The 72,089-nt window shown below is 40.2% G+C and overlaps 3 protein-coding genes and 1 pseudogene across 3 annotated transcripts in view; 2 read left to right on the top strand and 2 right to left on the bottom strand.

Annotated features, from left to right (window-relative positions):
- Positions 1–82, bottom strand: part of TCEAL5 (transcription elongation factor A like 5) — a 609-nt gene extending 527 nt beyond the window's left edge. Inside the window, exon 1 of the mRNA XM_075539180.1 lies at positions 1–82. This exon is cut by the window's left edge and continues 527 nt beyond it. Coding sequence (XP_075395295.1) covers positions 1–82 — 82 coding nt within the window.
- A 28,129-nt stretch (positions 83–28,211) lies between these two features.
- LOC142434468 (protein BEX1-like) lies at positions 28,212–28,775 on the bottom strand. Its single transcript, XM_075539179.1, has one exon. It carries the CDS (start codon positions 28,773–28,775, stop codon positions 28,398–28,400), a length of 378 nt encoding a protein of 125 aa, XP_075395294.1. The 3' UTR covers positions 28,212–28,397.
- Positions 28,776–37,381: 8,606 nt separating this feature from the next.
- Positions 37,382–37,525, top strand: LOC142435435 (small nucleolar RNA SNORA61; annotated as a pseudogene).
- Positions 37,526–63,995: 26,470 nt separating this feature from the next.
- On the top strand, positions 63,996–64,374 carry TCEAL7 (transcription elongation factor A like 7). Its single transcript, XM_075539467.1, has one exon. It carries the CDS (start codon positions 64,003–64,005, stop codon positions 64,303–64,305), a length of 303 nt encoding a protein of 100 aa, XP_075395582.1. The 5' UTR covers positions 63,996–64,002; the 3' UTR covers positions 64,306–64,374.
- Positions 64,375–72,089: the final 7,715 nt, after the last annotated feature.

The raw sequence follows: 72,089 nt of genomic DNA, 5'->3' as shown, positions 1-72,089 counted from the left end.
CTTCATCTTCTGGCTTGCTTTCCTTTTCCAAGTTTCTTTCATTTTCTAGTTTTCCTTCATTTTCTTTGTAGAACTTTTCCATGTTGAGATTTCCCCTTCTTTGCCTGTCCTAGGAGACAAAGGAGAATGAAGGTTTAAGGGGTGGGATTGACGGTCTCAACGGACCTTTGCCTTTTCTGGTTCAGGGCATTCCTGACTCTGTTCCACCTTCTAAGTACAAACCTACTCTTCTTTCCTCCCTCCCTCCCTCCCTCCCCACTTCATCCACGTTCCTAAGAGCCCAAGGTTGGAAATCTTCACAGGTGCTTCTACCCCATGTCTCAGTGGGGTGCACTGAGAAGGGGGTAGAAGCAGTTTTCGCTTTCAGAGCTCTTGTCTACATTCAAGGGGTAGCTACAATGCCACCCTTCTGCTCCACTCCTCCCTTCCTTCTTCTCCCCTATGTCATCACTATGATTCCTTAGGGAGCTGACACTCCAATAAGGAGGCCTCCAACAGTGGGAGGACCATCAGGCAGGGGCTTCTTTAACTTCTGCTCTGGCTTAATGTCCTCTTACCCCAAGGGTCCTGGGGCAGTTGCAAGTGCACTGACCTGGGCTGATACAGCAGGTCTCTTCTTTTCTTGCCTGGTGTGGTGCCCACAACCACACACTTGAAGACCTGTGCAGAGACACAAGACAGGTGGTGAATGAGGAATTGTGAAGTGAATGACTGGCTCCTGGGACATTGCTTGTTTCAGACACTTGTCCAAGCATTCTCACCTCCTGTCTGCCTGCCCTTTCCCTTGCCTTCTCAGATTTTTACCCTCCTCAATGCCTCCCTTTTCCCATGTGGGGCAATAGAAGAGAGTTTATTCAAAAGTATTTCTTCTGTTTTGTTTTAATTCCCCTTCCACATTTCTGCTTCACATTTCCAGCACTGAAAATGAGTAGGGGTCAGGGCAACGGTGTTCAGAAGGCAGATCTGGCTGTACTCAAGTCTCTGCCTTCTGACACCTCCCTCCTCCCTCAAGGGTGTCCATGTAGGGAAACATCCATCACTTCTCAGACAGGGCAGGAATGTCCACAGCAACACTGCCACCTCGCCTCCCTCCCCGCATCTCCTGAAAGCCCACATTTCCCTGCAATGCAAGAGACAAATGATGCTCTAACGGCCTGAACATTTTGCGCCATGCAACTGTCTCTGAATCCTCTCAGGGTCACAAGCCCCTCCTCCGCAATAGGCAGCTGATTCCCAAGAGCAAGCCCCTGCCCTCCTCCTCTGCAGCCTCCCCCGACCCTCTGCTCCCACAGCCCACCATTTCCGACTCCAAAATGGACGGAGGGTGGGGAAGAGACGCTGGAAACGCAGGCCTGGAACCTGCTGCGGGGTTCGCAGTCCCCCCCTCAGGCTCTCCCCCCTCCCTGCCAGAGGCCGCCGCCAGCTGTTCTGTCCACCTCCTAGATTATCCAAGCTGGTACCCATTCCCAATCCCTAGCAGCTCCGGAGCTCCTCCCCACAAACCCTCCATTTCTTGCACCAAAGGGGTGGGCGTAGGGGAAAGAAGTCGACAGAAGCCGCTCCTGGACCCTCCGGCATCCCTACCCTCTGCCTGCCGCTCAATAGGAAGAGATGGATGTATAGGCATCTCGGGGTCGTGCATCCTCGTCCTCACATTTCCTTCTGCCAGAAGCACAGACTTATCCGCGGATGGCAGAGACAGCATTCCAGACCCCCTATCCCCAACACTGACACAATTTTATGCGCCAGAATGAATGGAGGGGGAGAGGCGAGTCGTATCTGGAAAGGAAGCCCTATTCCCAGTAGTCTCTGTCCTTCCCCACCCCCACCCCCACCCCAGGAGTGCCTGGTTTGTACTGACCTGCAGGGCTATAGGGCAGTTGCCCCCTGAGCCCCTCAGTCTGAAGTCTGCCTTCCTCCACGGAAATAGGGAGCTGATACCTGGAGAAAAGGGACTACTGCACTCGTTGGCTCTGGATCACGTGAGGGAAACGTCACCAGTGGGCTCGGGTCCTTGGTTCCCCTCTCACCAGTAGAAAGTGCGTCAGGAGCTAGTCCATCTCTTCCCTGCACAACGCTGCCTGCTCGCTTGCTCGCTGGCTCCTGGCCTCACCACAGGAGGCCCTGCCACTCTTTTTGGCGGAGTGTGTGTGTGTGTGTGTGTGTGTGTGTGTGTGTGTGTGTGTGTTTGCCAACCCCAGAGGTGAAAAGTGGCGTCTTCTTACTGTGGTCTGTATTCGTGCTGCATGATTAACAGGGAGGGGTTACAGCTTTACCAGCGCCACTGGCTATTGGTGTATGTATCGCTGAGGAATATTTTACCCCTTTCAAGGCACCTGCACCCTCAGGCTTCTCCATCTAGCCACTGTGATGATTTTACCTGTCGTCTGGACATTCACTCAGTACGTACAAGGTGCGTTGTCAAATAGGTTATTCTTATAAATTAAAAAAAAACAGAGTCATTTCCCTTTGGGGAGAAGAAATTGTTTATGGAAGGAGAAAAGCAAGAGAAGACCTGATTCCAAAGATGTCCACCTCAGCCTGGAGACCAAATTAAGTTCATAGCATTCATTTTGAACATTTAAAAGATGAATTTGATTAGGCAAATACATATATAACATTTCTTCAGACATAACTGTTTCTTGTCCTGTTCTATAAAAAATAAGATTAAAAACAACCATTTCATGTTCCCAAACAATTACTGAATGCTAAGTAGCCCTGCTGGAATATTGTGGCTACCATGCATCACTTGTGAAAATTTGGCCCATAGCTATTTTCATTCAGAAACTTTGCTCTGGGCAAGAGGGAAAACTGTGTGCCCAAGGCAACTGAGGTCTAACTGCTGCAGAAATGCTCTGATTCTGCTGCCTTAGAGAAGTGTTGCTCTTCCCACCCCTCCCACACGTCAGTCTCTCATCCCTGCAGTCCATCCCTTGACTGACTCACTCCAAAAATACTCATGGCCAGGTGACTGAGCGGGTGACCTGAGTGACCTGAGTAGATGCCTTTTCTCCCTCTTCTCCCCAATTCTCCCCAATTCTCTGAGACCTAATTCAGCCTTGGCTTGGATGAGAGTGCTGTTGTTACCACTGGAAATGAGAATGGGATTCTTTTCACACCCCTGCAGCCGTGGGTTTCTCTGAAATCTGAAAAGTAAGTGATGGTAGGGGGACAGATCCCACTCCCTTAACCTCATCCCACTGAGCCTGCCTTTTCGCTCCCTGTTTTACAGTGCCCAGATGAAGTCCTCCCTGGAAGCAGTCTCCTACCCCTACCTGATTTAGGGGTACAGCCTGCTGGGTCTCTCAACTCTGGCTTTCTCACCCTCAGCGCGCCCAGGAGGAGGGGTGTCTGCTGTAGCGTTGCTGCCTTCTGTTCATACCACCCCTGGTGCCCTCTCAACCAGAGTGGATTGACCTAGATCAGCTGTTCTCTACTGAAAAAAGTCTGTAGACTGTCTGAAATAGTATGCAAGGCTTCATGTATTTAGAGGGTTTAGTGGAATATGTGCACTTCTGTGGGAAGAGGATTTGTGTCCAAGGAACCTGAGAAACTTGGACATATGAGCAGATTGATAGTATGAACAAGCAGAAGCTAGGTGGTAGAAAAAAATGTGGAGAGAAGGAGCTACAAAGGAACAAGACGGGAAAGAGGAGAGACAGACAGATGGCAAAGAGGAAGTAGCTGTGCCATGTTCAAAGGAGAGCACCCACATCATGGGCTCAGGCCTTCAGAACTGGGGAGATATGTGAATCCCCAAAAAGTAACATTCAAAATCATGTGTAAGTATGTATATGGGGGAGGGGGGAGCAGAGTAATAGGATACAAAAGTTAGTTTAGAAAGTATTCCCAGGATGGTGCCTGATCATACCCACTTGGGTTTATTCCAAATAAAATGTGTTTAAAATGGCCTCTGCGGTTGGTAGATGGCTGAAGACAAATTCTCTCAGTAATGCACTTGTTTTAGTCTTGTTAGATTTTTTTTTAAGTCCAATCACAACCGTGGCCGATGAGGGCATTTGCAGTTAGATGCAAGGCAGAGAGTTCAGCTCAGAAAATTATGCTAATTATGTTCTGGAATTCCAAAGTGGTAAAATGGATTGATTTTTCTAGAAGGACATAAGACAATCTCAGGCTTTTTTAGGAAGAAGTTTAAGGATGCTGAAAACTACACTGGTGAGATAAAGGCCAGGAAAAAACGGAAGACCACCCCCACCCCACCCCTCACCCATGCATTTGTTCATTCTTTGAGGGTAGCAAGGGCTGTCCCAGAAGAATTTCACTGAGAAACCCTCCCTCATCTACCCTCCAGCCCTAATCTTGCTCCTTCAGGCTTCCTTGTGTTCCTCAGACTCACAGAACATCCCAAATGAGCATGACCCCAGTCCTCCAAGGATGCCTGGACTGTTGTATGGATCAGAGTGCAGCGTTCTTTGGGGCAGGGTTATTTGGATAGAATCATCACCTTCAGAAGTGTACAGACTTAGATGGAGGGTATGTTGAGAAACAATACTTGTACATTCTGATATTTTTATTTCACAAAGCTTTCTATTATTTCAGAGCAACACATGCTTACATTCATGTGTACAGTTTTTGATAGGTGGATACATTTGCTAGGAATCCTGGGGGTGTAGTGGTTCCATGTCAAACTGATAAACTCAAGGACAGCAGTTTGAAGCCACCAGTCACTCAGAGGGAGAAATACAAACCTTTCTATTCCCGTAAAAAGTTACAGTATCAGAAACTGATAAGGGCAGTGCTACTTTGACTTAGAAGGTTGTTGTTAGTTGAAAGCAACTTGGTAGCAGTGAGTTTGGTTTTTTGGATACATTTGCTGAGGAGAATGCTTGTAGCTTTCATCACATGCTCACAGGTGGAAGGCTTACTGACCTAGAGAGTCCCCTTTTATATATGCAGATCCCCCCCCCCCGATTTAAATTCAATTGCCATTAAAAAAACAAAAACAAAGGAAACCCCTTTTTATTGTGAATCAGATGACAGTTTAAAGAACAAATGAGTTTTTCCATTTCGCAATTCATATATATTTTGTTTCATTTCATTGATTACAGTCTCCACAATGTAACATCCCTATCCCACTTCCCCCGTGGTTTTCATTTTCATTTCTCCTTCTACAATCCTTTTGAACTTTATCCTTGGGTAAATGCTGTCCTTTCCATTGGAAAACAGTAGCTTGTTGTTTTTTATGGTTTTGAATTTTGTTCCCCACTTCCCCACCTCATTCTGTCCTCTGATGTAGTCCCTTTCAGAACAGTTGGTAGTGGTAGCTGGGCACTATCTAGTTTCAGGATCATGAGGACTGATGTTCCTGTGATCTCTTAGTCCACTGTTTCCATGAAACTTAGATTTTCTTTGCTCTGGAGGGAGAGAGACGACTACAGATGGGCGCTGATGAGAGCCCAGTGACTGCTCACCAAAGTAGAATGTAGAATATTGACCTTGTGAACTATATTATGTCACTTGATTTTGATGGCTTCTGATCTGAGCCTTCAGACACAGTGAATTATTCTCTTAAACAATGTATTATTGCTTAGAAAATGATGATGGTAACATGTGTACAAATATGCTTGATCAAATTGGTGTATGGATTGTTAAAGAGGTGTAAGAGCCCCCAATAAAATAATCTTTAAATATGTATAAAGGACAAAAATTATATTCCATGCATACAATATTTGAATATATGTAATAAAAAACTGAGAACAAAATATTAATAATTATTTTATACTTTCAAAACTTTCTAAAACAGCCAAAATTATTTGTTGAAATTTAAACAAAAAGTACAAACATGGTTAATGACTCAATTTGAATTTTTAAAATTGTAATGAAAATATTTAATGTTTTGAAATTCAATGGAATGTTATTAAATGATTTATATAAATAAACCTCTTTTGTAATTCTGGATATATATATTTATAATTTATTATTAGGCGCCATTGTGTCCGTTCTGACTCCTAGTGACACTATGAACAACACACAAGAAACTCTGCCCGGTCCTGCACCATCCTCACAATTGTTCTTATGTTTGAGCCCCTTGTTGTACTTACTGTGTCAATCCATCTTGTTAACGGCATTATTTATTTAAATATCTTTACTTTTTGAAACAATTTATTGGGAGATATAATATCATTCCATATTTTAATCACATCAGGCAGCATTTATACTATCTTAATATATGTAAAATGCTATCTCCTTGTGGTTTTTAGTTGCATTTTCCTTATAGAGCCCTGGCGATTCTGTTTAGTAAGCCTGGTGGTTCTTTGATAACTGTTAACTGAAAGTTAAAACCCATTAGATGCTTTTTGAGAGAAAGTTAAGGCTTTTTGTTCCAGTAAAGTTTTATAAAGCCTCTGAAATCCTATATAGCAGGGGGCTCAATACGTTGATCATGATCTACTAGTCGATCGCAATTGTAGTGTGGGTAGATTATATGACATTAAAAAATAGTCATAAGCTATCATCAATCCCGTCACTTAATTGATATACACAACAGCCACTCAGATGCAATCTTAGGTATCAAACGCATGCGCTAACAACTGCTCAAGCGCAGCAAAATTTACAAGCTAAGTTATCGCCAATCTTTAGAACCTCCACCCCCCCCCCCCCACAAACGTAAGAAAGGGTATTAAAATGAGTGGTGGAGCTGGACAAAGTCAAAAACGTATCACTTTCATACGGATTTTGACGTTACAAGCCGACATTCAACTGAAGTCCAGAGTGCACGAACAGTTCTGGAACTCACTCGCAGAGGAAAAGCAACCAAACATGAGACTATGTGCTCCCTCCTTGACTGCATTAATCGGCTCTACTTATTGATGCGAGTCCGCCTTTCCCACATAAAGATCATTAAGTCCAAGTACTGTTCCACCATGACTGATGATCATTTGGAAGTGTGCTTCAGGCTAGCTGTCAGCAGCTCCTGTCCGGACTCTGTATCCCTGGCTCATTCCAGTCAGTACAAGCCATCAGAGTAAACTCAGATAATGACAAAAAATGTACATAGTTAATTTTGTTGTGTTCTGCAGTATGGACTCAGGCGGTTATGCAAGGTACATAAACATACATTGTACATATAAAGAATTCTCAATGCATTTATGAATAAATGTAATAAATAAAAATGAAAATAAATATATATTTTGCATTTTTGTAGTTAGTAGATCATCTTGACTTGATCATTTCATAAGTAGCTAACATGCTGCAAAAGTGTGAGCGCCCCTGTAATATAAGGTCATTATGAGTTTGAATTAACTCAAAATTTTTTTTCTTCAATACTCAGTCAACAAATACTTGCTGAAAGTCTACAGTGTAGAAAGCACTATTGTAGACATTTCAGCTACATCCCTGAACGTTAGACAGAATACCTGCCCTCTTTTTTTGTACACGTTTTAAACAGTTTTATTGGCATTTCATCGACATATCAGTTTTAAAACATTTTCATCTTCCTTGTACTTATTGTTATTAGTGTGATTATTTTTTAATTATGGAAAATATACCCAAATCATGATTTAATTCAACAATGTATACATGTATAATTCAGTGTCCTTGATTATACTCTTGTTTGTAAAACCATTATTGATATCCTTTTCCAAATTATTCCATCACCATTAACATACACTCAATGCCCCTAAGCTAAAAACCACTGGTCAACTTCGGTTTCATTTTTTAAAATAGTTTTATTTATACAAAATGCACTTATCATACACTTCCATAGTTAGGTGGCTTTTAAAAAGAGTTGTATGCACATCATTACAATCAGTTCTAGTGCTTCCTCCTGGCTCCCACATTCATTATTTGCTTCCAAATTCCCCTCATCCTCCTTCCCTTCTGTGATCAACCACTGCATCAGTTATTGTCCCTAGTCATCAACTCCTTCTGTACTTCATAAACTGGGAAACCTAAAAGAAACAAAAAACAAAAACAAAATGAAACAGAAAAATAAAATAATAATATTAATAATAATATAAAAATAAACATAAAGAGCAAGAAAGTAAAGAGTACTGGAAATATAAAAGCCAGAGAAGACCTTTCTGCTGTGGAACAAGCAAGAAATATTTGAGGCTAGACAAAATTCAGGTTGGGTCAAGGAGGAGGTCATCTGACGAGTTATCATAATCAAATTTACAATGACCTCTGTTTGATAGTAAATCTGTGTGAGTCCCTCACCTGTGGCCAGAGGGGAGGCTTAATCTGACTAGATACTCTACAGATGGATTTTAGGCTCCAACTGTCCTCCACAAATTGGTTGTTCACAATTTAAGCTCTGATGCTTTTCCCTTCATCATATTTGCATATTGTTATTGTCATCTTTGGATTACACAGGCTGGTGTGCTTCTTCAATGTGGACTTAGTAGGTGCCTCACGTAGATGGCTGTTTGTTTAAATACAAACCTATATGACGTCAGACACTATTCCAACTGATAGCCGGGCACCAACTGAGCAGGTAATGGCATGAGTTTTAGATTCAATAAATAATGATTTTGAATACCTTTCCATATACTTATTGGCCATCTGTACATCTTCTTTAGAGAAATATCTGTTCTGATTATTTACCCGTGTAAAAATTGGGTTACTTTTCTTTTTGCTGTTGAGTTGTAGGGATTCTTTATCTATTCTGGATACCAGAACCTTATGAGGTATATAATTTGCAAATATTTTCTCCCATCCTGTAGGTGGTGATTTTACTTTTTTAATTGTATTTTTTGATGATATTTTTTTTAATTTTGAGAAAATTATATTACCCTATTTTTTCTTTTGTTGCTTGTACTTTTGCTGACATATCTATGAATCCATTACCAAATTCAAGGTTATTAAGAGTTATCCCTATGTTTTCTTCTAAGAGGTTTATCAAATCATTTATGCCTTTGAGCCCATTTTGATTCATTTTTGTGTATGGTGTGAGGTGTGAGCTCAAATTTATTCTTTTGCATGAGGAAATCCAATGGTTTCAGTCTTTCACCATTGACTATGATGCTAATTATTGTTTTGTCACAAATACCCTTTATTAGGTTATAATGACATTCCTATTTCATTGAGTATTTTTATCATTAAATGTTGCTGAATTTTGTCAGTTGCCTTTTCTGTATCAATTGAGATGGCTAGTCATTCATTCTATTAGCCAAAAAAGGAGCAAATTCACTGCCACAGAGTCCATGCTGAAAGAATAGAACTGCCCCTGTGAGTTTCCTAGATTGTAACTATTTTAGGGAAGTGAAAAGCCCATCTTCCTTCTGCCGTGTGGCTGGTGATTGTGAACTGTTGACTTGCAAAGCAGTCCAACACTACACCAGCAGGGTTTCTTCATTCTATTAAGGTGTTATGCTATATTGTTTTTATTATGTTGAATCACTTTTGTGTTCCTGGGGTAAATTTTACTTCATCAATGTATCTCATTCTTTCAATATGTTCCTGAATTTAATTGGTAGGAATTTTTTTGCGAATTTCTGCATCTCTATTCATAAGATTATTTGTACTTTTCTTGAGCTATCTTTATTGCACTTTGGTAACAAGGTAATAATGTTTGTGTCATAGAATGAATTTGAAAGTGTTTTTTCTTCCTCTTTTTAAAGAAGCACTGAGGGGAATTTGTATTAATTTAAAAATTTTATTTTAGGATTTAGCTCTGAAATAATTGGTCCTGGACTTTTTCATTTTTTTTAAAAGTTAAAAACTTAATTTATTGGACGGTTTACAGAAAAATAAGGGTTAGAGATAGAGCAAAACTTTCAATAATTCTCATTCACTAAGACAGAACTATATCTGCTGGACTAAGACATGTCATCAAAAAATCACAGGTTGTGTGAATATAGGAAATACATAGTAGACTTAAGTTGCCATTTATTGGGTACTCTTTTTTTAAAATCTTTTTATTGGGGCTCATAAGGCTCTTATCACAATCTGTACATACATCAAATGAGCAAAGCACCCTTATACATTCGTTGCACTCGTCACTCTCATAATTCACCTTCCACTTGGGTTCCTGGAATCAGCTCGGTTTCCCTTTTTTCCCCCCATCCCCCTCCCTCCCCGATCCCACCCCTGGTCCCTTGATAGTTTTTAAATAATTATTATATCTTATCTTATACTCCCCGGCGTCTCCCCTCACCCGCCTCCCACTTGACAATCTCCCAGAGAGGAGGTTACACATAGATCTCCGAGATCGGTTCTCCCTTTCTACATGCCCTTCCCTCCTGGTGTCGCCACTCCCACCGCTGGTGTTGAAGGGTTCGTCTGTCCTAGATTCCCTGTGCCTCCAGATCCCCACTGCACCGCTGTACATCCTGTGGTACAACCAGGTTCGCAAGGCAAGGTAGGATTGGGGTCATGATGATTGGGAGGGGAGGAAGCGTTCAGGAACTAGAGGAAGGTTTTGAGTTTCATTGTTGTTACACTGAACCCTGTATGGCCCATCTCCTCCTCACTACCCCTCTGGAAGGGGTGTTCAGCTCTCTACAGGTGGGCATTGGGTCCCCATCACGCACTCCCCCTCTTTCATGGTGATGTGTTTCTCACCACCACCCCATCTTTGATGTTGGAGACCTGGTCTCCTCTGTCCTTCATGGTCACCTATGTTGGTGTGCTGCTTCCGTGTGGGCTCGGTTGCTTTTGGGCTAGATGGCCGCTTGTTTGCTTTCAAGCCTTTAAGTCCCCAGACGCTATATCTCTCAGTAGCCGGGCACCATCCGCCTTCTTCACCACACTTGCTTATGCACACTTTCGTCTTCAGCCATTATGTGAGGAAGGTGATCACACAATGATTGTTTTTGTTCCTTTGTATCTGCTACATGGTCCATTCAACACATTGTGTTCGCTTAGGCCGTGTGCTTCTTCTCTGTGGGCTTTGTTGCTTCTGAGCTAGATGGCCGCTTATTTGCCTTCAAGCCTTTAAGACCCCAGACGCTATATCTTTTTTTGATAGCCGGGCACCATCAGCTTTCTTCACCACATTTGCTTACACACACGGCTGTCTTCAGTGATCATGTCGGGAAGATGGGTATTCTGCAGTGGCTGCTTAGCAGGGCGAGGTGCTATTGTATTGGGGGATCATTTTTTTAAAGAAAATTTTAAATTACTGATCAATGTCTTCACTTATACATATATTCAGATTTTTATTTCGTTTTGAGTCATTTTTGACAATTTATGTGTTGCTAGGAATGTGTCTATGTAAATTGGTGACATACAATCATTTATAGTATTCCTTTATAATTTTTTTATTTCTGTCAAGTTGGCAATAATATTACCACTTTAAATGCTGATTTCAGAAATTTTAGAGTTTCTCCCCCTATACTCACTTCTCACTAAAGATTTGTTAATTTTCTGGAGGGTTTCAAAGAATCTGTTTTGGTCTCATTGATCTTTCCTCTGTTTGCTATTTTGTTATCTTTACTCTGGTTTTCCTGGGCTGTATGTTCTAGCCTTTTTTTGTATTTTTATATAAGTTATGTCATATTATAGTTGTCCTTTTGCTGTGGTTTATTTTGCTCAACAAAATGTCTTCAAGCTCCACCTATACTGTAGTTTGTATCAAGACTTCATTTTTCCTATCAGCTAAGCAGTATTTCATTGTATGTTTGTACCACATTATGTTTAGTCACTCATCTGTTGACAGGCATTTTGGTTGTTTCCATCTTTGGGCTTTTGTGAAGACTGTTGCAGTAAACATTGATATACAAGTCTATTTGGAAGTCTCTGCTTTCAAATATTTTGGGTATATACCTAGGAGAATAGCCTGCTGGGTCATAGAATAGTTCTATTTTTCTCTTTCTGAGAAACTGCCACACTGTTTCCACAATGGCTGTACCATCTTGCATTTCCATCAGCAATTAATCAGGATTCCAATTTCCACGCTTCCTTAAAAACATTTCCTATTTTCTTTATTTCTTTATTATGCTAGCCATCATAGTCAGTGTGAAATGGTATTGAATTGTGGTTTTGATTTACATCTTTCTGATGGCTAAGGATTTGAAAGATCTTTTCATGTTTGGTAACTAGAAAGCCCATTTTGATGAAATTTCTATTCAATTCCTTTACCCATTTTTATAATTGAGTTATTTGTCTTTTTATTGTTGAATTGTCTATATATATATATATATATATACATATATATTCTTCTCATATGTATGATTACTGAAGGTATTCTCCAAGTTGGTAGCTTACATTTTCACAATTTTTTGCAAGGTCTTTTGATGTAGAGAGTTTTAACCTTATTTTTTTTGTGTGGGGGTGTATCATTTATTTATTTTGTCTTTTGCTGTTTCTGCTTTTGTTATTATATTAGCTAATATATTGTTAAAAGCTCAGCCTTTGTTCTTTTAAGAATTCTAGTTTGAATATTTAGGACCTTAATCTAGTTTTAATTTGCTTTTATGTATGGTATGAGGCATTAGTACTATTTTTTTCTGCTGTAGTAATCCAATTTTCCCCAAACCACTAGAGAAAATATTCTCTCCCTATTGAACGGATTTAGAACTCTTGTCCACATAGATAAGTGTGGTTCATTTATGCATTCTCAATTCTATTTTATTAATCTATGTGTCCATTTCTATACCAGTACTAGGCGGTTTGATTTATCTCACTGTACAGTATGTTTTCAAATCAGGACGTGTGAGGCCTCTTATTTTGTTCTTTTCTTTCAACATTGTTTAACTATTGGGGGCCTTTAGCCATTCAATATAAAGTCGAGGACTGTGTTTTTCTATTTGTATAAAGAAGGCTGTAGGAGTTTTTATTGGAATTGCATTCATTCTATAGACCAGTTTGGGTAGTATCAACAGCATAACAATATTAAGTCATCCAATCCAAGAACATGGACCATGTTTCCATTTAATTACATCTTTTTTAGTCTCTTTCGGCAGTGCTTTATCATTTTCACTGTCAAAGTCTTTCATGACCCTGTTGTTGTTGTTAGATGCCAATGAATTGGTTGTGACCCGTGTACAACAGAATGAAACACTGCCTGGTCTTGCACCATCCTCACAATTGTTCCTATGTCTAAGTCCATTGTTGCAGCCACGGTGTCAATCCCTCTCATCTAGGGCCTTCCTCTTTTGCTGCCCCATTTACTTTACCAAACATGATGTCTTTCTCTGGGGACTAGTCTCTCCTGATATTATGTCTGAAGTATATAAGATGAAGTTTCGCTATCCTTGCCTTTAAGGAGCACTCTGACTGACCATACTTCTTCCAAGACACATCAGTTTGTCCTTTTAGCAGTCCGTAATTCTTTCAATATTCTTCACCAGCTCTACAATTCAAATGCACTGATTGTTTCGTTCTTCCATGTTCAAAGTGCAATTTTCACATACATATGATGCAATCGAAAACACCATGGCTTACATCAGGTGCACCTTCGTTCTCAAAGGAACATCCTTGCTTTTCAGTACTCTAGAGAGGGCTAGTGCAGCAGATTTACCCAATATAGCACATCTTTCATGTCTCTGATTATATTTATTCCTAGGTACGTTATTCGCTTTAGATGCTATTGTAAAAACGGAATTATTTCCCTGACTTTCCTTTCAGATTTCGAACTGATAGTGTATAGAAACTCAGCTGATTTTTTGGTTGGTTGACCTTGTACCCTGCAATTTTTCTCAATTTGTCTATTAGCTCTACAAGTGGGCATTTTGGGATTTTTCTATATATGACATATTATTCATGAACAGACTTAATTTCACATTTTCTTTTACAATTTGGATACATCTTATTTCCTTTCCTTGTCTTATTTCTCTGGCTAAGGCCTCAAATAAATTACTGAATAGACATGATGAGAGTGGGTACTTTTATGGTGTTCCCAATGTAGGGAGAAAGCTCTTAGTCTTTCTCCATTAAGGATAATGTTGGTTATTGATTTTTCATATACATCCTGAATCATATTGAGGAATATTCTTTTTGTTCCAATCTTCTTTATGGTGTTAATCAAGAAAGGGTGTTGAATTTTATCAAAATGCTTTCCCTACATCCATAGAGGTGTTCATGTGGCTCTTTCCATTTGTTCTATTGATGTGGTATATTATGTTAATTTATTTTCTAATGATGATTCACCCCCGCATTTCTGAAATAAACCCCACTTGGTCATGGTTTATGACTCTGTTGCAATCGGTTCATTATTATTTTGTTAAGGGTTTTGTATCAATATTCATAAGACATACTGGCCTATAATTTTCTTTTTTGGTGGTGATTTTGATTTAGTTGTCAGGAATTGGCCTACTTCATAGAACGAATGAGGGATTATTGTTTCCTTCTCTATCTTTTAAAAAAGTTAAAATTATCCTTATGTGAATGTTTGGTAGAATTCATCTGGTTCAGGATTTTTCTTGCGGAAGGAGGGGACTCTTTTTAAAAATCATTTGATTGGGGGCTTGTACAACTCGTATCATAATCCATACATCCATCCATTGTGTGTCAAGCACATTTGTACATTTGTTGCCCTCAGCATTCTCAAAACATTTGCTTTTTACTTGCGCCCTTAGTATCAGCTCATTTTCCCCTCCCTCCCAGCTCCCCCCTCCATGAACCCTTGATACTTTATAAATTATTATTATTTTGTCATATCTTATAGTCTGACATCTCCCTTCACCCACTTTTCTGTTGTCTCTCGCCCAGGGAGGGGGTTATATATAGATTCTTGTAATTAGGTCCCCCTTTCTACCCTACCTTCCCTCCACCTTCCTAGTATCGCTACTCTCACCACTGGTCCTGAAGGGATCATCTGTCCTGGATTCCCTGTGTTTCCAGTTCCTATCTATACCAGTGTACATTCTCTGGTCTAGCCAGATTTGTATGGTTGAATTGGGATCATGATAGTGGGGGAAGGATGCATTTAAGAAGTAGAAAAAAAGTTGTATGTGTCATCTTTGTTACACTGCACCCATACTGGCTCGTCTCCTCCCTGCGACCCTTCTGTAAGGGGATGCCCAGTTGCCTAAAGATGGACTTTGGGTCCCCAATCTGCACTCCCCTAATTCACAATGATATGATTTTTTGTTGTTGATGCTTGATACCTGATCCCTTTGACACCTCATGATCACACAGTCTAGTGTGCTTCTTCCATGTGGGCTTTGTTGCTTCTGAGCTAGGTGGCTGATTATTTACCTTGAAGCCTTTATGACCCCAGACCTATCTTTTGATAGGCGGGCACCATCAGTTTCTTCACCACATTTGATTGTGCACCCATTTGTCCTCAGCGATCATGTTGGCAAGGTGAGCATCATGGAATGCCAGTTTAATAGAACAAAGTGTTCTTGCATTGAGAGAGTACTTGAGTGGAGTCCCAATGTCCATCTGCTACAGTAATACTAAACCTATAAATATATGCACATAGATCTATTTCCTCAACATCCTATATACATATATTTACATATGTACTTGCCCGTATTTAGACATCTATAAATGTGCTTTGCCTCCTGGTTCTTTCATTTATTTCCTTTTACTTTCCTCTTGTCTCACTATCATGCTCAGCCTTCATTTGGGTTTCAGTAATTCCTCTTGGATACATTGCCCTTGATCAATCCCTGCCAGACCTCTTAAACGCTCCCCGCCACTGATTTTGGATCACTTGTTATTCCCTTCTCCCTAGGTTGATTAACACCACTTCCTTTCCTCCACCACCTCCCCTCCTATGTCCCCCCAGAACCATTGGTCCAGTTGTTTTCTCCTCAGATTGTGTATCTAGCCTATCTTATCTAGATAGACCTGTAGAGATAATAATATGCACAAAAAACCAAGATAGAGCAAAACAAAGCGACAAAACAAAACAACAACAATAACAACAAAAACAAATTTTTAAAAAAGTCTGTAAATAGTTCATGGTGTGTTTGCTGGCCTTAGAAGTGTTTTTCCGTGGAGTCTGATGGGGTGTCACGCCCTGGACCCAAAGTCAATATTTGGTACTCCCTCGGGACTTCCTTGCTTTGCTTATGGGAGGGGATTTTTGATCAATGATTTTATCTCTTCATTTGTTTTGAATTTGTCAAGTCTTTCTTTTTTCTCTTAAATCAATTTGGTTAGATTTTGTGTTATAAAAAATTCTTCCATTTAATCTAGGTTATCTAGCTTGTTGCTGCAATAAATGATTTTTGTTTTTTCTTTTAACAGTCCACAGTACTTTCAATACTCTTCCCTAGCACCACAAATTAAATGCACCAATTCTTACGCATATGAGGCAATTGAAAATGGGAAACGCACACCTTAGTGCTCAAAGTAACAAGTTGGCTTTTCAGCAATTTAAAGAGGTCTTGTGCAGCAGATTTATCTAATGCAGGAGCATGAGCATTGATTCTGCATCCAAACAAGACAAAATCCTTGACAAGTTCAACATTTTCTCCAGTTATCGTGATGTTACTTATTGGTCCACTAGTGATAATTTTTGTCTTCTTTACATTGAGTCCTAATCCACACTGAAAGCTTGTAATCCTTGATCTCCATCAGCAAGTTCCTTAAGTCCTCATCACTTCCTCTAAGCAAGGTTTTATCACCAGCAAATAGCAGATTGTTCATGTGCCTTTCTCCAATCTTGATGCCACATTCAGCTTCATATAAGTCAGCCTCTGATGATTTGCTAAGATACAGATTGAATAAGAATGATGAGAAGACACAATCCTGAGGCACACCTTTCCTGATTTTTTTTAAAAAAGTATTTTATTGGAGGCTCTTATCAGTCCATCCATCCACTTTTTCAAGCACATTTGTACATATGTTGCCATCATAATTTTCAAAACATTTTCTTTATACTTGAGCCCTTGGTATCAGCTCATTTTCCTCCCTCCCCCATACTTCCTCCCTCATGACTCCTTGATAATTTATAAGTTATTATTTTTAATGTCTTACACCAACTACTGTCTCCCTTCACCCCCTTTTCTGTTGTCCATCTCCCTGGGTGGGGGTTATATGTAGATCATTGTGATTCTCTCTTCACCTTCCCCTATCCTCCTGGTATCTCTACTCTCATTAATGGTCCTAAAGGGATTATCTGTCCTGGATTTCCTGTGTTTCCAGCTCTTATCTGTACCAGTGTACATGATCTGGTTTAGCTGGATTAGTAAGGCAGAATTGGGGTTATTACTGTGTGTGTGGGCATTAAAGAACTACAGGAAAGGTGTATGTTTCATCAGTGCTATATTGCACACTGACTGACTCATCTCTTTCTTGTGACTGTTCTGTAAGGGGATGTCCAATTATCTACAGATGGGCTTTGGGTCTCCTCTCCACAACACCCCTCATTCACATTGATATGATTTTTTGTTCTGGGTCTTTAATGCCTGATACCTGATCCCATCGACACCTCATGATTACACAGGCTGGTGTTCTTCTTCCATGTGGAATTTGTTGCTTCTCAGCTAGATGGCCACTTGCTTATCTTCAAGACCCCAGATGCTATATCTTTTGATAGCCAGGCAGCATCTGTTTCTTCACCATATTTGCTTATGCCCCCATTTTATCTTCAGTGATCTTGTTGGGAAGGTGAGCATCACAGATTGCTGGGTTGTTAGAACAAAGTGTTCTTGCATTGAAGGTGTACTTGAGTAGAGGCCCAATGTCTGTCTGCTACCTTGATACTTAACATATAAATATATGTACATAGGTCTATTTCCCTATAGTTATATATCAGTATATTTACATATGTACATGTCTGTATTTAGACCTCTATAAATGTCCTTTGCCTCTTTCATTCCTCTATTTCCTTTTACTTTCTTCTTGTCCTTGTTCAGCCTTCATTCGGGTTTCAATAATTCCTCTTGGCTACATTGCCCTTGATCAAGGCCTACCAGGCATCCTATGCCCTCCTTACCATCGATTTTAGAACACTTGTTGTTCCCTTGTCCCTGGGTTTGTTGACATCCCCTTTCCTTTCCCCTGCCTCCCCCCATCACATGTCACCCTGGAACCATGGGTCCCATTGCTTGCTCCTCTGATTGTTTAACCCTTCTATCTTATTGAAATATGCAGAGACAATAATAAGCACAAAAAAAAGACAGAGCAAAGCAAAACAACAAAAGAAAACAAAACAACAATAGCAACAAAAAAACAGTGACCAAAAAAGCCTATAAATAATTTGTTTGTTGAACTGTAGGACTGTTTTCCAGTTCAGTCTGATGGGGTGCCATGCCCTCGCCCCAAAGTCTATTTTTGATATTCCCTGGGACTTCATTGCTTTGCTCCCCTTGCTGTTCTGTTGCATGCCGTTAGCATTTCGCCCAGGTGTGGTGGGGTCTGATCTACTAAACTTCCCACACTGTGCCTCCAATGTTGTCCCACTCTGATGATTTCCTCAGAAGGACAATGAGAAACATTGTGCCTTGTGGTGGGGAAGGCCCTATGGTCCTCTCTGTGCATTGGCTACTCTGAGAAGGAATATCATCCTCAAGGATTGGTGGGCCAGGATGTGTTCACTCTCTCTTCCCTCTTCATTTGCTCCTGTGTCTTTTGAACAGGCACGACTCTCTCCCTGAGCTGTAGTTTCAGTGCTGTTCTCTGAAGTGAATACTTCTGGGGGGTGGGGGTGGGATATCCACGTAATTGGAATTTGGGTCAGCCCTGCAATACTCTCTATTGGTTCCCTGCTTCATATCTGTATGTTGCTTTCACGTCTTGGTGCACCTGATTGAAGTCTTGTCCCTCTCCTCCTCTGCTGTGGAGATATAAATAGCACCCTCCTTTGGGTGGGTTAGTGACCTGTTCCCCCACTACCCAAGTCTTTTTTTTTCTTTCCTTTCTTTCCCCCTGATTTTTAATTGACTGCCATATTTATCCTTGGATTGGGTCTGGCCCCTGCCATAGTACCTGGACCGCACCCCAGGAATGTATATATGTAGTTGCTTTCCCCCATGCCCCTTTTGCATTTTTAAGCTTACCTCAGCGGGCTCATGTTATACTTACCCTTTGTTCTTGCCTTACTTCGCTTAGCATAGTTTCCTCTAATTCTTCCCATGTGGTGATGTGCTTCATGGGTTCATCACTGCTTTTTAGGGATGTGTAGTACTCCATTGTATATATGTAGCACAGTTTTTAAATCCATTCATTCATTGATGGAAAGTTGGATTATTTCCACCCTTTGTGATTGTGAACAGTACCGTGATGAACATTGTAGCACAGATGTCTGGCTTTGGTTTGTTTCTAACTATATACTGTGTATATGTCTAGTAGGGGGATTGCTGGGTCGTATGCCTTTCCTGATTTTAAACCATGCAGTACTCCCTTGTTATGTTTGCCCAACTAGCATATGTTCCACATGAATTGAAAGAACATATGTTTCCACATTAACACAACGAAGTGTTTTGGAACTTCCATTCTTCTCAAGGTGATCCATAGTTTATTATGGTCCACACAATCAAATGTCTTGGCATAGTCCATGAAACACAAATAAACATTTATTCTCTATTGTCAGCCAAGATCGATCTGACATCAGCAATGATATCCCTTGTTCCACATTCTTTTCTGAATCTGATCTGAACCTCTGGCAGTTCCCTGCCAATGTACTGCTAAAAACGTTGTTGGATAATCTTGATTAAAATTCTTCCTGTGTGTGATATCAATTATATTATTCTACAGTTTTAGAAGTCTATTGGGTTTCCTTTCTTTGGAATGGGCACAGATGAATCTCTTCCAGTCAGCCGGCCAAGTAGCTGTCTTCCAAATTTCCTGGCATAGATGAGTGAGTGCTTCCAGTGCTTCTTCAGCTTGTGGAAACATTTCAATAGGTATCCTATCCATTCCTGGAGCCTTGTTTTTTTTCCTGATGTTTTCAGTGCAGCTTGAACATCTTTCTTCAGCATCTTTGGTTCTTGCTCATGTGCTACCTTCTGAAGTGGTGGCATGTTGACTAGTTCTGTTTTGGTACAGTGACTCTGTATATTATTTCTATTGTCTCCTGATGCATCTTGCATCATTCAATATTATGCCCATAGAGTATTTCAGGATTGAAATTTGAGTTGACTTTTTTTCCTGTGCTCTTTCAGTTTCAGATATGCTGAGCTTGTTCTTTCTTTTTGGTTTTCTAATTCTGGGTCTTTTCAGATCTCATTATATTTGACTATCTTCTCGAGGTGCCATTTGCAATTATCTGTCTAGCTCTTTGACTTCATCATTTCTTTCACTTGCTTTAGCTACTCTATGATTAAATGCAAGTTTCAGAGTGTCTTCTGGCATCCACTTTGGTCTTTCTTTTCCTTTAAAAGATGTTTAGCTTTCTTCATGAGTGATCGTCATGATTTCCTTCCACAGTTCATCAGATCTTCTGTCATTTTTGTTCATTGAATCAAATCTGTCCTTGAGATGTTCTCAAAATTCAGGTAGGATAGATTTAAGGTTACCACCTTTTGGCTATCATGAATTTGTTTTCATTTTCTTCCACTTAATCCTGAACTTACATATGAGCAATTGTTGCGAGGTCTAGTTTTAATTACTGATACCGAGCTTTTCCATGACCTCTTCTTACAGATGTAGTCAATTTTACTTCTGTGTGTTCCATGGGGAAGTCCATGTGTATAGCCACCTTTTGTGTTATTGAAAAAAGGTATTTGCTATGAACAGTTGTTGGTTTTGCAAAATTCCATCATTTGATCTCCAGCCTCATTTCCAACTACTGTTCCTCTTTGCATTCAAATTGACAGTAATAATCAATGTATCTTGATTGCATGTTTTGTCAATTTCTGACTGAAATCATTGGTAGAATTCTTCAATTTCTTCACCACTAGCTTTTGTGGTTGGTGCATAAATTTTAATAATATTTGTATTGATTTGATTTCCTTGAAGGCAGATATAGAATCCTATCACAGACAGCATTATATTTCATGATTGGATTTTGAAATACCCTTTTCAACAGTGAATGCTACACCATTCCTCTTGATTGTGTTATTCTTTGAATAGTAACAAGCCATATGATTTTTAAAACTTATTAAAGTTTTTTTTTGATTTTTTAAATTCAAAATGGTCAATGCCAGTCCATTTCAGCTCACTGTTGTAAAGGATATCAATCTTGATGTATTCCATTTCATTGCTGACCACTTTCAATTTTCCTAGATTCATACTGTGTTAGTCTGGGTACACTAGAGAAACAAATCCACAGAAACTTATATGTATATAAGAGAGTTTTATACTAAGGGCAAGTGTACATTGAGAAAGCATCCCAACCCAGTGCTGTCCAAGCAGATAAATACAACATTAGCCCATATGCCCAACACCAATCTACAAAGTGCTCCTCCATCTCACAAAACAGACACAATGATGCCAGCTGTAGGAAGAAAGCTGAAATCAGTGAGCATGTAAGCATCACAGCGTTGGCAGGGGTCTCCATGCGGCTTCTACAGCACCCAGGCCTGCATCAGGGTAGGTCCATGTGGGTACTCCTCAGGGGTGTTTCACAGGAAGTGAGCCTTGCCAGCTGAAGGAAAGAATTGGCTAAGGAGGCTGTACCCTGGTCTGACCACCGGAGAGCAAGAGACCTGTGAACTAGAAAGGCGAGGTTCACCGAGCCATTTATCTCTCCACCCTTCAATTAATCCCATATGTGTTTATTGGCTAGTTTGGCACAATAACCTTAACTATCTCACATACTTAGCACATTCCAAGTTCTCATCATTAACAGATTTTTACAGCTGCTTCTCCTTACCTTGGGTTGTGCCCCATACACAAGTAAAGATCCTGAAGGTTCCATTCCCACAAGTTTTATCTGATTCATGTCACCATGGTCTATGCCACCCTGAGATATCAACTCCTCCCCAGTCACATGTACCCCTCCAACCTGAGGAGCCCAGCCTCTGGCAGTATCTTTGACAACGTTCTGCTTCAATTCATTAAGCATTCAGTGTCTGACAATACTTCAAAATTATGCATAAGATTTTTAGTGGCTCCTTCTTCTGAAGTGGGGAGTCAAGTGCTTCTTCATTGTCTGAATATAGGTGTGTATATATCTATTTTTGTCCCTGCTATTAGGTCCCTAGGGGATATACCTAGGAGTGGGGTTGCTGAATCTTAACATATTTCTATTTCTTTTTGGTATTGTATCATATCATTTCTCCATAGGGATTTTAGTCAACTAACTTTTGCTGTTGTTGTAGTTGCCAATTTTAAATACAGCTTATTTTTAAGACCTTGCATTTTCAACTTAGAATACTGTACTAGTGCATTGTTGACTTGATGTCTTTACCTTATGCATATGCTAGGTTTAAGAAGTGAGAATGCCTGAAATTTAATATAGAAGCTTTAACTCTTTACAGCTGCTGGTCAATGTGCTAAAAATTTGGGCCCTTCAAATTTGTATGTGGAACAAGGCTGTTTCTCTTTTCATTACTGGCTTAATTAACCTCTTCACTGGTGGGGCCAGATGAAGCACCACCAGATGGAGGAGCTCCACCGGCAGGGAAGCCTCCAGGCATTCCTTGAGGCATGCCTCCAGCCCTCTGCTACAGCTCTGGTTTCAGCTCTTTCTGCTGATGTGCAAATTCCTCTTTCTCTACAGTCTGATTCTTATCAAGACAGTTTATCATCTCATTGCACTCCTCAAGAAACTTCTGTTTATCTTCAACATTGATCTTGCCTTGCAGCTTTTCATCTTCAACATCAACTAACTTTTGAAGAAATAAAAATAATAAGAAAAATATGTGATTACCATTTCCAGTGATTTTCATTTCTTTGTATCCAGCAGATTTTTTCTTCTTTCTGAAATAGTTTTTTAGTTTTCTTTGAGTGGGGGTCTAATGGTGATGATTTCCCCCCTCCCCTTCAGTCTGAGCGTGTCTTTATTTCACCTCTGGTTAGATTTCTAGATTACTTTTTGTGCTTTAAGGATGTTGTTTTACTGTCTTGTGTTTTTTTCATTGTTTCCAACAACAACAAAACTATCTTTGCTCCTCTGTATATAATGCTTCCTTTTCCTCTGGGTGTGTGAAAAATAACATAGAGGTAGCGTCTTGCCTTTTCTGACTACACAAGTATAAAGGAGGAGGATCTCTATTAGAATCAGTGTCAGTCATGCCCCCAAACTCCAATCTTCTTACCAATTCTGATACCATCCCTTACTCCCATGGATCTCTCCACTCCTCATTTGGCTTAGATAATTCATTAAAATGGCCACACAGAACTATGATTATGTAGTTTCTCAGGAATGTAACTACTTATAATTCAAGATCAGAAATACTTAGTAGAACAAACTCTTCCCAGTCATGCTTGCAAGTAGGCCTTTCTCTGGTTTGTGGTCTCTCCTGAACATGGGCCCTTGGCTTCTGCCCTGGTCCTGCAGTATAGCAAAGCTCATGTAGGATGCTGATAAATGCCCGCTGAGTATATCACTTTACTATAAGCCTCAGCTCAAAGGTGCTTCACTCTAGCTCTGTGAGTCAGCAAACCCAGCTCCCCCAATTGAGTGCTTGGAATATGTCTTTCCCCTGCAACTCTCCAAATAAGTCTCCTGCTTCAAGGCACTCGGCTTTGTTTGTTCTCTTATGCTCTAGATCGTTGGTTCTCAACCTTCCTAATGCCGCGACCCTTTAATAGAGTTCCTCATGTTGTGGTGACTCCCAACCATAAAATTATTTTCGTTGCTACTTCATAACTGTCATTCTGCTACTTGGTTCTTCTGTCTTTGCTCATGTGCCACGTTCTGGTGTTTCAGTTTTCTGTCCCTGGATTGAGGAGGCTCAAAGCACAGAAATCTCAGGGTTGAAAGGAACTATGTGATTCCATGTTAGCACATGTAGTGTTCTGGTATTCTTATCAAGGCTTTCCATAGTTTGTTATGCAGTTGAATGCCTTGGCACAGTCAATAAAACACAAGTAGACGTCTTTCTGGTATTGAAGCAACACAAGTAAACGTCTTTCTGGTATTAAAGCCCCTGATAGCTACCTCATATTCAGTAAACTAGTTGTTTCTCAGCTGACAACCTGAAGGATATCTTGTGCAGATCTATGAAACTCTCCCACTGTAGCTCTCTCCTGTCTAATATTCGTTCCTGAGAAGTGTCCTGTAGGTTATCCTATATGTCCACATCTGTCTTTTCAAGTTAAGGATGACTGGTCTCCTCCTGACTTTCTCCTTTCTGTACAGCTGTCTGGAAACTCCCTCCAGACAGCAGCCTGGGGCAACAGTAAGACTCACATGGTTTGTTTCCTTTCCACTGGGAACTGGATCCTGCTGCTCAAGGACTGAAAATGGTCATATCATCTGTCCAGGTTTTCGTTCTTTCAGTCAGGGAGGGAAATACCTGTTACTTCCAATTTTTTAAAGCAGAAATGTGGCTTAATGTTTAAAATAATGATTAGTCATGAAAGTGTCATTTTACTTCTAACCAACGCATACTTCATATGCTATCTAAACTTGCTGAAGTGTCCAATGTCTGTGTCCTCTGGGTACACTGTTCCAGACTAAAAGATTCAAGCTGCAGTGCTTTCTTTGGACACAAGATAACCTTTAAATGTACCTTATTTTTTCTTTTAAAAATAATTTTATTGGAGACTCGTATAACTCTTACCACAATCCATGCATAGACCCACTGTGTCAAGCATATTTGTACAGTTGTTGCCATCATCATTCTCAAAACATTTTCTTTCTACTTGAGTCCTAGGTATCAGCTCCTCATTTCCCCCCTCCCTCACAAACCCTTGATAATTTATAAATTATTATTATTTTGCCATGTCTTGCACTGTTCAACGTCTCCCTTCACCCACTTTTCTGTTGTCTGTCCCCCAGGGAGGGGGGTATATGTAGATCATTGTGATTGGTACCCCCTTTCTGCCCCATCTTCCCCTTCCCCTTCTGGTATTGCTACTCTCATTATTGGTTCTGAGGGGTTTATCTGTCCTGGATTCCCTGTGTTTCTAGTTCTTATCTGTACCAGTGTGTATCCTCTGGTCTAGCAGGATTTGCAAGATATAATTGTGATCATGATAGTGGGGCAGAAGTAGCATTGAAGAACTAGAGCAAAGTTGTATGTTTAATTGTAGCTATACTGTACCCTGACTGGCTTGTCTCCTTCCCGTGACCCTTCTGTAAGGGCATGTCCAGTTGCCTACAGATTTCTTTCAATGGGCTTGGGTGAAAAAAAATAAAATCAAATAAAAAGGTAACTGTAACAATTAAAAAATCGATGCTCAGTATTTGATAAATACCATTAAATTAATATTTATTTTGATTAGATTTTCATTCATTCATTCACCAAATATCTATTTTCACAGGGGTGGGGAACATTCTGCATGGGAGCCATATAAGGCCAGTGAAATCATCAATAACATCTAACCTCACATGCATCACCAAAGAGAAACAGTGCCAGCCATCAGAATGTGATGAGTGGGTTAGGGGTGATTTAATGAAATATTTGACCAGCATGACCTGTGAGTGATATTATAATTATTCAAATGACTCTTGAATTTTATTGAGTGTGCCAAAGTCCAATGCTCAATCCCTGTACAAATTTCCATTTGTTTCTTGGACATCCTTTAACTTTGAAAAGAACTACTTCTGCCACAGGGATAATACACACTCTTTAAACTCTCTGCCTGTTATTTATCAGAAATTTAGACATTTTTGGGAACAATTTGTCCCTTTCATGGAGAATGGCCACACTGAGGGTGAAAAGGGGACCCAACATATAACCCATGGGAATGGCATAAACAGGCAAATTTGGCAGGACCTTGGCTATGAGTGCTCTCCCTGCATCAAAGGACTCTCATGTCCCTATTCCCTTATTATCTTCTGCCCACTATTTACTCTTTATTTGTTGCTTGGGCATTGTACATGGACAGCCACCCTCTGGTACTTCTTCATATCCACTCTCTTGAGAGTCAAAAGGAAGTTGACTAGTCTCTAGAGAGTGGTATCCTCAACCCATTTTCTCCTGAAGTTGACAGGGAAACTTGGATCTGCCTTGACACGACATAGAGAAACATTTTCCTGGGCATATGTGTCTAGTCTTCTAGCATGGATATGCTTAGGGGCATATGAACTTCCCGGTTCCTTTTCGTGAAGAAGCTGCTGACTAGTCTTAGGCCACTGAAGCCAGATTGTTCCTCTTTTCCATGGAAGTTGGACAAGGAAGTCTGTTTTTCAGTTTTACTGCCTTTCATATCTGGCCTTTCCTTTCATAAACTTTTGTTTTGCACAAATATGCCTTGTGCCTCAAGCATATGGCGGAAGGAGGGCTTTGACATTTGGGGGCACTAGATTCATGATGTTTGAGGTTTGCTGTGCTAGATAATATATTTTCACCTGGCTGTTTTCTTTCTAACATTGTCCCCTTTTGATTTCAAAAGACTTATTGCACTGTTAGATTCTAGAACGGATATCGGCCATTTTTTTCCTACAAAGGTGCAGAAAGTAAATATTTCAGTTTTTTAGGGGAGTTATACAATCTCTTTCAGAACTACTTAACTCTGCTATTGTGTAAAAACAGCTACAGACAATATAAATAAGCATGGCTGGCTCTAAACTAACACCTATATTTATGGGCTTGAACATTTGCATTTTGTTTGTCACGTGTCACAAATTATTCCCTTGATTTTCAACCGTTTAAAAAATGTAAAAACCATTATTTGCTTGTAGGTTTAAAAACAAAATATTGGGCCACATCTGACACTTGGGATACGGTTTGTTAACCCATTCTGGATTTTCTTTTTAAGTTTCCTTACACAAAAGACTATTTTAATGCATGTTTTCATTTCACCTGATTAGCACAGTGAGGGCAAGTTTGTTTCCCAAGTTCTGAGAATCCACTGACATTATTTCCTGACATTTAACTCCGTATATTGTTACTTGTAGATGCCATCATATTGATTTTCAATTCCTTGCAGCCCCATGTGACAGAGCAGAACAGCCCTAAAGGGTTTTCTCAGTTGGAATTTGTACAGGAAGGATCTCTGGTGGGTTAAAAGCTGGGTTGCTAACCACAAGGACAGTAATTCTAACCTACTAGCCTCTCTGAATCTAGGGTTATAGGGTCACTGAGTCAGAATTGACTTGTTTCTGAGACTATAACTCTTTAAGGGAGAAGAAAGCCTGGTCTTTCTCCTACAGAGTGGCTGGTGGCTTAGAACTGTGTACCTTGTGGTTAGCAGCCTAACTCGTAACCACACCACCAGGGCTTCTAGCTGAGCACCTGGGCTCCTTTAATTCAACTGAGGAAAGCCACATTCCGCACATTCATAGTTTTCACGTGGAGGTTGGCTGGTAGGAGAGACTGCCCCAGACTCTGTGTTCCCTCACGTATCTCATGGTGTTGACCTGGGGAGGTTTCTTAAGAGAATTCACCCTAAGGAAAATCAGATACAGGCCTTTTTCTATAACGCTAAATATGAGGAAGGGACTGAACCACACCTTTGTAGAGTTTCCGTTCCATGTACTATGGGTTCTAGAACAGGAGTCAACAAACTTTTGAGATGGAATAACCAATCCTATCCCTCACAATGTAAAAATTATTCATAGAAGAGGTATATATATATTATTACTCAAAAATGAAGTCACCATTATCTGAGTAATACCCTTAATTTTTTTTCAAGTTTAATTCAGAACCACATATACATATAAGAACCACATATACATAAAGCCACGGTTTGCCAAAACATTCTAGAGGTATCATGGGTCTTTCTTTTGAGAATTCTCAAACATTCTCAGTGGTGGTGGTAGGTGTAGGGAGTAGGCCCCAGAACACAGAGCAACACCCAGGCAGAACATGGGTATGGAGCACAGCAAGAGAGGAATGGAAAGTTTCTGTTTCCGTCCCTTGAACTTATACCTATAGGGAAGGCCTCGCTTTGGAAACGTCCTGCAATAACTGAAGGGACTAACTCAAGAACTGAGTTGTACATGTAATGATGGGAGCAAACACTGACATGAAATCTATTTGGTGTACACGGAAACTCTGGGAGAGGATTGTTACCCTCATTTACTAATAGGATCTTGAAAGAAATGTGTCTCTTATCGAGTTTATACTTATTAATGCAGTCTAGAGGGAAGCTAAAATTGAGTTTCTGTCCTCATTTCTAGACTCACATTGTTTTCTGGAGATGCCAAGGTCTTGGATTAAGTCATATGCATTTAGTTTTGAAAAAAGAAAACATACACAATATAAAAACCAGCCACAGAGAAATGCATTGGAATACTTTATTCTTACACCATTTATATGTAAAAAATAAAAATGTAATATTTGAAATAAAAAAGAAAAGATATTTCTTCATTAAACTGCTTTATTAACTTTACAATATATAATGAGCATGTTTCTAGGCAATAGATAAAACTCCCCTTCTGATGGAAACTTCCAGAGACTGAGGTAAAAACAGCACATTCAGTAAGAAGCTGGTAATAGAGGATCCATCAGACACAGGTCATATCAAAAGGTTTACCGAACATACGTACGTTCAGGAAGCAGGGATCTCCCCATGAATTTCAGGGCACACGTCAGGATTCAGGGCATAAGGCAAAACTCATCATGATGGTCACGGCGACGGGGCTTCGTGCTCATTGCACGAAGACTGTGACTCCATTGCTTTCCCCTCAGGTTTTCTATCAGCAATCTCCCCTCCGCCCCAATCCTGTCTACATTCTCCTCCCTCATCCTTGCCTGCGGCTCTCCAAGCCTCTGAATCATGTCCCATCTATAACGTAGGATGGGCTGTCTGACTCGGGGTTGCCTGAGACTTCCTCCAGGCACACAGTCTTCACCGGCTTCCAAAAGGAGAGCCAAAGCCTCTCCTTTACTAGTGTCTTGCTCCTTTCTGTCCTTTTCCTGGTGGGCATTTTCCACGTTGGGATTTTTTCCCGCTGGTGCCTCTTTGGACTCCATTCCTCCTAGGAGATAAAAGGCGAGAGATGGGACTGAGTGCTTCCTGGATCGATCAGCACAGAACGCTGAGCCCTTATTCCAAACTTTTCACCATCTAGATCCCTGGATATTTAAACCGAAAGTCAACCCCCCCTGCCATCACTTGATTCAAACCCATAGTAATCCTGTATCGTGTATCCCAGACTGTACACTTTGGACAGGAGCAGACGCTTCCCTGGAGCAGCTGGTGGGGTTGGAACCGCCAACCTTCGGGTTAGCAGCCCAATGCCCATCCTAAGGTTTTACAATGTCCCTTTGCCCACGTGAGGGACTAGGGCTACCTCTAGAGGATTCCAAGTCGTCTTCCCTCTCTCTCCCAAGCCCAACATTTTTTCCTGCCTCTTCCTGCTAGGGTTCTGCAGGCACCAAAACGGAGGACAGGGGTCTCAAAATGGGCGCTGTCCACCTCCCACCCTCCTACCCCACACACTCCTCCTGTCTGTCCCTCTTACTGACCTGGGCCTATCCTGGAAGTCTCCTCTTCCTGATCCTCACCACCAGGTGCACCTTCAGGACCCTCCGCTCTGCAGAGAGGTGGAGGGGCTTGTGTGGAAAAACTATCTGGCCCTGGCCCGCCCCCTGTGAGCCCCTGCACGTAGGAGGAAGGGGCTGAGCAAGATGCTAGAGAAACCCCAGGGGGTGGGAGAGAGATGCAGGTGTTTCCCAAAGTTTGCCTGTCACCTCGGATCCACCCGCCTGCAGGGTGAGCCAGTCCCTTCTCCTGCAGAGACTTGCCCCTCTGAGCCACGACCTGGCCCAGCTAGGGCTCGCGGAGGGCCCTTGGAGCTTGCAGCCCCAGACTTTCTGCTGCTGCTGGCTCAGCGTCACTCTGGGAGGGTGCTCCGCCCGACGCGACCACGCACCCACCCAGCTTCAGGGACCCTTTGGGTTCCCTACCTGTTTCACCTGCGCCTCACAGTCCTGGGTCGTCCAGAGCTTAGGAGATCTCTGGGCCGTCGGAAACGGAGGCAGAGAACAGACTCTGCAAGAATGGTCCAATTCTGCAGGGAGGGGCGCCAGTAGGTGAGCGGGCGAGTCATCTGACACGCTTCCTGGCCTCCCGGCTCCGCCCCCTGCCTGGCCCAGGCCCTGGGGCACGGAGTCCAGCCAAGTCTGCAGCCCAACCCCTTCTCCTTGCCCCCACATCCTTAAACCGCTTTATCCTCAGGGTCTATCATTCTTTCTCCCTTGGGAACATAGCCCTGGGCCTTTCCCTGATTGCCAGTTTGGGCTTTTGCTCTAGGGGTTATTGACCATTTCTGTGGCTTCTCTGCTATCTGGTTTCTCCTACACTCCCAGTTAAGGAGCCCTTGTGGTGTAGTGGGTTGCGTAATGGGCTGCTAACAGCAGGTTCAGGAACACAAACCCTGCAAGAAAGATGAGGTTTTTTGCATATGTAAAGATTTACAGGCTCCAAAATCCCAAAGGGGGTAGTTTTACTCTGTCTTACTGAGTTTTGGTTTCCCTATTACTCCCCTGTTTTGTCGGCTGCTCTCTACTGCCAATAATATGCCTAGAAGAGGTATGTTAGGGAAATAGTCTCTGAAAGAGTGGATTTCCACCCCCAATTCTTTCACCTTTCTGTTTTGTTCCTTTTAAAATTCAACAAGTAATATACATTTTTAAAAACAAGGAACAAAAGACATCATTTTACTTGAAAAAGAGGATTAAAGTTGGAGGGGTGTATAAGAATGACCACCTGTCACTTTTGGCAAAGTCATTATATAAATATAGACTCTACAAGCAGCTGCACTCTTAGAACTTGGGAGAGGACAGGGCAGCTGATGACTTCTCTTGTGAGGGGCCCCCAGGCACATGAGGACCTTCCATGAAGTCAGCCAATTAGCTTCCTGTGCAACAGGGCTTTTCTGATGAATTTTGAAAACTAAACAATAAATCTTCCACAAATCTCTGGTTTGAAAGCAATGACTATGTCATGTTCATGTGTTTAGAGAATCCTAACGGATCTACAAAAGAATGAGTTCTAGAACTAGGAAGTGGATTTACTAAAATTGCAGTTACACAGTAAACATGCTTCCCATTTGCGAATAGGAACATGAAAGGACAGTGATTTGGTAACGTAGAAAAGGTGAAGAAAAAATAGGAGGGACATGCTGTCAACCATCAAAACAGATGTTTGAAAAATGTTTCCAAATGTCGCAGATTTGATAAATGTATTAAGTGTAATGGAAAGTATTTTTAACGTGATAAGGTTGTTTCGCAAAAAAATTAAATACCTAGGTTTAAAAAAATTCGTTTCCTTGGGGTAGCCCCTTGTACATTGCCACTAAATTAATGAAAAGCTGCCTTATCTTATTAATTATCAGAGGAATGTGCAATGAAACCAGAATAAAATGCTGCTACATAGCCATTTTTGTTCCTGCTGCTAGCTGTTGTTGAGTCTTCTGATACAAATAAGACCCTTGAGACCTCTGCACAATTGAACAAAACGCTGCCTGGTCCTGCATCATTCTCATGCTCAGTTGAGCATTAGACTGCAGAAGCAGATCTTCAGGCTTTTCTTCCTAGTCTGTCTTAGTCTGGAAGCTCCATTGAAGCCTGATCTACACATCATAACAACATGCACAGCAACACAAGTGGTGGCTGCACGGGATATGCCTTCATTGTATAAGAAGAATAGAACCTTGGTCTTCCTCACAGTAGTGGAAATTCCACTGTCCCACTTGAATTCTTATACTTAAAAAGTCTAACAATACTAAGTGTTCTTGAGGACCCAGAACAACAGCAATTTTCATTCATTGCTGGTGGGAAATTCCACCAAACTGAAAGATTTCTCGGCAAATTTTTGACAAGTTACACTTACCATATGTCTCAGAAATCCTACTCTGTAGAATTTTTTAAAGAGAAGTGAAAAAATTTTTGCTCAAAAATATCATACTCCCTCAACACAGTGTGGGAATTGTGCAGGGTCTGTTCCCGCCATACCGACACAAAACACTAAGGGGGTGCAACAGAACAGCAAGGGAATGGAGCGGTGAGGTCCCCCGGGAATGCTGAAGGTGGATTTTGGGGCCAGGGTGTGGTGCCCCAACAGACTGGACTGGAAAACACTCCTAAAGGCCAACAAACAGTCCTTAAACTAACTACAAGCTTTTCCTTTTTGTTGTGTTTTTTGTCATTGTTTTGTTCTTGATGATGTTTTGTTGTATATCGTTGCTTGGTTTTGCTCTGTCTTGATTTTGGACATGTTATTATCTCAGCAGGACTGTCTAGATAAGATAGACTGATGAGCAACTTGGAAGAGAAAACAATGGGACTGACAGGTCTGGGGGGACATGGGAGAGAGGGAGGTGGGGGGAAAGGCAGTGGTGTTTACAAACACAGGGACAAGGGAACAACAAGTGACCCAAATCGGTGGTGAGGAAGGTGTAGGAGGATTGGTAGGGTGTGATCAAGGGTGGTGCAACCAAGAGGAATTACTGAAACCCAAATGAAGACTGAGCATGGTAGTGGGACAAGAGGAAAGTCAATGGAAATAGAGGAAAGAGCTAGGAGGCAAAGAACATTTGTAGAGGTTTAAATAAAGGCATGCATAAATGCAAATATATTTATATATGAGGATGGGGAAATAGGTAGCAGATAAACATTGGGCCTCCACTCAAGTACTCTCTCAATGCAAGAATACTTTCTTCTGTTAAATTGGTATTCTATGATGCTCTCCTTCCGGACACAACCGCTGAAGACAAAGCAGGTGAATAAGAAAATGTGAAGAAAGCTGATGGTGCCTGGCTATCAAAAGTTACACCATCTGGGGTCTTAAAGGCTTGAAGGTAAACAAGCAGCCATGTAGCTCAGAAATAACAAAGCCCACCTGGAAGAAGCACACCAGCCTGTGTGATCATGAGGTGCTGAAGGAATCAGGTATCAGGCATCATCAGAACAAAAAAACATATCATTGTGAATGAGGGGGTGGAGTGAGGAGTGAAGACCCAAAGCCCGTTTGTAGGCCTCTGGATATCCCCTTACAGGAGAGTCTCAGGGAGGGGACGCCAGTCAAGGTGCAATGTAGAAATGATGAAACCTACAACTTTCTTCTAGTTCCTAAATTCTTCCTCCTCCCCCACTATCATGATCCCAATTGTACCTTACAAATCTGGCTAGACCAGAAGATGTACACTGGTACAGATAGGAACTGGAAACACAGGGAATCCAGGGCAGATGATCCCTTCAGGACCAGTGATGTGAGTGGCGATACTAGGAGGGTCAAGGGAGGGTGGGGTAGAAAGGGGGAATCGATTACAAGGATCTACATGTGACCTCCCCCCTGAGGTATGGACAACAGGAAAGTGGGTGAAGGGAGACTTCGCTTCGGACAGTACAAGATATGACAAAATAATAATTTATAGATTATCAGTGGTTCAAGAGGAAGGGGGGAGCGGAGTGAGAGGGGAAAAATGAGGAGCTGCTGCCAGGAGCTTAATTGGAGAGCAAATGTTTTGAGAATGATGAGGGCAATGAAGGTACAAATGTGCTTTACACAATTGATGTATGTATGGATTGTGAGAAGAGTTGTAGGAGCCCTTAATAAAAAGATTTTAAAAATCTGTACATAAATATTTATAACAATTTTATTTAGCATGTCCAAAGTGGAAATAGTATCAAAAGATTATGTATAATCAAATTGAGATGCACTCAAACATAGAATACTACTCTGCAATAAAAAGGAAATTATGGAGATAAGTAATAATATAGATGACTATCAAAATATGCTGAGAGAATAGTAACTAGACACAAAAGAGTAATTTCTGCATTATCCCTTTAATACGAAATTCTAGAGTGGGTCAGATTAAACTTTGTCAGATCATATCAGTGCTTGCCTGACTTGAAGGTTGGGATTTCTTTCTAATTGCAAAAGAGCATAATTAAATATCTCAGTTATGGGAAATGTTAAATATTTTGGCTAGGAGAGTGATTCCAATGATGAACAAATGTTCCAAAAAGAATTAATCTATAAATTTAGAATATGTGTATATATTATAGTTAAATAAAATTGATAGGAAACACATCACCTACAAATAAATTGGACTCAATGTTTGCAAGTTTTCTACATTGAAAATATAATAAAAATTGCTTTGAGAAGCTAAAGAAGATGTAAATAAATGTAGAGACATACCATGCTCATAGACCAACATACTTAATATAGTAAAGATGTCAATTATTCCCACACTTTTCTATAGATTGAATGTGATACACATAAAAATCTCAGACTATTTTTTAGATGAACAGGCTCTGAATATATGTACGAAAATGCAAAGATACAAAAGTAGCCAACTTTGCAGATCATCCAATCTGAAAATCTTTTTTTTAAATGAAAGAAAAGGGGATAATAAAAGAGCAGCACACAGGAGACCTTTGGGGCAACATTAAGTAGACCAATATACATCTTGTTGTATAAAAGACATTATGGAATGGTATGGATAAAGAGAAAGCAACAGAAAGAATATTTGAAGAAATAGTACCATAAAATGTTCCAAATGTGGTGAAATACATGAAGCACAACAAAAACAAGTAGGATATGTCCAAGAAGTTCGATACCCAATAATAATTATTATTTTTAATCATTTTATTGGGGGCTTGTACAACTCTTATCACAATCCATACATAGATCTATTGTGTCAATCACATTTGTACTTTTGCTGCCATCATCATTCTCAAAACATTTGCTTTCTACATGAGCCCTTGGTATCAGCTCCTCATTTTGCCCCTCCCTCCCTGATCCCCCTCCCTCATGAATCCTTGATAATTTATAAATTTTTATTGTTTTGTCATATCTTACACTGTCTGACATCTCCCTTCATCCACTTTTCTGTTGTCCATCCCCCAGGGAGGAGGTTATATGTGGATCCATGTAATAGGTTCCCCCTTTCCACCCCACCCTCCCTCCACCCTTACAGTATCGCCACTCTCAGCACTGGTCCTGAAGGGATCATCTGTTCTGGATTCCATGTGTTTCCAGTTCCTATCGGTACCAGTGTACATCCTCTGGTCTAGCCAGATTTTTAACGTAAAATTGGAATCATGATAATTGGGGTGGGGGGAGGAAGCATTTAAGAACCAGAGGAAGATTGTATGTTTCATTGTTGCTACACTGCACCCTGAGTGGCTCATCTCTTCCCCGTGACCCTTCTGTAAGGGTATGTCCAGTTGCCTACAGATGGGTTTTGTGTCATCAATCTGTACTCCTCCTCATTCACAATGATTTGACTTTTTTGTTCTTAGATACCTGATATCTGATTCCTTCGACACCTCATGATCACACAGGCTGGTGTGCTTTTTCCACATGGGTTTTGTTGCTTCTGAGCTATATGGCTGCTTGTTTACCTTGAAGCCTTTAAGACCCCAGATGGTATAACTTTTGATAGCCAGGCACCATCAGCTTTCTTCACCACTTTTACTTATGCACCCATTTGTCTTCATTGATCGTATCAGGAAGGTGATCATAAATGCTATGATTTTTTGTTCTTTGATGCCAGATACCTGATCCCTTCAACACCTCTTGATCACATAGTCTGGTGAAGAAGCACACATTATTATAAAAATATCAAAAACCAACCATAGGGAAAGAATCTTGAAAGCATCAAGAGAAGAGTGAATGGTTATATCCAAGGGCACTAACAAACACTCCCAGACTTAAAAACCTATTACATAATCACGGTAAAAACAGTTTGGTATTAGTACAATAATAGATATGTTGACCAAACTCAGAAATACAACCAAGTATCTACAGACATCTGATTTTTGATCAAGTACTAAAATGCATTAAATGGGGGAAGTCTCTTAAATATATGGTGCTGGAAACATTGGCCCTCCATCTGCAAAAGAATGAAACAGGACCCATATCTCTCACCATGTACAACAGTTCAATTAAGATGGATTTAAGACTTAAATATAAACCCTAGAACTGCGGTTCTCAAACTGTGGGTCGCGACCCCTTTGGGGGTCGAACGACTCTTTCACAGGGGTCACCCAATTCATAACAGTAGCAAAATTACAGTTATGAAGTAGCAACGAAAATTATTTTATGGTTGGGGGGTCACCACAACATGAGGAGCTGTATTACAGGGTCATGGCATGAGGAAGTTTGAGAACGATTGCCTTAGAACCATAACCATCATAAATTGAAAAAACAAACAAACACCCAACGGACAAACTTAAGGATACAAATAACTAAACTAAACTCACTGCCATTGATTTGATTCAGACTCATAGTGAGTCTGAATCAGTGAGTCAGAAACCCGTTTCTGAGATTGTATATTTTTAGAGGGCTATAAAGCATTATCTTCCTCCCTCTGGGAGGGTGGTGTTTTCCAACTGCAGACCTTGCGGTTAGCAACAGAATAAGTAGCCACGAAGCCACCAGCCCCCCTTAAGAGCCCTAATGCAAGGTATAAATACACTACAAAACATAATATAAAACTCCCACACTACAGAAGACAAAATACAGGAGCGGAAACTTCTACAAACACATTCATGTCATCAAAAGAGAACCCACAAATTGGGAAAACATACTTAGCAATAATATATAAGATTAAGAGTCAATCAAAAAATATCTGTAGAAAAATCACAGCACCTTAATAAGAAAAACAAAAATAATCTAATAAAAATGGGCACAGGACAATTTACTAAAGAGGACATCCATGCTGCCAACAATCATTTGAAGAGAGACTTGAGATCATTAGCTATTAGGGAAATTCAAGTTAAACTAATGATGAGATATGCCTCCACACTCATATTTTTGCAAAAATTAAAAACAACAGCAGAAAATAACAAATGCTGAGCATGTGAAGAGAATGCAACTGTCATACATTGCTGGTGGGCTGGCAGAATCGTACAGCCCCTGGAGAAAACAAGATGGCACTTCCTGAAACAAATTTGAATAGAAATACCACATGACCCTGCAATCTCAGAATATAACCCCCCCACCAAATAAAGAACACATCAAGAACAGATATGTGCACATCCATGTTTATTGCAGGAATATCTTTGATAACAAAAGGGTGGAAACAATAAAAAGCTCATCTGTGTAGGAGTAGATAAATGAATCTTGCTACATACACAGAATGGAATGTTATGCATCCCTGAAAAAACAATGATGAGACTGTCACACCTCCTGACACGGAGAAAATTGGAGGACATTATGCTCAGCAAAGTTAGTTAATATTATAAGGACATATATTTCATGACACCATTATTATAAAGGGAAAACAAAAATCATGAGAAAATGGTTTTATTACCAATGGAAAAGACTGAAGATTATGGTGAGGCTGGGGAGGGGGTGGGGACAGGGAAGGAAGGAGGGAGGATGGGTTGGAAATAAAAGTAGACGAGGAGGAGGAGGAGAAAAGCAGCAACAGCAGTAGCAGCAGCAATAGCAGCAGGAGCCACATACAGGGTAGTTTTCTGGGATACCGTTACTGTTTTGATGCGAAGGATCATGCAAGTATATATAGTTTGTTTTTCTTTGCATGTGTTATACTCCACAAAAATAAAAAAATTGAGAATAAATTTAAATAAAAAAGAGATAGAAAACGGTCACAGCCTTAAAAACCTTACTGTTTCCTTACCCATCAGAACAAAACATTGTTCTGAGTGGTTATAAAAGGAGGAAAAGTAAAATTGAAACCGACTTCAATTCTTTTTTTTCCCCGACTTCACTTCTTTTGTAACACACCAGCTAGTTTCAAACAAAGAAAAAAACAAACAAAAGGGAATCCTGTTTCTGGCAAAAATTGCCTCAGAAAATTAGGTTGAAATTTGGACAATCCCAGATAACAAGCTAACGTAGATCATGACTACCAAGCAGTCCTAAAGAAATGCTAATTGAAGTGGTCCAGTTGAAAGATGAAGATACTAATCAATAACTGAACAATATATGAAGAAATAAAGACCTCGAATAATTTCCACCACAGATAAGACGGCTTAAAAAGTTCAGGAAGAGCCAAAGCGGGTGAATAAGTAACTAATGGTGCCCGGCTATCAAAAGAGATAGTGTCTGAAGTCTTAAAGGCTTGAAGATAAACAAGAGGCCATCTAGCTCAGAAGCAACAAAGCCCACATGGAAGAACACACCAGCCTGTGTGATCACGTGGTCCCAAAGGGATCAGTTATCAGGCATCAAAGAACAAAAAATCATATCATTGGGTGCACACCTCCATGATACGATCGCCGAGGACAAACAGGTGCATAAGCAAATGTGGCGAAGAAAGCTGATGGTACCAGGCTATCAAAAGAGATAGTGTCTGGGGTCTTAAAGGCTTGAAGGTGAACAAGCGGCCATCGAGCTCAGAAGCAACAAAGCCCACATGGAAGAAGCACACCAGCCTGTGCGATCACGAGGTGCCAAAGGGATCAGGTATAAGGCATCATCCAAAAAAAAATACCATAGTGAATGAAGGGGGAAATGCAGAGTGGAGATCCAAAGCCCATTCGTCGGCCACTGGAGATCCCCTCACAGAGGGGTCTAGGGGAGGAGATGAGTCAGTCAGGGTGCGATGTAGCACCGATAAAGAATACAGCTTTCCCCCAGATCCTGGATGCTTCCTCCCCCCCACCCCCCAACTACCATGATCTGAATTCTACCTTGCAAGACTGGATAGAGCAGAGGTTGTACACTGGTGCATATTGGAGCTGGAGGCACAGGGAATCCAGGGTGGATGATACCTTCAGGACCAGGGGTGTGAGGGGCGATACTGGGAGGGTAGAGGGTGAGTGGGTTGGAAAGGGGGAACCGATTACAAGGATCTACATGTGACCTCCTCCCTGGGGGACGGACAACAGAGAAGGGGGTGAAGGGAGACGCCGGATAGGGTAAGATATGACGAAATAATAATCTATAAATTATCAAGGGCTCATGAGGGAGGGGGGAGCAGGGAGGGAGGGGAAAAAAAGAGGACCTGATGCAAAGGGCTTAAGTGGAGAGCAAATGCTTTGAAAATGATTAGGGCAAAGAATGCACAGATGTGCTTTAGACAATTGATGTATGTATATGTATGGATTGTGATGAGAGTTGTATGAGCCCCTAATAAAATGTTTTTTTAAAAATTTCAGGGAAAAATGCCATTGTCTTTGAGTTCCGTTTTACCATGAACTTCATGAAGGTCTCTCATAAGACCAACTTTGTTGTGTCTTTGGTTTGGGACTATATTTGTGATGTTCATTCTATGTTATATAGAAGACAAAAGGATAAATAATAATGTAAATACTGGGCACATGATATATAAAAGTGTATCTTGTGAGAATAACAACATAAAAGGGGAGAATGGCATAGGAATAGAATTTCTGTATTATTGAAGTTGTTTTCCTTAGCTGCTGTTGAGTTGATTCGAACTCATGGTGACTCCATGTGTGCAGAATAACACAGCCTCATAAAGTTATTTTTTAAAATTTTATTGGGGGCTCTTACTGCTCTTATCACACTCTGTACATATATCCATTTTGTCAAACACATTTGTACATATGTTGTCGTCATCTTTTCCAAAACATTTTTCTACTTGAGCCCTTGTCATTAGCTCCTCATTTTCTCACCCTCCTTGTCCTACCCTCCCTTCTTCCCTCATATTCTCTTGTTAATTTATAAATTTCTCTCTTTTTTCATGTTTTAAACGGACCGCTGTTTCACTTCACCCACTTTTCTGTTGTCCGTCCCCCTGGGATCGGTTCCCTCTTACTGACCTCCCCCCCCCATTACCCTCCTAGTATGGCTGCTCCCTTTATTGGTCCTGAGGGGGTTATCTGCTCTGGATTTCTTGTGTTGTCAGCTATTATCTGTAGCAGTATACATGTTCTGGTCTAGCCAGATTCGTAAGATAGAATTGGGGTCATGGTAGTGGGGTTAGGAGGGAGCATTAAATAACTAGAGGAAGGTTGTGCCTTTTTGCTATATTGCACCGAGACTGGCTCTTCTCTTCCTTGTAGTCCTTTTGACAGGGGTTGTCCAATTGACTACTGATGGGCTTGGGTCTCCCCTCTGCCCTCCCCTCATTCCCACTGATATGCTTTTTGTTTGTTTGTTTTGGGATATTTGATGCCTGATACCTGATCCTATCGACAGCATGTGATCACATAGGTTGGTGTGCTTCTTCCATGTGGGCTTTGTTGCTTCTCAGCTAGATGGCCACTTGTTTATCTTCAAGCCTTTAAGACCTTAGATGCTATAACTTTTGATAGCTGGGCACCATCAGTTTTCTTCACCACACTTGCTTATGCACTCATTTTGTCTTCAGTGATCATGTCAGGGAAGGTAAACATCACAGAGTGCCATGTTATTGGAACAAATTGTTCTTGTGTTGAGGGAGTACTTGAGTGGAGGTCCAATGTTCATCTGCTACTGTAATACTTTAGAAATAAATACATGTACATAGATCTATTCCTGTCATTGTATATAAATGTATTTAAATATATACATGCCTGGATTTAGACCTCTGTAATGAGACAAAGGACATTCATAGAGTCCTTATAAAGTTTTTAAAGGCTGTGTCCTTTCTGAAGCAGATTGCCACACCTGCTTTCTGAGCCACATCTGGGGGATCGGAGAAGAACCACCAACCTTTTACTTAATCGTCAAAAGCTCAACCATATGCACCATTCAGAGAATACTTGTTATTGAAGTTATGTAGTAATTAGGGATTGTGGCAACTAGACACTCCTAGGCTGGAGTGCGGTTAAACCTGACAATCAAGTGGTAGCTTAATGACACCTCTTTGGGGATATGGCCTTTTGTATAAGAGTGAGGTATTCTGCGTGCACCATCTATAGACAGGTGAATGGATTCTGGGCTCCCAATGTATTCTTGACACAACTCAAGAACATTTAGTTCTCATGACATGGCCCTGCTCGATACTCACCTTCATAAAGAGATTATTGAAGATGTGGGTGCTACAGAAAATTGTGGTGAAGAAATAAATGGTGCTCAGCTATCAAAAAGAATAGAGTCTGGGGTCTTAAAGGTTTGTATATAATAAGAAGCCTTCTAAATGAGGCATCAACTCAGTCCACATGGAAGGAGCGCACCAGCCCGTGTGATTTAAAGATGACAACAAAATCGAAATACAACGGAGAGAAAGACTCCAGAGCTTAAATTGAGAACACTCAATTTTTAGAAGGCTAAAGAGGACAGTTGGAACCCCAAATCCATCTTCAGAGTATCTATTCAGATTAAACCTCTGAAAGATCCCCTTGGACCACAGGGACAAAAATAATCTTGCTATCAGACAAAGATTATTGTAAACTTGATTGGGGTGGATGGAACTACAGTGTGATATGATACCTAGTCATGTTATCTCCTTCTTGATCTATTTTGGATTTGTTCTAAGTTTAGATATGTTTTGCTTATTTCTTGAAAGAGGTTTTCTCTCTGGGTTATTTAACTATTTTCATTCTTTCTTTAACACACACAGAGTTTTCATTCTTTTATTGTAATGTTTTCCAGTTTATGAAGGACAGAAGGTTTAGACATATAGAGAAAATAATTGATGCAGTAGTTTATGAGGGATAAGGAGGAGGCTGAGAGGAATTGGGGAGAAAATAATGAATATGGGAGTGGGGAGTATGCATGGGAATGGATTGTGGTTTTATATATACAACTCTAACTATGACTGAACTATGAAATCATATGATATGTTATTTACATATCAATAAACTATTGAGGGAAAAAGAGTGAGGCACTCTGGGAATCTCTCTCTCTCTCTCTGCCCCTACACCTGGTGGAACTCTGCTTTGAGGGGCGGCCCCATTTAGACCATTCAACCCTTAGAACTGCTAGTGCCGTACCATGTTTCCACGTACCTTGGATCCATGGAACTCAGCACTCACCAACCTGTGATCTTTCTGCTTCCTGGATCACCATTCTATGTCACTGGTACTCAGCTGCCTGAATCTGAAGAGGGATTTATGGACTAGCATTGGACTTATAGACGAGTTGGACTGGGCGGGGATAGCTTCTTGACATAAAGCTTTTTCTTATACATGCATGATGGATACTGGGTTTGTTTCTCTAGGCAACCTGACCTAATACAAATTTATATAAATTTAATCAGGCTGCTAAAAGATTAGAATGGCAAATATATTTCCCATTGTAGCCGCAAAGAAAAATTATTTAAACCTATGCAGAAAAGGAAATATGAAGGAATCAAAATGACTCACCATACATACACACACAAAAAACTAAAACACAAAGAGGATAATATTTTAGGAAATTATCAACTAGAACACACACACACACACACACATATAAAACACTCCACCCAACCACAGTATAATATACATTCCTTTTCTGTGCACATGGACTGTTCTACAGAATAGACCACATATTAAGGCACAAAGTAAGTCTTAATAAATTTTTAAGTATTCAAATTCTATAATGCATCTTCTCAGATCACAATGCTATAAGATTAGAAATCAACTACAGGAAGATCAAGGGGAAAAATCTAATTCATGGAAACTGGATACCACCCTCCTTAAAAACTACTGGAGATGGGTCAATTAGGGTGCAAGGTAGTACCGATGAAGAACACAGCTTTCCCCCAGATCCTGGATGCTTCCTCCCCCCAACTACCATGATCCGAATTCTACCTTGCAGGATTGGATAGGGCAGCGGTTGTACACTGGTACATATGAGGGCTGGAGGCACAGGGAATCCAGGGTGGATGATACCTTCAGGACCAAGGGTGTGAGGGGCGGTGCTGGGAGAGTGGAAGGATCCACATGTGACCTCCTCCCTGGGAGAGGGACGGCAGAGAAGGGGGTGAAGGGAGACTCCGGATAGGGCAAGATATGACAAAATAACGATGTATAAATTACCAAGGGCATATGAGGGAGGGGTGAGCGGGGAGGGAGGGGAAAAAAAGAGGACCTGATGCAAAGGGCTTAAGTGGAGAGCAGGTGCTTTGAGAATGATTGGGGCAGGGAATGTATGGGTGTGCTTTGTACAGTTGATGTGTGTATGTGTATGGATTGTGATAAGAGTTGTATGAGTCCCTAATAAAATGTAAAAAAAAAGAAAGAAAAGAAAATGATTAGGGCAAAGAATGTATAGATGTGCTTTATACAATTGATGTATGTATATGTATGGATTGTGATAAGAGTTGTATGAGCCCCTAATAAAATGTTAAAAAAATTTGCAAACCCCCCAAAAAAGAGTTGTGGTGCAAATAAAGAATAACCAAATTTATGGCAAAAAATTACTGGATAATAACCCCCCCCAATCCACTACTATAAAGTTGATTTTTACTCACATTTACCCTATAGCACAGAGTAGAACTATTCCTTTGGGTTTATGAGATTGTAAATCTATACATGTGCAGGCAGCCTCATCTTCCTCCCTTAGAGAGGCTCGTAGGTTTGCACTGCAAACTGTTTAGTTAGAAACCCAATACTTATCTCATAGCGCCACCAAGGCTAATGGATGATGATGCATAGATAACACTGATAACTACTCCAAAATGGGATCACGTTAGAAAGTCTTGATAGAGTGGGAGAAAAATATTTTAAAAAACCTAAATTCATTAAAAAATGACTGGTCTTACTGGTCAGATAGAAGCTGGTGGAACTCCTGAGATTATGATCCACAGTCACATTTCAGGTCTGAAAATGACCTCACCCTCTTGGCTCAATTTTTAGCTAAACAATAGGGAGGTTTATAAGGTAATGGTAACATAGGGAACACCTTTAGAAGAATAAAATATTTGAGATCATAAAGGCAACATTTACTTAGAGACAAAGTTCAGCAGGGGTAGGAAAAAGAAAGGAATAGTAATAGGAAATACAGAGAGGAAGTGGGATATGTGCTGTTACACTGTAACAGAGATTTTTGTCATTGCAGTCAATGACATGAAACAAAATGTGTATGAATAGTTTTTAAAATAGTTTGTCATATAATTTTCACATTATACACTTCAATAGTTGATTCATATCAAAAGGAGTTGTACAATCATCACCACAATCAGTTTCTGAACATTTTTCCCCTCTTGTGCTCATTGCTACTAGCCCCCATTTCCCTCCAAACTCCTTTCCCCTACCCCCAATAGCCATCAATACAGTGACTATCTCTATAACTGTACTTATCCTGCATTGCACATACTGGAAAACATTAAAAAAAAGAAAGATCGGGTATAATGGCAGATACTCAGACCAATGGAAAATAACTGAAAACCCAGAAATAAAATCATCAGCATACGCACAACTGATCTTTGATAAGGGCTCCCAAAATATCAAATGGGAAGTAGATGCCATCTTCAACAACTGGTGCTGGAAAAATGGCTATCTGCCTTCAGAAAATTGAAGCAAGATTCTTATCTCACTCCACACACAAGAATAAACTCAAGGTGGATCACGGACAATGAGGCAAAACCCCAAACTATTAGGACTATCTATGAGGGAATTGGGACCAACCTGAGAACCTTGGTGCGGGGAATACATAGGCTACCAGAAATAGGGAAGGACACAAACACAGAGGAGGCACAAATTGACAAGTGGGATATACTGAAGATAAAACACCTGTATGCATAGAAAGAATTTACCAAGAGAGCAATAAGAGAGCCCACGGACTGGGAAAACACCTTTAGCAATGACACACCAGACAAAATCCTTATTACTAATATCTACAATACTCTGCTAGCTTCCAAAAAGAAAAAAAAAGTAATTGACCACTGAGGAGGTAGGCAAAGGACCTGAACAGAAGTTTCACAGGGGTGGGCATCTGAATGGCCAATGAACCTATGAGAAAATGTTTGTAATCTTTAGCCATAAGAGAAATGCAAGTTAAAACAACTATGAGATATCACCTAACACCCTCAAAGATAGCCCAATTCAAAAAATCAGAAAGCAACAAGTGTTGGAGGGGCTGTGGGGAGACAGGAACTCTCATCCACTGCTGGTGGACCTGTAGGTATGGACAGTCACTATGAAAATCGATTTGGAAATTTCTAGAACAGATGGAAATTGAACTACCATATGACCTAGCAATTGCCCTACTGGCCATATACCCAGAAGAGGCAAGAAACAAACCACGGCCAGACATCTGTGCTCCATTGTTTATCATGGCACAGTTCACAATTGCAAGGAGTTGGAAACAACCCAAATTTCCATTAACAGATGAATGGATTAAAAAATTGTGGTACATACATACAATGAGTATTATGCATTGCTAAAAAGCAGAGATGAATGCATGAAGCATATCACCACATGGGAGGAACTGGAGGAAATTATGCTAGGTGAAGTAAGGCAAGCACAAAAGGACAAGTACAACATGAGTCCGCTGAGGTAAGCTAAAAAAAATTGCAAAAGGGATGTAGGGAAAAAGCTCCTGAATACAAACATTCCTGGGGCGAAATCCGGGTAGTATCCCAGGGCCCAGGCCAAATCCAGGGGTATATATGGTAGCCAACTAAAATGGAGGGGTGAAAAAAAAGAGATAAATGGGTACTGGGGGAACAGGGCAGTAACCCGCCCAAGGGGAGTGTATATTTTATATCTCCACAGGGAAAGAGGGACCAGACTTCACCCGGTGCTCCAAGATGTGAATGCAAAATATCAGTATGAAGCAGGGGACCAGCAGAAAGGTCTGAGGGGCCAGCCCTAATCCCAACTACGTGGACAGCTTCCCCTCCCCCCAGAAGAATTTACTTCAGAGGACAGCACTGAAGCTACAGCTCCGGGAGAAGGACATGTCTGATCAGAGCACACGGGAGCAAATGAAGGGGAGGAAGAGAGAGTGGAGCACATTCTGGCCCACCAGACCTTGAGGATGATATCTCTGCTCAGAGCAGCCAATGCAGAGAGGACCATATGCTGGGCCCCACTATGAGACACGACATCCCTCACTAACCCATAGCCCTAAAGGGGACAACACTGGAGACACAGTGTGGGAATTGCACCTTATCTGACTCTAACACACCACGGCAAAACACGAAGGGCATGCAAAAGAACAGCAAAGGGAGCAGAGCAATGAAGTGCTGAGGGAACAGCAAAAATTGACTTTGGGGCCAGGGAGTGGCTCCCCATCAGACTCGGCAGGAAAACATTTCTAAAGGTCAACAAATATACCTTGAACTATTTACAGGCTTTTCTCTTTTTTTCTTTCTGTCATTGCTTATTGTTTTGTTTTCCTTTGTCGCTTTGTTTTGCTCTGTCTTGTTTTTTTTGGCATATTATTATCTCTGCAGGTTTATCTAGATAAGATAGGCTAGATACACAATCTGGAGGAGAAAACAATGGAATTGATGTTTCTGGTGGAACATGGGAGTGTGGGAGGTTTGGGGAAAGGATGTGGTGTTAACCAACCTAAGGACAAGTGAACAAGTGATCCAAAATCAATGGTGAGGAGGGTGTAAGAGACCTGGTAAGATTTGATCAAGGGTAATGTAACTGAGAAGAATTACTGAAACCCAAAGGAAGGCTGAGCATGATAGTGGGACAAGAGGAAAGTAAAAGGAAATAGAGAAAAGAACCAGGAGGCAAAGAGCATTTATAGAGGTCTAAATACAGGCATGTACATATTTAAATATATTTATATATGATGGGGAATATATCTATGTGCATATATTTATAGGTTTAGTATTACTGTAGCAGATGGACATTGGGACTCCACTCAAGTACTCTCTCAATGCAAGAACACTTTGTTCTATTAAACTGGCATTCCATGATGCTCACCTTCCCCACATGATTGCTGAAGACAAAGCGGGTGCATAAGCAAATGTGGTGAAGAAAGCTGATGGTGCCTGGCTATCAAAAAATATAACATCTGGGGTCTTAAAGACTTGAAGGTAAACAAGTGACCATCTAGCTCATAAGCAACAAAGCCCACATGAAAAAAGTACACCAGCCTGTGTGATCACCAGGTGCCAAAGAGATCAGGTATCAGGAATCTAAGAACAAAATATCATATTATTGTGGATGAGGGGGAGTGCAGATTGGTGACCCAAAGCCCATTTGTAGGCAACTAGACATCCCCTTACAGAAGGGTCACGGAGAGGAGACGAGCCAGTCAGTGTGCAGGGTAGCAACAATGAAACATACAACTTTCCTCTCGTTCTTAAATGCTTCCTCCCCCTCCCACTATCATGATCCCAATTCTACCTTAGAAATCTGGCTAGAGCAGAGGATGTACACTGGTACAGGTAGGAATTGGAAACACAGGGAATTCAGGACCAGTGGTGAGAGTGGTGATATCAGGAGGGTGGAGGGAATGTGGTGTAGAAAGGGGGAACTGATTATAAGGATCTACATATAACTTCCTCCCTGCTGGATGGGCAACAGGAAAGTGGGTGAAGGTAGATGTCGGACAGAGTAAGATATGACAAAATAATGATAATTTATAAATTATCAAGTTTTTGTGAGGGAAGGGTTAGCGGGGAGGGAGTTGAAAAATGAGGTGGTGATACCAAGGGCTCAGGTAGAAAGCAAATGTTTTCAGAATGATGAGGGCAACAAATGTACAAATGTGCTTGACACACAATGGATGTATATAGAGATTGTGATAAGAGTCAAACGAGCTCCCAATTAAATGATTTATAAAAAAGAGAAAGAAAGAAAAAGGAAAAGAAACCAACAACAATAACAAAGTAAACCAGAGAAAACTCACAATTGTAGAGAAAATAGGAAATATTAGAAACAAGAAAAATTTTTAAATGGGTCAACAGGAAGACAGATTTCTAACCTAACCGTTTCTACAACAATCCTCTTACTACAAGGTTTTTCACCTCCCTAGTCTCTGGCTGGAGGGGATTCAACAGATGCTCCATTCTTGTGTTGTTCCCCTTCATTTAAAAAAAAATGAAAGAACTTTAAAATGGGAAAAAAGGGAGGTCAAATGATGAAGTATTAAATTTTAACCTAACTACATCTGTCATAATGGAGTTCAAAATGTTCTCTGTCTGACAGCAAAGCTATTCATATCCCTCGACTATGATCAGAGGCTTAATCCATATAGCAGTGATTCTCAACTTTCCTAATGCAGGGACCCTTTCATAAGATTTTTGTCATTGCAATCAATGACATGATTGTTGTGGTTACTCCCCCAAACATAAAATTATTTTTGTTGCTACTTCATAACTGTAATGTTGCTACTGTTATGAATTGGGAAACCCCTGTGAAAGGGTTGTTTGACCCTTAAAGGGGTCACGATCCACAGGCTGAGAACCGCTGCTATGTAGGGACATGGATTTTGGATTTCTGCTGTCATCCATAATCTTCTGAAAATTGGGTGTTCACAATGTAAGCTCACAATTTAAGCTCTGATATAATTTCATCCTTTGGATTTTGATTTTATTATTTACAACCCTTGGATCACACAAGCTAGTGTGCTTCTTTCATGTGGGCTTAGTTGGTGCCTCACTTAGATGGTTGCTTGTTTTAAGTAACGCCTTTAAGACCCCAGACACTATTTTTGATAGCCAGGCACTATTTGCTTTCTTCATCATAATTTGATGTAGCACCCATATATTGAGTGATACATTCACGAAGGCTAGCATCCAGATTGAGGCTAGAATTAAATGTGATTGCCCAATCCATTCATATACCTATGGTTTACATACATTGCTCATTGACTATAGGGCCCTCATAATTTTATTTTATAAGAGAAATTTATCAATCATTCCCTTGAGGCATAAAGTAATTCTATTGACAGTGTCATTAATTTATCCATTGGCATAGAATTTAGCCAGGAGAAAGATGGGGCTTTCTACTCCAGCAAACAGCTAGAGTCTCAGAAACTCAAAAGGGCAGTTCTCAGTATGAGTTGGCATGGACTCAATAGTAGTGAGATAGCACTTAACATACTGTTGAGAAAAAGAAATTATACAAGTATGGCCCTGCTCTGAACTGCATTACATGAATTGTTAATGTATGCAAATTAAACATTAAAGTAACTGGGCACAAGTACAATAAAATGGGGGTTGTTTATAGGGCAATATTTCCAATAACATTCATTCACAGAAGCAGAACCATGTGGATTGGATGATTACATATGATAATAAAGCAAAAGAAACAAACAAACCAAACTCACTACAATCCAGATGCCAACTCACCGCGACACTACAGGATAGGGTACGCTGCCTATCCTTGTGAATTTCTACTCTTTACGGGTGTAGAAAGCCTAGTTGTTCTCCCGAGGAGCAGCTGATGGTTTTTAACTGCTGACCTTGCAGTTAGCAGCCCAATGATGCCACCAGGGCATCAAAGTAAAGAAGGCATTGAAATAGTAAATTTATGGTGGTCCTAGGTCTCCTTTCATTGGGAACCCACAAAGCAAGGGATCTGAACCAAATTCCATAACCTTAGGGGTGGCAGTCATTTGTTTCATCATAAACTAGGGAGTTTTTGCCTCAAGTCCAAGCGCTACAGGTGAATTTGAGGTATCTGCTTTGTAAACCTTCACCTAAGTCACTATAAAAAGATTTGTTTAAGTTCCCTAAATTGAAAAAAAAAACTTACATTGTTCTTTTCGTAGTACATTGTTAAACAACCCACCCCCAATCTTTACATGATTAATGGTGATATAACTTGTGACATTTGCTCTGGAGTGAAATTTCGCAGTAATTATTAGACGTCTTGGACATGTTCAGACTGGTGGTAGCCTCGGCAACTGTGGTTGCCAGATGACGAGAGTGGGGAAGATCTCAGCTAGGAGGGCTATCCTGCACTTCCTAGGAGTGACAAATTCAACTTGAAAGCTAAGAAGATCCAAGTTTCTTACAGGGGACGAGCAGCAACACCTGCAGACAGACTTTCCTGTACCAATGACCTGCAGCATGAACTGTCTTTGAGCTCTGCTCCCCCTTCGCACAACTGAATTCAACTAGTCACTGAGACAACCCAGCCAGCCAAGCCTCTTATCTCACTGACCTTTTGAAGTTCTGATGATGTCGTTCAATGATTTTCTGTCAACTTGAAGATGTATAAAAATGTAGGGGTGGAATCCAATCTATCTATCTGGTCACAGCCTGATGAGACCTCTTTGAGGGTGTGGTCTTCTTAAAAGTTGGGGGGGAAGCAGGGGGTGACTGGAAACTTCCCCCTCTCTCTGCCCTTTGCTTTCCTACTTGCTTGGATTCTGCCAGTGCCCTGCTATGTTTCCACTGACCTTGGATACACACAACTCTGCACCCACTGGCCTGTCATCTTCCTACATTGTGGACCATTGTATGTGTCTATGTGAGTCTGACGAGGGACTTATGGACTAGTACTGCACTTATAGATGAGTTGGACTGGGCTGGGATACCTTCTTATATAATTACTTCTTGATATAAAGCTCTTTCTTATATATAGATGAATGTCACTGAACTTTTTTTTCTAGAAAACTACGTCTAACACAGGTGGATAGCACATGGCATGGACAGCTTGGTGCAGACATAATCAGTACCCTTACTTAATTTTTCACCATTTTTCCTCCTTTCCTCTTTCTTTTCTTCTTTGTTCTCTGGACCCACCCTACCCTTGTGCCCTACCTTCCCCATGCAATAACACTCAAGGTGATTTCATTTCTTACTTTATTTTCTTCAGTGTTTGTACTTTTGCATGTATTATTTTTTCTAGTTCTCTCCCACTGCCACTTTCAGTATCATCTTCCATGGGACCCCATCCTCCTGAGAATATACATTTCCCCCAGGTAAAAAATGGCAGGTCTGTAGATCCCAGTTGTGTTAGTCCGGGTATCCTAGAGAAACAAATACACAGAAACTCATGTGCATGATAGAGTTTTATATGAAGGGTAATTGTACATTAAGAACACATCCCAATCCAGTCCAGAACAAGTTCATAAGTTTGATATTAGCCCATATGTCCGATACCAATCTATGAATTCCTCTTCAGACTCATGAAACTCATGCAGTGATGCTGAATGCAGGAAGATCACAGGCCAGTGGGTGCAAAGTCAGTGGCCATAGAAGCATCTCAACATTGGCAGGGGTCTGTCTCCATGTGGCTCCTCCAGCTCCCAGGGCTGCACCAGATATGTCTGTGTGGCTTCTCCTCAGTGATGTCTCCAAGAAAGTCAGCCTTGTCAGTAGAGAGTCTCCAAAGGAGAGAGAGCAGAGAGAGCAGAGAGAGAGAGATGTGTCTCCTTTATCCAAGGGGGAAAATACAGTAGTTCCCAGAATTCTCAGGAGAAGGCCATAACTCCACTTCTTCACTCTTTATCCTCTCAAGTCCCAAATTGACATGAGATTATTAAACTACCACACCAGTACATCCAACAAAACAAGGGCACCCCTCTCCCCTGCCCCTGCCCACATTCACACTGCAATAGCAACAGGCATTTCAGTACCCATACCAAGCCACACCTGAGTCATTTGTCCCTTTAGTTTCTACTTTCCCTTGCACATCAATCCCTTATCTCTTTCTGTTCTCCGTCTTTTTCTTTGTGAAATATATTTTCGTGGAATTTGTTAATTCCAGTATGTCTCTTAAAACACATTATCACATTATTTTTACAAATCTGCTGCCCTATCCAGATAACCACTTACTATTGCCATCATTACTTTTATTTTCTCTCTTCTCCCTCTCTCCCTTTACTCACTTACTTATCTCTCTTCCCTTTTCTTAATTTCAACAGTATGTTTTCCAGCTCCTATTAGACCTCCCTCAAGTCATTAGACAGAGCCAATGGCCTTAACATGACCCAGAAGTTCACACACCACTAAGATGTCCAGGAAGTACAGTAAACCCCCCAAATCAAGAAAAACAAAAATCAACAACGGAAAATCACCTAAACCCTATAGTACTCTAAGGAAGAGTCCCTACATTTTTATTCTTAACAGTGTATCTTGGACAAGTTTCACTTCAGTGAATATTAGGTCTACTTGATGCTTTTTTAATGGTTGCATACTATTCTGTTGTATGGATGTTACTAGGTTTATTGGTTTGTTGATGGACATTTCCCCCGTCTATTTTTTCTATTCTAAAATAAGCTTGATGTTTTAACAAACAAAGCTAGTGTAAAGATCAAGTACTCAATATATTATTTTTGCTGAAGAAATTTAAAAATTCACAGCAAACCACCTTTTGTTTCACTGTATTCATATTAGCTCCTTAGGTAACTTCTCCAATGTGTTAGATTTCACTTAATAATCACTGTATTTTATAGTCCCCCAAACAATAGTGACTTCTCAGTCATTCACACCTATATCAAATTTGGATTTTCATATCCATATATTCTAATGGTAAATACTTTTTTCTTGCCCTATCAATCTTTATTGATATATCTGTAAAAGTTTCCCCATTGCATGAGGCCATTTAAATGAACTGTCATCTTCTTATTTAGTATTAGACTTTATTATTTATTTTTCTACCTCTAAATGTTTTTATATTTGGATTTCTTTTAAGAGTGGGGTGACTCCACTAAGTCAACTAGGCTTTACCTTAAACTACCTTGTCGTAGATTAGGGCCGAAATGTCCCTGTATAAGAAGAAGCAGATGACTACTATGCCACAGTTATGGAATTGGTGGTCATTGGAATTTGGCTTCAATCTCTTGCTTTGAGGGTGCCCAATGAATGGTGGCCGAGAACTCCCATATATTTACTATTTTAATGCTTTGCTTTTTATGGTATATATTAGTGTGTGGAAAGTTCTGCTTCATCACCAACCCTCATTGTTAATGTAAATAGCACCCAGTCGCTTAAACTTTTAATCTGTATAAGTCAACAATTCATGTACTGTGGTCTGAAAAGCCAGTCTATACATGTGTAATTTCCTTTTTTCAACAGGGTTTTAAACTTTGTGCCATTGGATAAGTTAATGATACTATCAATAAAGTTACCTTATGTCCCAGGGGTATGATTGATAATGTTCTCTAACATAAAATTATAATCAAGTCTCTAAAATGAACCCAAAGCATAAAGAAACCATAGATGTATGAATGAATTGTGGGCTTGCACTTAATAATAGCCCTAACCTAAGAACAATTAGTTCGTATGACATGTGCCTACTCGATATTCACACTATGAAGACTTCATTGAAGATATAGGTGCCATAGAAAAGTGTGGTGAGGAAATCAGATAGTACCCGGCTTCAAGAAAGAATAATGTCTAGTGTTTTGAAACATGTAGTCATCTAAGTCAAGCATCAACCAAATTCACAGGGAAGACACACATCAATCATCCTGTGTGACCCAAGGATTGTAAATAGTAAAATCTAAGTCCGAAGGAGGGAATGATATCAGAGTTTAAATTATGAACACCCAGTTTGCAGAAAGCTATAAATTATAGTGGAAGCCCAATATCCACTTTCAGGGTCCCCACATGGATTAAGCCTCTGGTGAATCTCCTCTCTCTATATTTACCTATCCTGGATTTTATATACAGAAAATCATGTAAAACAAAATACAAAACTGACAGGGTCTACACACAAATTAAATCTCTGATGATTTCCCTCTGATCATAGTTGAGGAATATGAATAGCCTTGTTACCAGACAGAGAGTATTGTCCAGACGATCATAGTAGATTAAAATGTAACACATAATTTGATCCCCTTAATGACACATTTAAAAATTCTGTCAGATTAGAACAAAAGAATAGGGAAAGGGAAATACATGTGCATGAAGCCTCTGGTAAATCCCCTCCAAATATGGACCAGCGATATAAATAGCTGTGCTATCATACAGAAGGCATTGGAAAGTGGAATATGACAGATATAACTAGGTTAAAATCTAACACTTTATCATTTGATTTCCCTTTTGATCCATTTTCAAGTTGTTCTAGTTTTTAATATTTTCTGTTTTCTTTCCAACTGGGGGTTTCCTCGATTTTATTTTGTTATTGTTAGCTTTTTATACTCTTTGTTTTGTATTTTTATTAATAAATTTTTTATTGGGGCGCATACAGCTCTTATCACAATCCATACATACATCAATTGAGCAAAGCACCCTTATACATTTGTTGCACTCATCATTCTCCAAATTAGTTTTCCACTTGGGTTCCTGGAATCAGCTCGGTTTCCTTTTTTCCCCCTCCCTCGCCCTCCCCACTCCCCCCTTCTCCCTGCTCTCTTAATAGTTTATAAATCATTATTTTATCTTATCTTACACTGCCCAGCATCTCCCCTCATCCACATTCCCATTGCCCATCTCCCAGAGAGGAGGTTACACATAGATCTCCAAGATCAGTTCTCCCTTTCTACACCCCCTTCCCTCCCGGTGTCGCCACTCCCACTGCTGGTGTTGAGGGGTTCATCCGTCCTAGATTCCCTGTGTTTCCAGATCCCTACTGCACCACTGTGCATCCTCTGGTCTAACCAGGACCGCAAGGTAGAATTGGGGTCATAATAATTGGGAGGGGAGAACTAGAGGAAGGTTTTGAGTTTCATTGTTGCTACACTGAACCCTGAGTGACTCATCTCCTCCCCACTACCCCCCTGCCAGGGATGTCCAGCTGTCTACAGATGGGCATTGGGTCCCCATCACGCACTGCCCCTCATTCACAGTGATGTGATTTCACCCCCCACCCGCCTTTGTTGTTTGAGACCTGGTCTCCTCTGCCCTTCACGATCACCCATGTTGGTGTGCTGCTTCCGTGTGGGCTTTGTTGCTTCTGGGCTAGATGGCCGCTTGTTTGCTTTCAAGCCTTTAAGTCCCCAGACGCTATATCTCTCAGTAGCCGGACACCATCAGCCTTCTTCACCACACTTGCTTATGCACACCTTCGTCTTCAGCGTTTATGTGAGGAAGGTGATCACACAATGATGGTTTTTTTTCCTTGGTGTCTGCTACCTGGTCCCTTCAACACCTTGCATTCACTTAGGCTGTGTGCTTCTTCTCTGTGGGCTTTGTTGCTTCTGAGCTAGATGGCTGCTTGTTTGCCTTCAAGCCTTTAAGACCCCAGACGCTATATCTTTTTGATAGTCGGGCACCGTCAACTTTCTTCACCATGTTTGCTTACACACACGTCTGTCTTCAGTGATCATGTCGGGAAGGTGGGTATCATGCAATGACCGTTTAGCAGGAAGAGGTGCTATTGTATTGGAGGAGTATGCATGAGGAGGCCCAATGTCCATCTGCTACCCTACTACTGAACCTATAAATATATGCACATAAGTCTTATGTTTTGTATTTTTGTATGTTTTTCTGCATAGGAAATCCATGATGGGTGAATTTATAAAGGTGATAATTGGATGATGGTTCCTTGGGGGTACAGCAGCAGAAGAAATGGGGGAAAGTGAGGAGCTAATAACAATGAGTACAAGAAAAAAATAAAATGCTCTCAACATTTCTTATTGTGAATTGGATGGAGGTTTATATTTCAGATAGTCAGTTTTTGTCTTCAAAAATTAAAAACAGAACCCAACACATTGCCCCGAAGTCAATTCAGACTCCTAGTGATTCTACCGACTGAATAGAACAGTCCCTGTGGCTTTCTGAAACTGAAAATCTTCACAAGAGTAGAAAGCCTCATCTTTCAATACTTTATGTCCTTATCAACTTGCTCCCCTCAACAATTTACCCTGACCCCCTCCTTTGATTCCTCTTCTCCCTCTTCAGGATTATTATCTTCCCCTTTACCCAGTTAAAGCTTGTCAACCCTCAATCTATTACTTCATCTTCCCACCCTTGCCTGCATCCTCTTGGTGATCTCTAAAGTCTGTTTTCTTTGGTATGAACCTCTCAGTTTTAAAAAATATTTTTACAACAATGGTATCATATTATCTTTGTGAATTATGATATGTCAAATGACCTTGATGTCCCTGAGACTGTAGTCCTGAGCCCTGGTTCTTTTTAGTTGGGTGTGGTATACAGGACATGGAACTTTAATCTGGCTTCTAGCATTTGTGGGGAATTGCTCATTTCTATGGAATTAATCATTGTACCTGGGCCTCTTTCATAGAAAGAACCCTATCTTTTTGTTTTCATATTGATAATTCCCATTTGAATTCAATTCCATAGAGATTTTACATAGTTTCTTTGTATATTTCTATCTCCTTTCCTCAGAGCCAAATCCCAGTTCTCAATGACATTTGGAATAAGATATTAAGAATATCACATAATTATACACATAATTATACCTTTGCTTTATCCCATACTGCACATAGAACAGACTCAAAGTAATAGTGCAAACATTACTACAAAAATGGCATGGAATGACAGCATTGAACTTCACAAGAAGAAAGGAGGAGAATCATCTGTATTGGCCCAAGGCTGATTCTTCTCAGCTGTGACTGAAGTCATGCCTACCTACTGATTCTTCTCCTTTGTGCTGAAGTCACATGTCTCTCTCGTCCTTGACCATTCAGCCACATACCTGTTTGATGTCTGTCCTGCTCAGGCAAGATACTGTGCTTTTTTTTTTTTTTTTTAGCACTGCAGATAAATGCCCTAAGGGCACACCACTCTGATATAGACTCAGTGTTAAGATGCTCAGCTATAGTTCCATGGGTCTGCAAACCTAGCTCTCCAATTATGGTAAGTGTTTTAGAGGCATTCTACCAAACAGGCCTTTGGTTTTTTGAAGGCATTTAACTGTACTTGCTCTGGGCTGGGAAATCCAGCACTCTATTTTGAACTCTGATGGTAAAGGAGGAAGAGTTTTTGTTTAGGTGGCATTGAGTTTATGTTAATGGTGGTGGAATAAGTTGGAAAAACAACAATAATGGTTGTATAACATGGAGTATTATCAAATGGAACTGAATTATATATGTAGAAATGGAGAATGTTCTGTTGTGTATATTTTTTCCATAATTTAAAAAATTACACGATTAACAAGGAAGAAGAAAATGTTCTAAGATTGCTTGTAGTAATGATTGTACAACTCCTCTTGATATGATTGAAATAGAATTGGATGATATGTGGATGAAGTGCCAATAAGACTTTAAAAATAATAAAAATAAATTGTACATAATATGACATAAATTAACTTAAATGTATATACAGTTGGTGGCATAACTATGCAGGGTTATTCCAAGTGTCTTCAAGAGAGAGTACATTGACTGATATACCCATGATAGGTCATAGGGTATATCCTAATGATGAAATAAATGCAATAAAAACGTTTTCAGTAACTGCAGTGCAGTGGATTACATCTTATGGCTCTTCCAGCCGTAGACTTTGTGATTCCTCATGAAGCCTTTGTGGGACCATGCAAGACTCAGTGTGTTTTCCTTTCCCTGATGATGGGGCTGGGTAAGAGCAGGTGAAAGATGACGTTGATGGGGCTGTGTGATTCAGTTGTGAGTGATTGTTAACATGGTTAATTGGATTGCATAAACTTGAAAGTACAACATGAAGATTGGTCACTTTGGCCACCCTGTTTAGTTTAAAATGAGCCATCTTAGAATGAGGGAGGAGTTCACTACCATCAAGAAAGAAGGGCCAGGAGAGGTGTGTGTGTGTTTTGTACTCTGAGCTACCTGTGAATTCTTTCCATTTCCCCCAACTGTATCCCCCAATAAGCCATTATACTAATTATTATCTCTACATCCATCACACTGGAAAACATATCAAAAATAAACAAAAATCGAAAAGAGAAAATATATATTTCTTAAATAAGAAAGTTGAACAGCAATATTAAAATAAACCAGAGGGAAAAACCTCTGTTGACAAAAACAAAACAAAACAAAATAGAAACCAAGAACCTTTGAAAACTAGAACAAATCCAAAATGTGTAAAAAAATAATCCACTGCCATCAAGTCATTGGTGCCTCATAGAGACACCCCCCCCCCCTGGTGGGTTTCCAAGACTATAACTGTTTAACGGAGTAGAAAGTCCAGTCTGTCTTCCCGAGGTGGTTTTGAATTGTTGACCATGCAGATCACAGCTCAACTCATAGCCACTACACCACCAGGGATCCTGTGAAACGGGCTAAAGGGGAGTGTAAATGACCATTTTAACCCAATTACATCTGACACAATTGAATTTCTAGTGATCTCTAACTGATAGCAAGGTTATTCATATTTCTCAGAGAGGATCCACCAGCAGTTCAATCTTTGTAGGGACCTTGCAAATGGATTTTGGGCTCCATCTGTCATCCATAGCCTTCTATAAATCAGGTGTTCATAATTTAAGCTCTGTTGTCATTCTCTCCTTCAGCTTTGGATTTTATTATTTATCATCATGGGATCACACAGACTGCTGTGTTTCTTCCAAGTGGACTTAGTTGACGTCTCACTTAGAAGGCTTCTTGTTTAAATACAGTCCTTTAAGATTCCAGATGCTATTCTTTTTGATAGCCAGGCACCATTTGCTTTATTCACTACAATTTGCTGTAGCACCCAAATCTTCCATGATCTCTTCATGAAGGCAAGTGTTGAGCATGGCCACGTCATATGATCTAATAGTTGTTGGATTGGGGCTAGAATTATGTGTAAGCCCCAAATTCATTCACTTGTCCATTGATTTACCTTTAATAACTTTATTTACTTATCTGGTTTACTTTAAAGGCCTCATTATCATCTTATGAAAAAGAACAGTATCAATCATTCCCTGGGGGTATAAGGTAAGTTTTTGTATAGTGTCATTAACTTATCCAATGGCCCAGAATTTATATGCTGCTAAGAAAATGAAATTATGTAAGCATAGACAGACTCTGACCCACAACCCATGAGTTGCTGATTTGTACAGATTAAAATCTGAAATTATTGAGCACTGTTTACCATGACCATAGGGACTGATGATAGTGGAAAATTTCCAGTAATATGTATTCACAGAGGCAGAACCTTGCGTATCAGTTAAATATATGTTTTAGTAAAGCAAAGAAGGGATTAAAAGAGTAGATATATGGTGGTTCTGAACCACCTTTCATCAGGCACCCACAAAACAAGGGATCCTAACCAAGGTCCAGAAACTGTCAATTCCACAACCTTGTGGTGGCAACCATATGTTTCTTCTCACACTTGGGAGTTTCTGTCTGAAGGCTGAGTGTTACGGGTAAGTTTGGGGTAAATCCCAGTATATTCAGTGGGATTTCCACATTGAGTCCTTCTGGTACGGCCCAAGAAGGATGCTGTGTTCCCTGAAAGGACAGTTTCTAAGGTCACCATAGTTCATAGCACATAGCCTGGATCACTGCGGGCTGGATAGAAACCAGGTCAAAAGTGTCTCACTAGGAATCTAGTACTGGGCTTCTGAAACCTAGATGCTCTCCTCTCCCATCTTGACTTGAGTTTCCAGTAAGGTTCCCTTCCCACTCCTGTGAGAGTGTCTGCTGGTTTGGTGTGATCTTATCTCAATTATGTATGGCATCAAAGCTGTGTGGATGTTTTTCTCCCTTTCTTAAAGGAATGGCCCAGCTGAGGTTAGGCCTCCTCTTTCCAAGTGGCTCTTAAGATGTGCATATCAGGGGGGTGTGTGTGTGTGATATATGGTTCATGGATGCTAACCAGGCTCTCTACCCCTCTGTTTGGGAGACCAGATCAGAAGTTTATGTAGCTTGAGAGCAGAAACCTGCCTATGTCTTCGTGTTTTTCCTTACAGCAGTGGGCTCCTACAGTATTTGTCTTTTTGTGACTGACTAACTTCACTCAGCATAAAGGTTTCTAGGTCCTTTCATGTCATGTGATGTTTCATGTTTTTGTCCCCATTGTTTAGGGATACATAGTATTCTATTGTGTGTATGTGCCATAGTTTCTTTATTCTTCCACTGCTGGGGATTTGGGCTACTTTCTGTTTCTTGCTATTGTGAACAGTGCTGCAATAAACTTGGGAAAGCATATGTGCATTCATGTTGTGTCTCTTATTTCTTTGGGGTATATGCCCAATAACAGTATTGCTGGATCATATGAAATTCCCATTCCCAGTTGTTTTAGGTAGCACCATATTGCTTTCCATAATGGTTGTATGTATTTATAAATCTACCAGCAGTATGTACATGTTTAATTTTCTTCATATCCTCTCCAGCATTTTTTTCTCTTTTTAAATTTGGGGTATTATTGTGGGTATAAGGTGGTATCTCATTGTAATTTTCATCTCCCGGATGACTAGCTCGTGAGAATTTTTTCATGTGTTTGTTAGCCATTTGAGTGTCATTTTTATTTCATTGATCATGTCATTTTCCTACTTTTTAATTGGGGCATTTGTCATTTTCTTATTGAGGAGTTGTAGAGTTCGGTAGATTTTGTTAATTAGACCCTTGTTCATTGTGGCATTGTTAAAATATTTTTGACCAATCTCTCGGCTCTCATTTTACTCTTTGGATGAAGACTTTTGATGTGCATAAGCGATTTATAGTTATCAAGTTCCAGTCATCAATTGCGTTTTCCATTGTGTGTTCTTCCTATATTATACTTGGTAGTCTATGTATGCCCTGCAATAGGGTCCTTAAGTTTGTGTCAATTTTCTCATTGGTGATCCTGATAACTCTAGGGTTTACATTTAGGTCTTTAATCCATATTGAGTTTGTTTTGTGCAAAGGGAGAGATATGGGTCCTGTGTCATTATTCTGTATATAGAGATCCAAATTATCTAACACCATTTGTTGAAGAGCCTCTCTTTATCCCATTTGAAAGTTTTTGGTCCTTTGTTGAAGATCAGTTTACCTGTAGGTGGACACATTTACTTCTGGATTTTCGGTTCTGTTCCATTGGTCTATGTATCTTTCATTGTACCAGTACCAGGCTGGTTTGACTGCATACTGTGTCTATGTAGTATTTAGGTGTTTAGGTCAGGTAGTACTTGACTTTTCTTTTTAAGAAGGTATTTGCTTATCCTGGGTCTCTTCCTATCTATATACAGTTGGTAATTAGTGAAGATGTTGGTAGAATTCTTTGATTTATTCATCACTAGCTTTTGTGGGTAAATGAATTTGAATAATAGTTTTATTCAGTGGATTTCCCAGTAAGCAGATAGATATTATACTGTCATAAATAGCATTGTACTTCAAGATAAATCTTGAAATGTCCTTTTCTCCCTTTTTTTGGTGATGAATGCAATGCCACATCTCTTGATTGTTTCATTCCTAAAATAGTAAACCATAGGATTTTCTGATTAAAAGTGTCCAACATCAGCCCATTTCAGCTCACAAATGCCTAGGCTATTGACCTTTATGTGTTACATTTCATTGTTTGACAACTTCTAATTTTCCTAGATTCATACTTTGTACATTCCAAGTTTTAATTATTAATTGATGTTTGTGGCTGTTTCTTCTAACTCGAGAAATGCCTCATCAGCAAATGAAGGTCCCAAAGACTTTACTCCAAGCAATTCATAATGGTTGAGAAACCAGTTCTTCCTCAGTCATATTTTGAGTGCTTTCGGACCGTAGGGGCTCATCTTCTGCACTTTCTCTGACAAGGTTATGCTTCTACTCATTAGATTCCGATTATCTGATCATGTTTCACTGTCATTCTCAAGGTGTTTAGTGATTAATTTTTCATATGAATCTCCTATTTCTCGTATTCTGTTAGTCTTAAAGCTCTGTTGAAAGCTGGTCACTCTGCTTGTATTAGAAATTTCAGTGACATAATTCCAGCATCACAGAAACACACAAACCACCAGAGTATGACAAACTGACAAACAAATGGTGTAAATAATTGAAAATAATTCAGAAAAAAAATCCCAGGGAAGTCCAAAAAGCAAAAGTTGAATTTTCAGTATGTTAAATACTATGCTTGAAACCACTCAGTTGAATTGATGTGCAGGCCTATCCTGCTTTAGACTCCCACCATTTTACTGATATTTCTTTGAGTACTGTCAGCTTCATGACTCATTTGTTCCATACTTGTATTGTGGGCACTCCTGTTACTGTTAAAAAATTGTTCCTTAAAAGCAATTAAATGATCAAAGCAAACCTTCAAAGGTGAAGAGGGAGGGTACTGTGCTATATATGTAACATTTATATTGTATTTGGTATTATAAGAACTAATCTCTAGATTCTATTTCTGAATCACCACTACCCTCTGAATAAGACCCACAAAGTAAAAACCAAACCGTTTGCCATGGGGTCCATTCCAACTGTATTACATAGTCGACTTCATTCCTTGATTTTCAATGCTTGGGATCTTTTGCAAGTAGATCAACAGATCTTTTTCTGAAGTGCCTCTCCATGGATTCAATCTGTCAGCCTTTAGGTTAGTAGGCCAGTGCTTGACCACTTGTATCACCCAGGGATCCCAAATAAGGCCTGGGGAGATGTAAATAAGGTGGAAATGTCTAGGAGAAATAAAAAACTGTTTGATTGGATTCTGATTGAAGGTGCTAAGAAAATGGTGCATGCTTTGGGGGCAAATATTGAAGGGAGCATATGGAATATGGGAATGTTTAAAAATAGGAGAGAAGGGGCATGATACGAAAATGGAAGTGTGACATTTCATTAATTGCTATCTGCAATTCTAAGAACAAGGCACCGTGGGATTAGGGCCTCATGGTTTACCTCATGGAAGGGCCCCGTGTGCCCCGGAGGTCCTCACAAGGGGAACCTCCAATTGCCCTGCGTAATTTTGAAAAAGTGTGTCTGCCTGGAGGTCTATATTTATATTTATGACACAGTATCAGGAACAGGTGGTTAGATCTCTTTTCATTTTCCCTTGAAACCTTTTGAAAATGTACATACATTTATCATATTTTGTTTATTAAAAGGATATGCTATCCTTATAGGTAATTAGAACCGAATAGGAAATTATCAGGGGAAAAACAAACAAGCAAAAAGCAAAACAACCTCAAACTCAAGTCAGTGCTTCACTTATAACTGAGCCACTGACCCCAACTTTGTTCGAATCGACTGGACTGCAGAGGAAATATGATGGTTATTAGTGGCTGGTGGAACGGTTGGGTGAAAGGAAGACTACCACCTAGAAAAGGAAAAGTAATTCTTCCTCTCAACGCAACACTAAAAATGTCGCAGTGATTAATATGTCTATGGAAAGATGCAGCGCCTCCCTGGTAATGAGAGAAAGGCAAATTCCAGCCACCAAGAGAAGGGGCCTTGACCTCTGGAATTAGCAAAGACGAAAGTGAGTGACAGGGCCTGGTGTGGTCTGGGGTGGGGGTGGCATGGGGTTGATAAGCCATCCCACTCCTGCAGTACTGCTGGTGGGTGGAGACAGTGGTGACTAGAGTTGGAAGATGACATAATCCTCACGTGATCAGGAGCTGACAAGAGCAGGTCTTTAAATTCCCAGGCATCTTTCTCCTCCCAGCACCAGCTTCTTACTGCCCTGTAGGCGCTTGCTTGAGGTCAAGGGAAGGAAGAGGTAAATTCCTTACATTCCAGCAAGTTGGTTTGAGGGAACCTCTGATATCTCTGGGGTGGTAGTGCCTGAATCTAGTGATTGGAATCGGAGCTATGCCAATTGACTTTCTTTCCGAAAACCCCTGTGAATTCATTTGAAATAACTGTATATTTCCAGCTGAGAGGGGGCATGGAGGACAGATAGGGAGATGGGTCTTCTGACAGACCCCCAGAAATTGAGTGAAAGTTTAGAAATAAGAGGCTTCTCTTATTCTAGGAAGCGTTCACCTCTGAACTCTTTTTCTTTCTCTAACTTGGAGGAAATAGTAGGCCTGGGCTGTAGACGAGAACAGCTAGAATACTAGAATGTGAACAATATCCAATTAGATTGGATTTGAAAATAATTCCCTTCACCTATTTTCACCTGCTGGGGAGAGGGGAGGGGGGATGATTTCAGGCACTATGTGAGTGAGGAGAATCCCATATTCAGGGCTTTAGGGCTAGTAGCCCCACAGAGATTTCCCTCCCTCTACCCTTTTCCTTTCTGTCTGCAGGTGCAAGGCCCTGTTATTCTCCGGTCATAAAAAAGAGGAAACTACTCCAGATCAGGTCAGTGTGAGGGAGTCCCTCAACCAGGATCTCTGAGGGTGGGAGGTAGGAAGGGTGAAAGCTAACTAAAATTTGCATCTTCCAACCTACCTCCCCGATCTGTCCCTGGGGAAGAAGCCATTAACCCTGTCTCCTGGGAAATGGTGGGTTACCCCCATAGGGATGGAACAGGGTGGGTGGTGGAGAGGTACTAGAGGGGTGGGGTAAGGGGTTGGGGTGTTGGGAGGGGAGAGGGGGTGAAAGTGGAAGGGCTGGGAGGTTGGGAGTGGAGGAGTAGAAAGGGGTAGCAGGGAAGAATGTGCAGACAGAGGGGCAGCATCTGTAACTTCAAGGGCAGGACCTAAGGGGCAGGGGCCGGAGATGAGGTGAGTTGTGCCTCCAATAGAAATGGCCAAGTCTGAATCCAGAAAAACCAGCAAGCATTCATTCTCTGTATTTTCTTCTCTGAGTTAAGCAGGAAACAACCAGAACATCATGCAAAAACCCTGCAAAGAAAACGAAGGAAAGCCCCAGTGCAGCGCGCCAAAGGGAGAGGAAGAGCGCCATCATGGAGACTTGGACCGCCAGCAAACGGAAGGGAATTTCAGGCAAAGGCTGCTCCAGTCGCTTGAGGAATTTAAAGAGGACATAGACTATAGGCATTTTACGGATGAAGAAATGGCAAAAGAAGGAGATGAGATGGAGAGGTGTTTAGAAGAGATACGGTGTTTGAGAAAGAAATTCAGGGCCCTGCATGCTAACCATAGGCATGCTAGGGATCGTCCTTCTCCCATTTAATACATTTGCTTTTGCCCTGAGTTCAGCTATTTCCTGTTATTAATATTGCCACCACTGCTTTCTCTCTTTTTTTTTGGTCTGCATTTTCTTGATAAATATTTGCAGTTGTTTTCCTCCAATCCATTTCTGTTAATTTGTTTTACCTATGACTTGCTATCAGCTTTTCATTTTTTGTCTCAATTTCAGATCATTGAATGAAGGAGTTTCATTCATTTTAGGGGGGAGATGCGCCTTGTGTATTGCAGAGTAAAAGTAACAATTTACAAAACAGTATATATGTATACATATATATATGGATACTTATGTAATACTGTGACTGAGCTACATTTTCATATGAAATAATGCAAAGGAAATGGTCTAGATTTTTATACACCAAAAGGTTAACAGTGAATCTTTGTGTGGTTTGTAATTTTTATTTCTTCTTTTTGCCTATTTGCATCTTCTCATTTTAAGAGTAAAGACAAATGTGTATACGTGGATTACTTAACATAAAACAGAAAAGAAAAAAGCAGACAATTAAAGTAATTTGTTAATTACCTGTGCAGTGAAATAATAAACTGTTACTAACAGAACTACAACCCTCATCCCAAGAGATGTAACTATCAAATTACCTCTGGATGTCGTAGACAAAAGGAATAAAACTGGTGATTTTTACAGAGACTTTCATTTAGATTCTGTTTTCATGGTGAAAAGAGTTACCTCACAGGGCTGCTGAGGAAAAGAAAAGAAACTCTGACCTGTGCTTGGTGGCCTGCTGTTCCTACCAATGCAGGGTCCTCATCCACTGTGTTTGAGCGAGTGCCCTGGCATGACTCAGTCTGTGCTCAGGTACCAACAGTAGGTGGGGAAGTGGGGACTTACATTCCATCCCCTCTGTCATTGAGCCCTACTTCTGAGTCTTGTCATGCCTGCTGGCATGGTTGCCTCTTTGTCAGGGTCCTTTCCTCTCTGCTGGTCACCACTAGTGCTGATGCCACAATTCGACGGAATGTTCTGTAGTCCCTGGTACGCTGCACCTCACCTTGTCTTTGTTTGATAGCCACCCAACACAGGTGGCTACTACTCTTGGGCCCTGATGTCTTACAGTTAAAAATAGCCCTCTCAGTTTTCAATCATAGGACCTGCCCTCTATGGGACAAAGATGTGATAAGTTCACCTGGAAGTTGGACAAGGTTTCAAGTTTGAGCGATATGTTTGAGTTGTTGTCATGTTGTTGTGTGCCTCTGAGCTGATTCTGACACATAGTAACCCTATAGGACAAAGTATAACTTACTTATAAGGTTTCCTAGGCTGTCATTTTTATGTATAGGAGCAGATCATCAAGTCTTTATACCACAGAGCAGTTGGTGGGTTCAAACCACTAACCTTCCACTTACCAGCTGATTGCTTGACCATTATGTCACCAGGGCTCCTTAGTTGCTGCTATAAATCTAGGGTTTTGATTGCCTTCTTTTGAGAGAGAGAGAGGATTGTTTCCTGAGGACTCCTGACAAGTCTGCCTTTATTTGGTTCAGAAGCCTCTTGGGGAACTTGTGGAAATCGCTCAAGGTGATGCACGGAGCAGATCCAAATGGAACACTCCTCTCTCTCTGTTCTCTGTTGTTAGATGCCATAGGGCCAGTTCCTACTCATAACGACCTTGTGTACAACAGATCAAGACACCTCCCAGTCCTGGGCCGTCCTCGCAATTGTTCTTATGTTTGAGCCCATTGTTGCAGCCATTGTGTCAACCCATCTTGTTGAAGGTCTCCCTCTTTTTTGCTGCCCTACTACTTTATCAAGCATGGTGTCTATTTCCAAGGACGAAACTCTCTTGCTAACTTGCCAAAAGTATTTGAGACAAAATCCTTCTGGCTTAGCTTCTAAGGAACATTCTGGCTTTACTTCTTCCAAGACAGATATGTTTCTTCGTTGGCAGTGCATTTTGCTTTCAGTAATTGTCACCAGTACCGTAAATCAAATGCATTCATTCTTTTATTTTCCTTATTCAATGTCCAACTTTCGCATGCATATGAGCTGGTTAAAAGTGCCATGGCTTGGACCAGGTGCACCTTAGTCCTCAAAGCCCCATCCTTGCTTTTGGACACGTTAAAGAGGCCTGTGCAGCAGATTCACTCAATGCCATGTGTTGTGTGATCTCTTCACTTCTGCTCCCATGGTCGTTGATTGTTGATCCAACCACGACAAAATCCTTGTCGTCTTCAATCTTTTCTTCACTTCTCATGTTACCTACTGCTCCAGTTGTGAATCTTTTTGTTTTCTTTACCTTAAATTGTAGTTTATACAGAAGGCTGTAGTCCTTGATATTCATCAGCAAGTGTTTCAAGTCCTCCTCAGCAAGCAAGGTGGGGTCATCTGCACATTACAGGTTGTTAATAAGCCTTCTCCCAATCTTCCATAATCCAACTTCCCTGGTGATTTGCTTTGCATATTGATTGAATGAGTATGGTGAGAGGATACAACCCTGATGCGCACCTTTCTTGATTTTAAACCAACCACGTAGCATTCCCTTGGTCAGGCTAAGTTCTGTAGAGACACAAAATTAGTAAAATGTGCACATATGTATGAACAAGGGGGCTTCAGAATGTTAATGAAATAATCCTATAATCATGGTGATCTATGACTAGATGCTTGGATAGACACATTAAGCTGGGAGAGTGGTGAGCCGGGTTGGGGGTGGGTGGGTGATGGGAAAGGCAACACCAAACGAGGGTGAAATACGCACAGCTTGGCAAAGGTAGATGTGCACGAGAGAAAAGGATTCATTGCTAATTACTGTGGCATATATAATTTTCAAGCAACAGCAACCAAAAAATATGCAGGTATATAGGTAGGTTTATAGATAGATGAAAGGGCTTCAAACATGTGTGAAAATATGTGGATTAAGCCTCTAGCGAATCCCCTCTGGCCATAGCTGAGCACACGTAGTTAGGTTAAAAATGTAATATCACTGGATCTCCTTTTGACCCATTCTAAAGTTATTTCAATTTTAACAGATGGAAGGGGAAAGATGGATGGATCAAGTTTCTGGTGAATCCCCTCAGATTATAGTCCAGGTGTGTGAATAACCTTCTATCATGCAGAATGCATTGGAAAGTGATGTATTGCAGGTGCAGTTAGTTTAAAAGTTGGTACTTTATCATTTGAGCTCCCCTTTGACCCATTTTAAATTTGCTCTAGTTTTAATATTTTCTGGTTTCTTTTTGATTGAGGTTTTTCTCTGTTATGGGTGTTAATCTTTTGGGTTTTTTCTAATGTCTTTTCCCCTGTACATGTAAGTCAGGATATAATAACTGGATTTCTTGAGGGTATGGCAAAAAGAAACCCGGGTGGAGTAGTGGCTATGTGTTGGCTTTCAGTTTGAAAAGTTGTCAATTGCAAACCACCAGTCACTCCATGGGAGAAAGCTGAGGCTTTCTACTCCTGTAAAGATTTACAGTCTTGGAAATCCACAGCAACAGTTCCACTCTGTCCTGTCCTATAGGGTCTTTAAAGTCAAAATCAATTAGACAACAATGAATGAATACAGTATATAATTGATTGTTTGAGTATATTTGTGAAATATACGGTAGGTGTATTCACATGTATATGCAGGTATGTGACTGTATGCATATATATTCATATGTATGATAAAGTACTTAAAGGCCACAATTATGGATGATTATTAGACACAATCAAATACTTCCCAGCATTGCTTTTCTGGATTTGAAGACTCAGGATCATAGTCTCATGAGATATTGTCATCTACATGAACATAAGTTCTACACTATAACGTTCTACACTATTCATAGATGAATAGTGTCTGGGGTCTCAAAGGTTTTCAAATGGTCTATTGGTCTCCACTTGTCTAGAGCAAAAGAGAAATAAGGAAAGTAAATACTCAAAGAAGAAATTAGACTACAGAAATAATATGGAATAAAACTTGCTACCTGAACCATGAAGATGGTGCCTGGTTACCATTATCAAATGTTCTGATCAGAGGCACAGTAGATTGATATGATAGAGTGAAATGGGGGGCGGGAAAGGTAGATCAGAACTAAAAATCTTTAAAAGTCCAGACTTAGTGAGCAGGTCATTTGAAACTGTTACTCTGGCATATTCTATAAAGCTTGAACTGAAACTTGCACCCGACATCACCTTTTAGTTAAATAATAAACTGACTAACAGAATCATGAAAATCACCCATGAGTACAGTGCTCCTTTAAAGAAATAATTTATATAAGACCAAGTCTTCAACAATTACTTTTGAACAGATATAAGTCTATAAGGAAGGTGCAGAGAAACTAGATTAATAAAAATGGAACAACCAGAATAGGAATGAGTATGTACATGCATTGTGAAGAACATAACTGATGTAACTGTATAATCTGTGTAAAAATTGTTGAGTGAAACCTAAACTGCTGTGTAAACTTTCATTGAAAACATAGTAAAATATTATTTAGAAAAAATTTGCATAAGCTTGTGGTGGTGATTAGTCTCTTAAGCAAGACAGGGAACGCAGAAATTACCAAAAAAAAGTTATACAATTCAAATTAAAGAAAATATTCTGAGAGATAGTATTTGTAATAACATGAAAAATACTTGGAAAATATCTGTAATAGTCCAATAGCTTTTATAAATGAAAGAGAAAAATGTTAACAAGTTTATAAAATAAGACCCAGCATTTTGAGTACTCTCTGTTCCTTCCTAAATATATGTGTGTACACATGCACAAGAAAGCATACATGGATGCTTATTGTGGGATTGTTTGTAAAACTTAAATGTTGGAAATATCCCATTATCAATACAGAAATGGCTAAAAAAAACAAAACAAAAAAAATCAAACACCAAACAAGCCAAAAGCCCCACCAAAAAAACCGGTCCATTTATACCAATAAAAACTATCCAGTAGTTTGAAAGAATAAGACACTGATGCTGAAGCATCACCTGTAATATTGTTGAATAAAGATAGTAGGACAGTAGATACAATACAATAATAAAAGAAAATAAAAACCACCTACCATCGCGTTGATTTCAACTCATAGCGACTCTAAGTAGGATTGCCAAGGCTTCGAATCTTTACAGGCACAGACAGCTTCATCTTTCTCCCAAAGATCGTGGGTTTGAACCAATAACCTTGTGGTTAGCATATGTCCAACAATTACCTGACCATGCCACATGAGTGACTTATATTTAGTTAGACATAATAATATTTAGTTAAAATGCAAAACAAAGTTATATGCATACATGGATATATGTAGATCTATATGCAGGCATCTTAATTATCTAGGGCTGTCATATCAAAAATATCACAAATAGGTTGACTTTAAAGAACAGAAATTCATTGTCTTACAGTGTGTGTGTGTGTGTGTGTGTGTGTGTGTGTGCTCGTCTTTGTCTATTCCAGATTTGAGAAGACAGTAATCCCTGGAGTTTCTGGGCTTATAGATGAATGAGCTGTGTGTCTGTCTTTACATGTTGCCTTCCCCTGTGTGTGTCTGTGTCTATTCTACCTTTTTATATAACTTATAAGTGATTAGGGTTCAGATCCATCCTATGTGATGTTCTCATAGCAGATGATATGAGATAAGGTATTATCTAATTAACATAACAAAATAAAACTCTATTGAAAAACGGGATCACATTAACAGGCACAGAGAGTCAGGACTTCAATATTGTACATATTTGGGGTGGATACAATCCAATCAATAAGAATATAAATAAGTAGATAGAGCTGTATATTTCTTGATCACTATCTATTAAACTGTGGGGACGAGATGAGTATTGAATACGTGGTTAAAGTAGCACATTAGGATGGACTAGGTTTTCCTTAGGTGATAGCACTAAACTCTAACTAGTTTAACTTTCTTATAGTAGTTCAGTGAGGCTTATTTGTTCTCTTAATGACTCTGCTCCAGAGGTTATTCAGATATGGAGCTTACATTCATCTCACAGTCATGTGTCACAGATGGCACCGGTCATTTCCAAAGTTACTGAGAGGAAAGCTGAGATATCACTTAGGGTTGTTTGGAATGTTTAGAAGTGCCTTGGATTACATTTTTATGGCACCACATTACATGGACAGGTGACCAATAGATGTAAAAGAACATGTAACGTTTGAATCTTAATCTCAGGAATGTAATCTACAGAAAAGAAAATACTAGTAATTTGAATGTGTATACAAATAATGCTCAGTGTAGGCAGCATTGCTTTCCATGACTAAACATAGAAACAGAGTGTTAGTTAATAGGTCAGTGTTTGAAGAAATTAAGGCACATCCATATCATGGTATCTACTCACTTTGGGTAAGTCCATTGTTTTTTTACTGTTAAGCGAAATTAAAGTAACATGTGATGTATAGAGTATTTATTTTGTAAATAAAGAAAAAATATCCTCTAGGTATATATGCACTTGCTCTCCCCTAGCTCTTATAGTGTACAAACATAAAGAAAGATGTAGAAAGATATGCACACTGTAATATTGACAATGTTTTTCTCAGGGAGATAGAAATGGACTGTTGGGAGAGTATAGTGAAAATATTGTCAATTTTTACTTTATATAAAGTTGTATTCCTTGACTTTTATAGGACATCTGAGTTTTGAAATCCATGCCAAAGAAAATGTGAAATAAAATATGAATAGTGCACTCACACAAAAAGGACACATAAAGGAATATTATACTGGCCTCGGTTCACATTACACTGTTAGCTAGAAAGGGCAAGCAATGAAGTATGTGCCACAAATCCAGTTTTGTAGATAACACATCAATGTTTTTTTTAATAGAGTAACACATCACACATAGGAAACTAAAATGCAAGGGGAAGGGTACGATTTGCAACACAAACCTTCATGTTATTTGTGTAAAATACAGCACGTAGAGATGAAACTGGAAGATATGTACCAGATATCGCTACATGATTATCTCTACCATATTACCTCTACATGATAGTATGGATGATTTTAATTCTTCAATTCTGTTTATTTGTGTTTTTATAATTTTCCATAATTAAATGGGATTAAATAGTACAAATATTTTCCTGGCTATTGGAGAAATCTAACGTTATTAGACTAATAGAAAAAGATACAAACTAAAACTATCAACACAAGGTTTCATCTCCTTCACTAAGTGGTAGAAAAGTTCCTTTAGTCTTGTTCTTTCATTCACTGGTTTTTTGAAAATAGAGATAAAAATGTTAACACCTGTTTTGCTTTTATCAAGGGAGGGATCCAACTCTATTTCCCCTCTAAATAGATATACCACCTGCTAAATAAACTATTTCTTCACTAACTTTAAATGGCATCTTTATAATTATTTTTCTAAGTAATTATAGTGGCATCTTTCTTTCTACTTTTTGTTTGGTTTAGTTATCTATTCCTACATATTTTCTAGTTTTTCCATCTATTGCTGAGGAACCTATTAAGGTACTCTAAAACTTAGTGTCTCAACACAACTACTATATTTGTTCATGATTCTTTAAGTTAGTCATTTGAGCAGGGCACAGCAGGGACACCTGATATCTGCTCTGCCAAGTCTAGGCCCTCAGCTGTGACAGCTGCAACTACAAGGGCCTTTCGGGGAAAGCTCGATTTTGATATTTGCTTTCAATTGTGGTCCTCGGTTCTTCTATACATAGCATTTTCACGTGGCTAGCTTGGCCTTCCAAATATGTTGTGGTCTCAGGGTTATCTGGCTTCTTATATGGTGGCTGGCTTCTCTCAAGAGAGGAAGCAGAAACTGTAAACCTTTTAAAAACGACACTTGGAATTGAGACCACATTTTTTATGAAAAATATCAGAGGTCACCAC

Source organism: Tenrec ecaudatus, chromosome X (genome assembly GCF_050624435.1).
Source record: "Tenrec ecaudatus isolate mTenEca1 chromosome X, mTenEca1.hap1, whole genome shotgun sequence".
Classification (NCBI taxonomy): Eukaryota; Metazoa; Chordata; class Mammalia; order Afrosoricida; family Tenrecidae; genus Tenrec; species Tenrec ecaudatus.
This window is presented reverse-complemented; position numbering and strand designations above follow the sequence as displayed.

Excerpts from the sequence above, each read along its gene's own strand:
- LOC142434468 (XM_075539179.1), bottom strand. The coding sequence starts at position 28,775 with ATGGAGTCCAAAGAGGCACCAGCGGGAAAAAATCCCAACGTGGAAAAT.
- TCEAL7 (XM_075539467.1), top strand. The coding sequence starts at position 64,003 with ATGCAAAAACCCTGCAAAGAAAACGAAGGAAAGCCCCAGTGCAGCGCG.